Here is a 65,887-nt window from a genome sequence, read left to right on the forward strand (position 1 = left end):
GGTAATGTAGAATCAAAATAGTTACCCTGCCCAGCCTCCCTTTCCTTGAGGGTACAGACAAGTACCTTAAGTTCTGCCAAAGAGACACTCTGGGACGCAGATCCAAAATGCGGTGTGAGGAAACAGATTAAGCCCAAGGATTCCATTTTGCTAGCACGGTGAGCACAGGTGGGATAGGAGAGCTAAAGGTATGTGGTTCTTTGTGAAAGCATCAGCCCCTCAGCTCTCCTAAGGAAAAACAAGTAAAAGGGGGCTTCAGACCTGCTTGGAATCCTAAAGGAGAAGAGCAATACTTGGGCCCTGGAGGAGGCTCCCCAAAAGAAAGCATCCCAAGCATAGGGAGAGGCGGGTGCCACAGTGGATGGAGTGCCTATCCAAGTGGAAAGTTCTCCCCATTACTCTTCTCTCTCAAACCTGGGGTTTGTTTGGTGACTTTCCTGAGTCGAGTATAGCTCAGTCCCCAAAAGTGACAGTTCTTTTGCACATAGTTGCACCCTTTCCCCATGTGTGGAGGGTTTGTTTTCAGTAGCTGGGATAAGGGTTCCCCCATGAGCTGGAGCATCCCTGAGTCGGCAGGGGGTGGAAGGAAGGGGGCAGGCGAGAATCCGCACTGCCACAGTAAAAAGAGGTTTCTTATTGCCGGGCACGGTGGCTCACCCCTGTAATCCCAGCACTTTAGGAGACCGAGGTGGGCAGATCACGAGGTCAGGAGTTCAAGACCAGCCTGACCAACATGGTGAAACCCTATCTCTGCTAAAAATATAAAAATTAGCAGGGCATGGTGGTGCGCGCCTGTAATCTCAGCTACTCAGGAGTCTGAGGCAGGAGAATTGCTTGAACCCGGGAGGTGGAGGTTACAGTGAGCCGAGATCATGCCACTGCACTCCAGTCTGGATGACAGAGTGAGAATCCGTGTCAAAATAAATAAATAAATAAATAAATAAATAAATAAATAAGATTTCTTATCACTCTATGTTTACTATTCACCTCCAGACAAAAAATGAGAACTTTTTATTCTGTAAACCTCAGACAGTAAGTCCAACCTCCCTTGATTGTGAGGATTTACTGTGAAAGTGCTTTGTGAACCATCACATGTGGAAAAGACCAGTGTTTATCATTGTTGCTGGTGGGGGCGGGGAGGGAAAGGCCACTCAGCCAGTCTGGCAGTCGGACTCATGAAAGTTCACACTGTAGACTTTACCCTTGACTCAGAACATTCTCTCTGAGTGGAATCACCTCTATCATGTTATGTCTGTCAAAATCTTTCTTACCATATTGAAACTCCAAGACCTAATAACATCCATTAAATACCAAAGTGACCAGCAGGCTACTTACAAGAAATCAGGAGGGAGCAGCAAATAATAGATTGATGGGCTAGGGTAGTGGCAGGTGGGAGAGGGAAGCTGCTACATCTCTGGGCGTGTCTTGGAGACAAAGAGGAAGCTGAACTGTAGAATTACTACACTCATTTCATGAACTCATTTCAGGAAAATTAGAAAATGCAGATAAAAATAAGACTATAAGTACTCACCTCAGCAGCACACACACTAAGAAAAAGATATGAATATAAAATATAAGAAAATAAAAATCACCTATAAGCCCATCAGCCAGGAATAATTCCTTGAAACATTTTTCTATTTGTCCATTCATATATTTTTCTAAGCATATATACGTATACATACATACATTCTTTCTTCGCGGTGAAATTTGATGTTAAATCAAACAGCTAAATGTTGATTAATATAAATTTTCATATGTCCCTTTCTAATACTAGAATCACATTTTTAGCAGATCCTTTTGTGGTAAAACACACATAGCACAAAACTTATTATTTTAACCCTTTAAGTGTACAGTTTTGTGGCATCAGGTACATTGACTTCATTGTATAACCATTACTACATCTTTAGAACCTTTCATCTTCCCAAATTAAACTCTGTACCCACTAAACAGTAACTCTCCATTCTCTTCCCTCAGCCCCTACAAACCACCATTCTACTTTCATCTCTATGAATTTGACTATTCTACGTACCTCTTATAAGTGAAATCATACGATATGTGTCCTTTTGTGACTGGCTCATTTTACTTACCATAATATCTTCAAGATTCATCCACATTATAGCATGTGTCTGAATTTTATTAAGGTTAAATCATATTTTTAAGGCTGAATTATATTGTATGGTATGTATATACAACAGTTTGTATTGGACCGATCCATTCACTTATTGATGGACATTTAGGTTGTTTTCACCTTTTGGCTGTTGTGAATAATGCTGCTATGAACATTGGTGTACAGTTATCTATTTGAATCCATGTTTCCTATTCTTTATTTTTATTTTTATTTTTTGAGACAGAGTCTTGCTCTGTCCCCCAGGCTGGAGTGCAGTGGTGTGATCTTCGCTCACTGCAACCTCTGACTCCTGAGTTAAAGCGATTCTCCTGCTTCAGACTCCTGAGTAGGTGGGATTACAAGCACATGCCACCATGCCTGGCTAATTTTTGTATTTTTAGTACAGATGGGATTTCACCATGTTGGCCAGGCTGGTCTCAAACTCCTGACCTCAAGTGATCCACCAGCCTCGGCCTCCCAAAGTACTGGGATTACAGGCATGAGCCACTGTGCCCGGCCTCAATTCTTTTAGGATATACTCAGGGGTGGAATTACTGGTAGCAGATCTTTTTAAAAAATTAGTCCTGGCCGGGACTGTCACCTCAATTAATACCATTTGGTCTGTAATTAGAATCTCTTAATCAAACAACGGATAAGAATTAAGACTAGAATATGCAAGGAGAGACCACATAGATCCCCCACAACCCGCTACCCCTACAATTAGGGATAGGGAACCAGAGCTCACAAGAGAGATGAACTGAATGTAATTAGAGACAATCAGGAGCAGGGAACTGAAAGAATAAGAAATATCCAAGTAAGGCTGGACACGGTGGCTCACACCTGTAATCCCAGCACTTTGGGAGGCCAAGGCAGGTGGATCACAAGGTCAGGAGTTCGAGACTAGCCTGGCCAACATGGTGAAACCCCGTCTCTACTAAAAATACAAAAATTAGTAGCTGGGCGTGGTGGTGCATGTCTGCAATCCCAGCTACTCGGGAGGCTGAGACAGAATTGGTTGAACCCAGGAGGCAGAGGTTGTGGTGAGCTGAGATTGCGCCATTGCACTACAGCCTGGGCAGCAAATGTGAAACACCATCTCAAAAAAAAAAAAAAATTAGCCAGGCATGGTGACACACGCCTGTAATCCCAGCTACTCAGGAGGCTGAGGCAGGAGAATCGCTTGAACCCAGGGGGCGGAGGTTGCAGTGAGCCAAGACCACGCCACTGCACTCCAGCCTGGGCAACAGAGCAAGACTCCATCTCAAAAAAAATTTTAATTTAATTAAAAAAAAGAAATACCCAAGTAGGCTCCAAAAGCATGGGACATTTGTGGTCAGAGGCATCAGTCCTCAGAAAAGACCAGAGCTCAGAATTCCAAGAATCAGCCTCTGCCTAGGTCCACCCCTATACTCCCTTGCTGGAAGCTGAGGGTCCTGTTAGGCACTTAGTCTAAGGTTCTTCTCCCTGCTCTTCCTTCTTTTAAAGAGGCTGTTTATTTTGAGTCAAAAAGTAGTATAGGCCCTGATACCACACCCAACTTTGTGCTTCACAGTGGTTTATCCCTGATTCTCAGGGTCTCATCCCAATCTGAAGAAACCCAGTTATAACACCTTTCCAACTCCTTTCTGCCTGCTCCCTTCAAGTGGAGATACTGCACCTGGGTTATTCTCTCTAAAAAAAATCACAAAGGGAGTGGCTGCCCCTTTTGATGGCTCTCAGCTTCTGACTCTAGGCTTTTCTGAGGACCTGCTACACTTCTTGCCTTCTTGGATTCTGTGTGATACCACCATATCTCTATACTAAAGCCTACTTCAGATGGATTTCATGAACTGTGCAGGTGAGAGCCCTCAGTCCCTACAGGAACCCAATCACCTCTTTCCTCCTACTGAGTATGGAGCTCCATCTAGGACGATCAGTGCCTTAAGAAAGGCTCGATATTTTGGGTTGTTCATTTATTCATTCAATTCAACAAATATTTATTGGGTATCTGCCATGTATTGGCTTTTAAGGAGACTACGGTTGAACAATTCCCTAAATAGTTCCAAAATAGCATGAACTGACCCTACTAGAAGCCGTGGTGTGGCTCTCCAAGAGTTGTTCTAGAAAAAACTGCAGATCACTTCTGCCTCAACCAGCAGAGCCCGTGGACCACTGAACAAAATGGAAAGCAAGTACCAAGGTGAGCACCTTTAGTGAGAGCCAACGCACAACCCACAGGATTGAGTATCCCTGTGAAGGATTGAGTGCCTAGGGCAGGCCCTATCGGGTTCCCACAACCTCCAGTCATGGTCAGACCTCAGAAAGGTAAAATATGGACACCTTTTTTCTGCCCTAAATCTTTAAGACTCTCCATGCTTCTGGGTTATCAAAAGACTGTGTCCAGAGCATGTACTTGTCAGGAACATTAATTAGGGTATTTGCATGCAAGAGTTGTCATGCAAGGGAGAGGGCAGGAAAGCTCTGAGGTGTTTCCACTGTAGTGTACGCCACAATGTCACCAACCCTCTGGATGGGCTGATATATCTAGCCTTACCACAATGCCCTGGGAGTGGGTTTGGGGCCTGCCACCTCCAGGAGCTCCTGTTCAAAGGGCATTTAAGTCCCTATCAATGCCAAAAACTTGCCTCTCAAGAGCAGCTATAGGGACTGGGCAGGAATACAGATAGGGACCTTCACTACATCGTTGGATGCTTCACACCTTTCCCAGCCACCTGCACAACCAGCTGAGTGGTACAGCCCTGAAGCCTATGTGAAAACAGGATAACTTGATGGTTCAGAGCCATTATTTCCATATGGGCTTAGGCAAGGTACTTAAACTCTCAGTGTCTCAGTTTCCTCACCTATAGAAAGGTAATAAAAGCAGTACCTATCCCCTTAGGGTTCGTGTGAGAATTAAATAAGCTAATATATATACCTGGTGCATGATAAGTTTTATATACGTGTTGGCTATGATCTTAGGGCAGCTGTGAGAGAGCTGAGCCCTAGAACCATAAAACCCTCCTAAGCACCATCTCCACTCATGGCCTGGCAGGCGGTGGAGCAGGAAATCCTGTGGGAAAAGGGAAGGCTTTGACTGTAGGAGTGGGTTGATTGTGGGTTCCTGGAAGGTGAGGACTCCTTCCCTAACATCCTCAATGCCCAGCAGCACCTAATCTGGCTGCGGCACGCGGCAGGTGCTCAGGAAACGCTAGTCAAGGAGAAAGGCACTAGCTTTCGCTCTGCCCCCTGCCCCACCCCAGGGGCGGGACTGTAGAGGCGCCTATAAGGGAAGTTGTTCAGTCAACTCGGAAAAGGGGTAGCAACCCGGAAAGTAGACTCACCGTCTTGGTCTAGAGACTGACCCCTGCACAGACAGACCCCTTCCCCTCTCTGCGAAAGACCCAAGCCCCAGAAGTCACTCCATCTCCTACGGCTCGCAATTTCCAGAGGCCCCCTGGCACCTTCCAGCCTGATGTCGTGCGTCAAGTTATGGTGAGTAGGGAGTGGCATGTCGATCGCAGCCTCCGACATTCACACCCAGAGCGCCCCACAGACTCGCTCAGAGAACGTCTTTGAGTCCGGGGACGGTGGGGGCCGGCGAGGGAGGCTGGGGATTGCAGTGAGAGCGCCGAGTCACAGGGGCGCGGGGAGCAGCGCTGAGGTACGGCACGGCCGGCTAGTGGGCGACACCCCTCTCTCAGGCCCAGCGGTGCCCCCGCCCCCTTGGTGTCCATCGAGGAACTGGAGAACCAGGAGCTCGTCGGCAAAGGCGGGTTCGGCACAGTGTTCCGGGCGCAACATAGGAAGTGGGGCTACGATGTGGCGGTCAAGATCGTAAACTCGTGAGTGACCCCGGTTGACCCCAGCCGCAATCTGGCCAAAAAGGTGGAGCCACTGTGCTCTGGGGCCTGAATGGGGAAGGGAGGGATTTTCCCACGACCCCGGTGCGATTCCGGCTCTCTCCTGGAGTGTAGGAAGGCGATATCCAGGGAGGTCAAGGCCATGGCAAGTCTGGATAACGAATTCGTGCTGCGCCTAGAAGGGGTTATCGAGAAGGTGAACTGGGACCAAGATCCCAAGCCGGCTCTGGTGACTAAATTCATGGAGAACGGCTCCCTGTCGGGGCTGCTGCAGTCCCAGTGCCCTCGGCCCTGGCCGCTCCTTTGCCGCCTGCTGAAAGAAGTGGTGCTTGGGATGTTTTACCTGCACGACCAGAACCCGGTGCTCCTGCACCGAGACCTCAAGCCATCCAACGTCCTGCTGGACCCAGAGCTGCACGTCAAGGTCAGCTGGTCTACACCCCTCTCAGCCTCAAGACAAGGCCCCAGAGCTGCTCCAGCCAGGCCCGCCGGACACTAGACCTCCAGAGCCCTGTCTATTGAATAGGCGTAGCCTCTCCCTCTGGACACAGGGCTGCCAGGGGACAAAGCCCAGCCAGGAGTTTTAGCTCCTGCCGTACCAGGTGATAGAGGCCCTGACCCACACGAGTCATTTCCACCAGCTGCCCCACCAGCCCCTCCAAAGAGTCATGGCTGACCCAGCCCTGGAGACTCAGACCTTGACCTAGCCCTACCACAAGGCACCTAGATCTACCATCCAAGGGAACCTCTTCCCTTGACCTCCACACTCCCTTTACAAAGCTGAACCTGCACCTTCTGGGGGCAGGGGGGTTCCTGGAGGCTCTCTGGCCCCCTTGTCTTCCTTACCTCCCACTTCTTTCCTTCCTTTGCAGCTGGCAGATTTTGGCCTGTCCACATTTCAGGGAGGCTCACAGTCAGGGACAGGGTCCGGGGAGCCAGGGGGCACCCTGGGCTACTTGGCCCCAGAACTGTTTGTTAATGTAAACCGGAAGGCCTCCACAGCCAGTGATGTCTACAGGTAAGGATCCCGGCCCAAACACACAGCCAGGATTCCTACACTTCTCTGGGCCCTCCCAGGGGATGATGTATAGGAAAGGAGTCTTGCCAGTGATTGGACCGATCCTCAGCTTTGTGTCTCCTGCAGCTTCGGGATCCTAATGTGGGCAGTGCTTGCTGGAAGAGAAGTTGAGTGTAAGACTCTAGGAGGATTCTGGGATCCTTAACCCCAGGTGCCCTTCTCTTGAAAGCCCCAAGGCTTCCCCTTCCCGCTCACCTACTTAGACTGCCCTCCTCCCTCCTCGTGCCCCCACATTACACTCCCTGCCTCTTTCCATGATGAAGCAGATAATTCCCTTTTACCCTGAATGCCTTCTCTTCTCACCCTCCTCCCCTACTCCAGTGCCAACCGAACCATCACTCGTGTATGAAGCAGTGTGCAACAGGCAGAACCGGCCCTCATTGGCTGAGCTGCCCCAAGCCGGGCCTGAGACTCCCGGCTTAGAAGGACTGAAGGAGCTAATGCAGCTCTGCTGGAGCAGTGAGCCCAAGGACAGACCCTCCTTCCAGGGTGAGCTGGCCAGTTAGCTGGATCTAGGATAGGCTTGGATCTGTCCGCAGGGGGCTTTTCTCAGGAAAAGAAGATTTGCTCACCTGCACTCCACTCTGCTGTCCCTCTAGAATGCCTACCAAAAACTGATGAAGCCTTTCAGATGGTGGAGAACAATATGAATGCTGCTGTCTCCATGGTGAGTGCCAACATCACCCCTCCCCAGGAGCTGGTCAGGGATGGCACAACGTGGCTACCTGGCCATCCAATGACTCACCACTGACCACTGCTTTTTATGCCTTGACCTTTGTACCCACCCTCCCCAGCCCACCCCTGAGTTCCCAGACAACAGATTATGGACCAAGAGACTACTCTCTTGGGTTTACTCTGGCTCATCCAAGTCATACCCAGCAAACTCCTCCCATCCCTGCAGGTAAAGAATTTCCTGTCTCAGCTCAGGAGCAGCAATAGGAGATTTTCTGTCCCAGAGTCAGGCCAAGGAGGGACAGAAATGGATGGCTTTAGGAGAACCATAGAAAACCAGCACTCTCGTAATGATATCATGGTTTCTGAGTGGCTAAACAAACTGAATCTAGAGGAGCCTCCCAGCTCTGTTCCTAAAAAATGCCCGAGCCTTACCAAGAGGAGCAGGGCACAAGAGGAGCAGGTTCCACAAGCCTGGACAGCAGGCACATCTTCAGATTCAATGGCCCAACCTCCCCAGACTCCAGAGACCTCAACTTTCAGAAACCAGATGCCCAGCCCCACCTCAACTGGAACACCAAGTCCTGGACCCCGAGGGAATCAGGTGAGACATTGACAGGATTAGGGGATGCACTAAGAGTCCTATAAATGCTGTCCCCTTGCCAGGGAAAACTTGGGGCTGAGAGGAGTGCAGTGGGAGTGCCAGACTCCAGGGCAGAACTGGATGCTCTGTGCTGTTTGCAGGGGGCTGAGAGACAAGGCATGAACTGGTCCTGCAGGACCCCGGAGCCAAATCCAGTAACAGGTACCCATTCTCTACCTCTTTCTTTTCCCTGTTCAATTCTTCCACCAGACTCCTCCTCCAGACCTATATCTAGATTCAGGGTACTTTGTGGAGGGGAAGGGAGAAGATGATCTAACTCAACCTTCTCATTTCATAAATGGGAAAACCGACACCCCCTGAGAAAGGAGCCTCTGAGGTCACACAACAAAGCTTGGATTTGTCCCTGAATTTTCTAACTTTCCACAACACCAGCTCTGTGAGCCCCCTAAGTTCCATTGTTTCAGCAGTCCAGAGGACCTCCCAGCAAAAAAGATCAGGGTCTCAAATGTCAATTGCCACTCTCTAGAGCTTCTGCTAACCCAATTCTGGAGAGGAGCTCTGAGGGGAGGAGCACAGGGCACACCTTGACACAGCCACTGACAAGTAGAGACTTCATACTCCCCACCCACCCCCAACTTGGCCTTTCTGACAGCTAAACCCTCCTGCCACCATCACTATTTCTCTTAAAGGGCGACCGCTCGTTAACATATACAACTGCTCTGGGGTGCAAGTTGGAGACAACAACTACTTGACTATGCAACAGACAACTGCCTTGCCCACATGGGGCCTGGCACCTTCGGGCAAGGGGAGGGGCTTGCAGCACCCCCCACCAGTAGGTTCGCAAGAAGGCCCTAAAGATCCTGAAGCCTGGAGCAGGCCACAGGGTTGGTATAATCATAGCGGGAAATAAAGCACCTTCCAAGCTTGCCTCCAAGAGTTACGAGTTAAGGAAGAGTGCCACTCCTTGAGGCCCCTGACTTCCTTCTAGGGCAGTCTGGCCTGCCCACAAACTGACTTTGTGACCTGTCCCCCAGGAGTCAATAAACATGATGGAATGCTAGTCAGTCTGAGCTCAGCCAGGGGCAGGGAGGGACTGGGATGGGGGTGGGAGCTGCCAGTGAGGGATAGGGAGGCACCACAGCTCTGCTATGGCAGGAAGTGGGGATGCTGGGGGCTGGGAGTGGGCAATGGCCTGGCACACAAGGTCAAGGCACAGCCGGCTACAACAGGAAGGAATCCTAGAGGCCTGGTTCCCCAGACCACTCTCTAATCTCAGGGCAGTGCTTCCTCTAAAGCCTAGGATGGCGACCCCACCCTAACCCTAAACTCTGGGGATAGAGGCTGTGGTCCCTTTTCTTCTGGGCTCTCAAGACTCACTTGCAGGGCTCTGGGGAGGGATGAGTTGATGTGAAAGATTACAGACCTGGCCCCGCACGGTGCCCCCAGGCTCTTAGAGATCATAACGCCACATACCTGCCTCCACCACACACTCAGGTTGCTTCCTAGACATTGCTTCCCTTTTGATTCCCAGTTGCCGTTCGGGAGCGGAAAGCTATGGCTCCTAAAGCTATACACAGGCGCAACCCCTCCCACGGAGCATGAACAGTTCAAGCCCGGTGGTAGTGGTTGCCAGCCAAGCGGAGAGGTCAGGAGAACGAGCGCCCCCAACTCTGACCTAGATCCCCACCAGGACCCGCATTCTTCCCTACATTCTCGCCAGGCTTCAGCCCCCCGCCCTCGGTCTCCCAACTACCAAACGTTCACCTCCATTTGGACACATCCCATTCGGTCCACCCCAGCCCACCCCTTCGCATCTCTCCCAGGGTCCACATTGCCCTTCCCTGAAGGGGCTGAAGCGGGGAGGCGATGGTGTTAGGAGAGACAAAACCAAGTGCGGGAGGAGACCAGGGGAGTCCGGCTTTGGCACAGGAAGGGGCCGGGCTGTCCCGTCGGGGAAGTGGGAGGGGGCCGCGGCGCCGGGAGGGAAGCGCCTGTCGCCCGGGACTCTGAGCCAGAGCGCAGCGGCGAGCGTGACTCCGCCATCAGGTCCCCGGCTCCCTCCCCGGACCTAGCCCACTCCGCTGCGCCAGCGCCGCGGACAGTGAGTTCGGGGTCAGGGGAACCCGGGGCTCCCTCGCACCAACCCCAAATCCTGCCCTCCTGGCGATGAGGCTTTTCTAGGGCACCTCTACAATCCGGGTATGAGGGAGGAGGAGGAAAGGACTGAGGGATCCCCTCATCGCCAGCTGGGAGCGGGCTGGGAGGCCGCAGGGAGGGCCTGAAAAAGGAGACGGGATTGCCACCAGGTTGGGGGCGCGGGGTGGTAGCGGCTTGGAGCGGGTGAGAAAAGCTCAGGTGGGGCCCACCGGGCCAAACGAGGTAACCCGGCGCCCGGCCCTAGCCAGCCCCGGGGCTCGGGGCTGGGGAGATCATGGCCCGCCTCTTCAGCCCCCGGCCGCCCCCCAGCGAAGACCTCTTCTACGAGACCTACTACAGCCTGAGCCAGCAGTACCCGCTGCTGCTGCTGCTGCTGGGGATCGTGCTCTGTGCGCTCGCGGCGCTGCTCGCCGTGGCCTGGGCCAGCGGCAGGGTGAGCCGGGCCTCTGCTGCGGGAGGGTCGCTGCCTGGGGAGCATTTTCGGGGTTGGGGTTTGTGGGGTCTTCTTTTCGATGTGTTTTCGTTGCTGGGAGCAGAGAAAGAAAGGACCATTGAGCCTGGCTAGGAACTGCAGTGACCCTGGGCAAGTCACTCTACCCTTCTGGGTCTGCTCAGGGAGAAAGCTGAGTCCTGGATGCTTCTCGTTTCTGTCCGGGTTCTGACAGACTTTATGAACATCCGTGGCCTACGGTTTCTACAATAAATCCTTCACCGGATTTTCCAGTTTTCCAAAGGGGAAATTCTAGGAGGCCCCTGGGAAATTCATTTCCTGCCTTTCTCTCCCTCTTAGGGGATGTAGGGCAGTTGTACCCACAGACTCCCAGAGGGCACCCTCCACCGGGCTCTCACTGAGTCCCAAAGTAAACCCATGTCCAGTTTCTGTTTGGGGAGGAAGAAGGTCTTCAATCCAATTCTAGAAATGGCCTGCCCCGGGTTTTCTTTTCACTGCTTGGAGGCAAGGTGGGAAAATCACCGGGCGCGGCCAATCCTTGCTGGTCCACGCCTAAATCCGGGAAGAGGTGGGGACAAAATGCTGGGACGGCTGTGGAGCTTCTGCTTGGAGTTGAGGCAGGTGGCGAGATCGCAGCCCTGGTGGCCAGGGAGGTGCGGGACGCCGCGGGTCCTGGCGCCCCCTGCTGCTCGAGCGCTGCCTCGCGCCGCCCTTCAAGCTGCCGGACGCGGTCCCCGGCTCCGGGAATCTCCCGAGCAAATTGGCCAGATTTGGAGACATTCATTCCGAAGTGCCTTCTTATGAGCTTGGATCTATCTTTCACTTGCTTCATGACGCTTTGGTTCCCGTTTGACAGATAAGAAAACTGAGGCTCAGAAACAAATAGGGGATGGGAGCCAGATCTTCTGGGTAGCTGTCCCAGCAAGATAATAGGTTGGACAACAGGAGGCTGGGCGCTGTGGCTCACGCCTGTAATCCCAGCACTTTGGGAGGCCGAGGCGGGAGATGGTTTGAGCCCAGAAGCTCGAGACCAGCCTGGGCAACTTGGCGAGACCCTGTCTTCTACTAAAAATACAAAAAAAAAAAAAAAATTAGCTGGGCGTGGTGGCGGGAGCCTGTAATCCCAGCTACTCGGGAGGCTGAGGCATGAGAATCACTCGAACCCGGGAGGCAGAGGTTGCAGTAAGCCGAGATCGCGCCACTGAACTCCAGCCTGGGCGACGGAGCAAGACTCTGTCTCAAAAAGCAAACAAACCAACCGACAAAAACCGTACGAGATTGCTGAGTCTAGATAAAAGCAGTAGGACACAAGCAATTTCAAATGGTTCAACCTAAAGTGAATGGCAAGCGGAGGTGCCTTGCCTCCTTTTCGTACTTAGGCTTGAGACGCCTTTCAGAACTGGGCTGAGGGGCTGGGCTGCCGGCTTTTCCTTTATCAGGTTCGTTCCTTCTCCCTGTCACAATCTTGCCTCACACACCCCTGCCCACAGGAGCTGACCTCAGACCCGAGCTTCCTGACCACTGTGCTGTGCGCGCTGGGCGGCTTCTCGCTGCTGCTGGGCCTCGCTTCCCGGGAGCAGCGACTGCAGCGCTGGACGCGTCCCCTGTCCGGCTTGGTATGGGTCGCGCTGCTAGCGCTAGGCCACGCCTTCCTGTTCACCGGGGGCGTGGTGAGCGCCTGGGACCAGGTGAGAGGGGCGGCAGGCGGGGCAGCGGGGACGGCCCGGGCTTCGATCCCTCACCAGGCCTTGAATAGCCCCACTTGGGCCTTCGGCTTCCCGCGCCCCGCCCCCAGGTGTCCTATTTTCTCTTCGTCATCTTCACGGCGTATGCCATGCTGCCCTTGGGCATGCGGGACGCCGCCGTCGCGGGCCTCGCCTCCTCACTCTCGCATCTGCTGGTCCTCGGGCTGTATCTTGGGCCACAGCCGGACTCACGGCCTGCACTGCTGCCGCAGGTGAGCACGCAAGTAGCACAGGCTGCACTCAGGACGGCTCTGCCACTTGCTAGTAGGCTCCTTTTGGGGGAGGGGGCGGTTGTTGAGCTGTGACTCCAAGGCAAGGTGCAACGCTGGGCGCAGGATACCCAACCGTGCTTTCGCAGAGCTGGTACAACAGTGTGGTGCAATGCCTGCTGTTACCAGAAGAGGGATCCAGGCCGCACGGAAGGGAGTCGTGTCGTGGTTTGCCCCGGGGACAACAGATGTGGTTAATGAAACCTTGACAGAGAATGTTAAAAAAAAAAAAAAAGTTTTGTGCGATGGGAGTGGGTAGCGACAGTGGAGTGGTATTCCAAGCACAAGAAACGTACCTGCAAAGGTTTCCAGACCTAAGAGGTCGTGTTGGTGAAGCAGCCTAGAGTCTGGAGCAGGTAGCATCTGGGAAGGGAAACGCCCCTAGGGATGCCACAGTGTGGCACCACTTGTCCCACAATAGTTAGGTCCCTCACTGTAAAGCCCAGTCTTCCCCAGCGAGTCTTTGAGACCAACTCCAACTACACACGACAAGCACCCGGGTCCCGCGCCCTCTGAGGCTGGCCTTCACCCACAGTTGGCAGCAAACGCAGTGCTGTTCCTGTGCGGGAACGTGGCAGGAGTGTACCACAAGGCGCTGATGGAGCGCGCCCTGCGGGCCACGTTCCGGGAGGCACTCAGCTCCCTGCACTCACGCCGGCGGCTGGACACCGAGAAGAAGCACCAGGTCAGCCGGGCCTAGGAAGGTCAGACCAGAGCTCCGAGAGAGGAGTTGCTTAGATTACATAACGGGGCTCCTCCACAAGTTGAGTGACTCTGGGCAGGTTTCTTGACCTGTTTCCTCTTTTGTATAAAATGTGGGTATTGCCCATCTTAGAAAGTTGTGAGGCTCAAACAAACCAAAGCTTATAAAAAGCACTTTAGAGCATTATGATATTAAGTGAACTCCCATTCAGGTGTTGATACTGGGAGTTTAGTCACTAAAGGTGATCAGTGTAGGATGGAGTGCTGGGGCCCTGCTGTGTGCAGCGGGAGGACCTGGGGGAGCATCCTGGGGAGCACCTAGGATGGGCAGTGTGGGCTCTTGAGTGATTTGGGGGACAGGGCCTCTTGGCTTTAGGGTGCAGAAGAGTTGGTGTTCATAGTGACCTCTTCCAGGAACACCTTCTCTTGTCCATCCTTCCTGCCTACCTGGCCCGAGAGATGAAGGCAGAGATCATGGCACGGCTGCAGGCAGGACAGGGGTCACGGCCAGAGAGCACTAACAATTTCCACAGCCTCTATGTCAAGAGGCACCAGGGAGTCAGGTATGAGGAAGAATGGCTGGAGGGGAGGGGCCTGTGGGCTAAGACCCTGGCCCTGCTGACACAGTCTGCCCTATGCAGCGTGCTGTATGCTGACATCGTGGGCTTCACGCGGCTGGCCAGCGAGTGTTCCCCTAAGGAGCTGGTGCTCATGCTCAATGAGCTCTTTGGCAAGTTCGACCAGATTGCCAAGGTCAGAGAAGACTTCCCTCCCCACCCAGGGACCGTCAAACATCCCATCCTGGGTAGCCCCTTCCAAGGGAAACTCCCACCTTATAAGATCCCAGGCCCACTTCAGTGCATGCAGGCCCCCAGATATTCCAATGGAAGGAGGAAACCCCCTCAAAACATTCCCAGTCATGAAGCTGCTCACCACACACCTCAAACCTACAGAGATCCCTCAATATTGCCACAGATGTCCCAAGTACAATGCCCCAAACATGCTAAGAGCCCCAACATATGTGTCTCTGGACACTACAACCAAATCTATAGAGACGTTCTGATATTCTAACCTTAGGAGGCCCTTCCAAGAGAAATTTCTGCCCTATGCAACCTCAGCCCAGCAACCTGCTTAGACTCCAGGGATGCCTCCAAGCAACCAATTCTTGGATTCCCCCCAACCTCTCAATCCTGAGACCACTACCACGTACTCAACTCTGGGTACCCCCCTTCAACATGCCAAAAGTGGAAAGAGCCACAGCCATCCAGCCCTTGGGGAAACTCTTCTGAGAAAGAGATCTGTATGGAAGACAGTTAGCCCCATATCAAGTGAAAGGAGTCCCTAGATCTGATCTAGACACTACCCCGCCTTGGAAGTTCTTCAGGAATACCCCGCTCGCTCCCCACTTTTCCCAACTCCCTCCTACCCTTCTGACCTCTAACCAGGTTCCTCTGCACACCCACATACACACTCCCAGGAGCATGAATGCATGCGGATCAAGATCCTGGGGGACTGTTACTACTGTGTCTCTGGGCTGCCACTCTCACTGCCAGACCATGCCATCAACTGCGTGCGCATGGGCCTGGACATGTGCCGGGCCATCAGGTCAGCTCAGGCGGTGGTCAGGAGGAATAGTGAGGGTGGATGTGGGGGGCAGCAGGCAGCTGACAGAAGTCCTCTTTGTGAGAATCAGGGGTGTCTCACAGGCAGGGCTGAGGGTAGGACTCAGATTGTCCCACACACACACTGCTCAGGAAACTGCGGGCAGCCACTGGCGTGGACATCAACATGCGTGTGGGCGTGCACTCAGGCAGCGTACTGTGTGGAGTCATCGGGCTGCAGAAGTGGCAGTACGACGTTTGGTCCCATGATGTCACACTGGCTAACCACATGGAGGCAGGCGGTGTACCAGGGTGAGACCTAGGGCCCTAGGCAGCTACAGCAGAAGGCCAACCAGGCCTACCACAGGCTGCCATCCTTTCATTAGTTCCTTAAGATAAGCACAAGATGAGTACCTTAAGATGAGTCCCATATGGAGCTTGGGAGATCCTAGGGTGCAGGGAGGGGAGCTGGGAGGCACCTTCTGTAACACAGGCTCTTTCTTGAAGTCAGACATCCAGGAGCGATCTTTAAAAGACATGAGATGTTTGTCAGTTCTAGGAGCCATGGGGGTGAGGGGGCAGGAAATAGGAGATTTGAAGGCCCTCCCTGCTGACCCCTACTGCCTCCCTCCTTCCAGGCGAGTGCACATCACAGGGGCTACCCTGGCCCTGCTGGCAGGGGCTTATGCTGTGGAGGATGCAGGCATGGAGCATCGGGACCCCTACCTTCGGGAGCTAGGGGAGCCTACCTATCTGGTCATCGATCCACGGGTAAAAGCCCAGCCCAGCCCCCATGGGCTGGCCTACACAAACCACCCCACAGCCAACAGGCCTGATCTCTTCTGTGCCAGAGATTGAGTTCCTGGGTCCTAGTGGGGGGTGGAGGGAGAACGAGGAAGTGTCTGTGGTCTTTACTGTCAGCCCTTATGTGCCCCAGGCAGAGGAGGAGGATGAGAAGGGCACTGCAGGAGGCTTGCTGTCCTCGCTTGAGGGCCTCAAGATGCGTCCATCACTGCTGATGACCCGTTACCTGGAGTCCTGGGGCGCAGCCAAGCCTTTTGCCCACCTGAGCCACGGAGACAGCCCTGTGTCCACCTCCACCCCTCTCCCGGTATGTGCACCTTCATCCTGAGCCCCAGAGCTTAGTTAAATCCACCCCCAGTATCCTCAGGCCCCACTTGCAGCCTTCCCTGCCCCCACCACCAGTAAGCCACTTAATGATTTGTGACATCCCAAAGTCCCGAACTGTCTGGTCACCCCAGTCACTGGTTCAGGCCCTTCCTTGCCCCTCCTTCTAGAGAAAGAGCCCTCCAGCTCACCTCAGAGAAGATACAAGATCCCTACAGACACCATTGTAGGGACCAGCCCCACAGGGTCGGTGGGTCTCTCCCTGTGTGCGACGACGAGAGAGTGTAGAAATAAAGACACAAGACAAAGAGATAAGAGAAAAGGCAGCTGGGCCCGGGGGACCACTACCATCAATGCGCGGAGACCGGTAGTGGCCCCGAATGTCGGGCTGCGCTTTTATTTATTGGATACAAGGCAGAAGGGGCAGGGTAAAGAATGTGAGTCACCTCCAATGATAGGTAAGGTCATATGGGTCACGTGTCCACTGGACAGGGGGCCCTTCCCTGCCTGGCAGCCGAGGCAGAGAGGGAGAGGAGACAAAGAGAAAGACAGCTTACGCCATTATTTCTGCATATCAGGGACTATTAGTATTTTCACTAATTTAATACTGCTATCTGGAAGGCAGAGCCAGGTGTACAGGATGGAACATGAAGGTGGACTAGGAGCGTGACCACTGAAGCACAGCATCACAGGGAGACGGTTAGGCCTCCAGATAACTGCGGGCGAGCCTGACTGATGTCAGGGCCTCCACAAGAGGTGGAGGAGCAGAGTCTTCTCTAAACTCCCACGGGGAAAGGGAGACCCCCCCCCCACACACACACACACACACTTTCCCGGTCTGCTAAGTAGCGGGTGTTGTTTCTTGACACCTTTTGCTACCGATGGACCATGATCTGCTTGGTGACGGGCATCTTCCCAGACGCTGGCGTCACCGCTAGACCAAGGAGCCCTCTGGTGGCCCTGTCCGGGCATAACAGAAGGCTCGCACTCTTGTCTTCTGGTCGCTTCTCACTATGTCCCCTCAGCTCCTATCTCTGTATGGCCTGGTTTTTCCTAGGCTATGATTATTGAGTGAGGATTATCATAATATTGGAATAAAAAGTAATTGCTACCAACTAATGATTAATGATACTCATATATAATCATATCTAAGATCTATATCTGGTATAACAATTCTTGTTTTGTATTTTATTATACTGGAACAGCTCGTGTCCTCTGTCTCTTGCCTCGGTGCCTGGGTGGCTTGCCACCCACACACCATGTCCATAACTCCCCAGCCTCTACTCAGGAGAGTGCCTTCCCCTGACACCACAAAGGCAGTTGGACCCCCACTTCCTCCTGTCTCTGATTCTAGGGCTGTGCACCCATAGCACCAGGAAATGTCTCTGTTTAACTCAATTCCTGAAACTGCATGCTCTCTTCTTCAATCCCCCCAACACTGAGGAGTGGGGGAAGGACACTGGCAGCAGTGGTTGCAGGAAGTACTTAATTCCAAGTGTTAACATGAGGTAGGGGAGAGGTCAGAGGGTTAAGCTGGCAGGAGGAAGAGGAAGGAAGAAGCTGAGGTTCAGCTGACTGTTGCAGGATGAGACCTCCAGCGTGGGTGGAGTGGTGTGTGGGGACTGCTACAAGCCCAGGGACTGTGAGATGACGTTAGGTACAATTACATAGCAGGAATGCCTGCCAGGGCCCATGCTAGACCTCCTGCCACTTTCCACTGGCGTGCAGGCTAGGGAGTATTAGGGTGGAAGAGCAGGACCCTTTGTTCAAGGGTGTCTCCTGAGGCAGGACCTTCACTAGCACAGAAATCCACTTAGCCCCTGAAGTTCCAGGGACTCAGTCAAATATTAGAAATCTTGCCAGGCACGGTGGCTCACGCCTGTAATCCCAGTACTTTGGGAGGATGAGGCAGATGGATAGCTTGAGGTCAGTAGTTTGAGACCAGCCGGCCAGCATGGCGAAACCCCATCTCTACTAAAAATACAAAAATCAGCCAGGCATGGTGGTGCGTGACTGCAATCCCAGCTACTCAGGAGGCTGAGGAAAGAGAATTGCTTGAACCTGGAAGGCGGAGGTTGCAGTGAGCTGAGATTGCACCAATGCACTCCAGCCTGGGCAACAAGAGCGAAACTCCGTCGCAAAAAAAAAAAAAAAATCCAGCCAGGTGCGGTGGCTCATGCCTATAATCCCAGCACTTTGAGAAGCCGAAGCAGGCGGATCACCTAAGGTCAGCAGTTTGAGACCAGCCTGACCAACATGGTGAAACCCCATCTCTACTAAAAATGCAAAAATTAGCTGGGCGTGGTGGCACATGCCTGTAATCTCAGCTACCTGGAAGGCTGAGGCAGGAAAATCGGTTGAACCTGGGAGGTGGAAGTTGCGGTGAGCCGAGATCGTGCCATTGCACTCCAGCCTGGTGACAGAGCAAGATTCAGTCACACACACACACACACACACATACACACACACACACACAAAGATCCTGGGAGTCTAGAGAGTCAGGGGGAAACTTTAAGGAGATTCAAACCTCCCCTTCAAGGGCAGGTGGGATTTGGGAGACAGAGAGGTCATTAGAGGCAAAGGAAAGAGCCCAGTGAAATGCCCAAGGTCAAAGACATGTATAGAGCATGCAGTGTGGCTCATGGTCTACCTCACTGCAGGGAAAACACCCACCATGCCCACCTCCCCCTGTGCTCTCCCAACAGGAGAAGACCCTGGCTTCCTTCAGCACCCAGTGGAGCCTGGATCGGTGAGGAGGCCTCAAAGTCTTTGCCAGTGGGGCTGTCTGGATGACCCCCTCCATCCTCCCTGGGGGTCTGCTCCTGCTTTGCCCAGATGCTCTGAGGGTCTCTGTGGTGACAGACTTGGCTCTCACTGTGCAGGAGCCGTACCCCCCGGGGACTAGATGATGAACTGGACACCGGGGATGCCAAGTTCTTCCAGGTCATTGAGCAGCTCAACTCGCAGAAGTACGGAGAACAAAGAGGGCTGGGGGGGCCGCAGGCCCTGAGGTCATGTGGTGGAGAAGGGATGGTGCTCCCTGAGGGGCTGGAGGGAAGACGCGCCTGACCACCCCCTCTTGCCCTCACTCTGCCCTCTTCCTGCGCTTCTGTGCCCTCTGCTCTCTGGTGCTTTCGCCCACCCTCCCACCCCCCACCAGACAGTGGAAGCAGTCGAAGGACTTCAACCCCCTGACACTGTACTTCAGAGAGAAGGAGATGGAGAAAGAGGTGGGCTGTGGTGTGGGTGGCACCAAACAACTTCCCAACTTTAGTTCCTTGGCGCTGGGGAGGGGTCAGCCCTTGGGTCTCCTCCCCAAGTCTGCTCAGTTTGTGATCCTAGGGGTGAGGAGCTTGTGCCTCTCTCTAAAGGAAAGTCACTCTGTTGACTGAGCTACTAGATGGTAGGGGGAGGAAGGAGGGTAACTCCTTGGAGAACTGGTAGGGTCTACATGGAACTGAACTGGAGGCTGGGTGGTGAGGCTGAGGAGCCCACCCCTTGCCTGGGAGTGATGCCTTCAAGGTGATGGGTAGCACTGGACCCTGTCTCCACCTCTGGCCCCCTCACTTTCAGTACCGACTCTCTGCAATCCCCGCCTTCAAATACTATGAAGCCTGCACCTTCCTGGTTTTTCTCTCCAACTTCATCATCCAGATGCTAGTGACAAACAGGTGAGAGTGCCCCAGGTAAAGGAGGCCCTGGCTGTCATAAGCGGATCACCTTGCCCTCATGACCCCTGGCCACACTTTCTTCCTTCACCCCTTCCCCTTAGCTTCAGGCACTTACCCACAGAGGAAACATGTGTTCTGGGGAAAATGATAATCACAGCCCTTATCTTAATCTTGTAGATCCTGTGGACTTTCTACACAGCCCTAGCATTTTCCCATGAGCATCTCTTTTGATGCTAACAACATCCCCATGAAGGCCAGTTTGTTTCCATTGAGAAACCCAAATCTGGCAGCAAATGCATGAGCTTAGAAAGTAGGCCCTCATTCCTAGTCCACTGCTAGGAGGGATGAGGACTTGTTCTTAACTCAGCCAGGTGGCCGGGTGTGATGGCTCACGCCTGTAATCCCAGCACTCTGGGAGGCTGAGGCAGGTGGATCACCTGAGGTCAGGAGTTGAAGACTAGCCTGGCCAACATGGTGAAACCCCATCTCTACTAAAAATACAAAAATTTGCTGGGTGAGATGGCAGGCGCCTGTAATCCCAGCTACTTGGGAGGCTGAGGCAGGAGAATCGCTCAAACCCGGGAGGCGGAGTCTGCAGTGAGCCAAGATCACACCACTGCACTCCAGCCAGGGCAACAGAGCGAGACTCCGTCTCAAAAAAAAAGAAAAAAAAAAAAACTCAGCCAGGTTAAAGAGCTTTGGGCTAAAGGCCCAGAGATCAGTCTGCCGTAGCCTCAGCCATTCTTGTGAGCCCCTACTCCCCACCATATGGGTCCCTGTTCCACCTCAACACTGCTCTAGACCCTTAAGCCAGCCAACCCAGATCATCAGAATGCAATGTCTTCTATCAGCCGGGACCCCATCGCCAGCCAACCCAGATTCCCCAGAACCACTTCCCCTATCTCCCACCCAGCTCACACAGCACCTTCATAGCACACAGGGAGCCTGTTCTGGCACTTCAAGGCCTCGCTTTTGTCTCCCTTTAGGCCCCCAGCTCTGGTCATCACGTATAGCATCACCTTCCTCCTCTTCCTCCTCATCCTTTTTGTCTGCTTCTCAGAGGACCTGATGGTGAGGTGGGCTGAGGGGTGGAAGTGGTATGCCAGAGCCCTGGTCACAACCTGTACTGAAGAGGGTGCCCCAGCCCCATGGCTAAGATGCCCATGCTCCCTCCACAGAGGTGTGTCCTGAAAGGCCCCAAGATGCTGCACTGGCTGCCTGCACTGTCTGGCCTGGTGGCCACACGACCAGGACTGAGAATAGCCTTGGGCACCGCCACCATCCTCCTTGTCTTTGCCATGGCCATTACCAGCCTGGTGAGGACAGAGGGGGCCCTATCCACCCCCATGAGGGCATGTTGGACCTGCCAGGGACTGAAAGGGAACCCCTGGATTTGGGCAGGCAGCTGGACTAAGCCCAGGGGATGCTGGAAATGTTGTACAAACCGAAAGAAAAAAATTCCAGTCTCCAGCAATCTACCATCTGGGCATAATAGTTGTTGATAACACTTCGGTGAATGTCCTTCTTATCTTTTTTCTGTGTAGGCAGTTACTTATTACTTAGATCACTTGGCTGATTCTTCAGGATTTAGACTCATTCCTAGAATTCTATTCCTGGAGGGCACCTGGGAATCACCCACCAGCCAAGTTACAGAAGAAGAAACTAAGGCCCAGAGAGGCTAAGTGGCTGGCAAGAGCTCACACAGTGGCTCAGAGTCAGAGGAGTACTCTTGACGCCCCTCACATAACTCCTCCCCCAGTGAGGACCCCAGTGCTGAGGTTCCCTTCCCAACCAGAAATAGCAGGATCCACCCCTTTGGACGAGTCTCCCCCTGACTCATCCCTGGGTCAGCTGAAACCCAGCACAAGCCACCATTGTGCCCAAGAAGCTACCTGCCTCTTCAACTTCTCATCTCCTCTGCAGTTCTTCTTCCCAACATCATCAGACTGCCCTTTCCAAGCTCCCAATGTGTCCTCCATGATTTCCAACCTCTCCTGGGAGCTCCCTGGGTCTCTACCTCTCATCAGTGTCCCAGTGAGTGTTCCCACATGCCCTTAATCTCCTTCTGCACACCCTTCCTCAGCCCAAGCCCACAGCCCCCTGAGTGGAGGAACGCTCCATTCTGTGGATTAGAACAGACATAAGTCACACCCAGTGTGTATCAGTGTGTATGATGCCCACTGTCTCCCAGATAGGACCTGGGCCTGGGAGGGACAGGAAGGGAGCCCTCAGGTGTCCCCCCTCTGCCTATGGGACATGCCCACTCCTGACCCCTGCCTGGCCCCACAGTACTCCATGCACTGCTGCACGCTGGGCTTCCTCTCCTGCTCCCTCTTTCTGCACATGAGCTTCGAGCTGAAGCTGCTGCTGCTCCTGCTGTGGCTGGCGGCATCCTGCTCCCTCTTCCTGCACTCCCACGCCTGGCTGTCCGAATGCCTCATCGTCCGCCTCTATCTGGGCGCCTTGGACTCCAGGTGTGCACAGCTGCTGGACAGAGGTGCCGGGCCCCCTGGGATGGGGGTGAGATGGGATACAGCAGAGCTGTCCTGGCCTCACTGACCTGAATCACCCACAGGGCAAAGTGGGAGGGAAGCAGAGGCCTACATGGGGGCAGGGAGAAGGCCAGGAAGGGGGAAAGCAAGGGGTAACCCTGATCCATGGCCCCTTCAGGCCCGGAGTGCTAAAGGAGCCCAAACTGATGGGTGCTATCTCCTTCTTCATCTTCTTCTTCACCCTCCTTGTCCTGGCTCGCCAGGTAAGTCACCCAGCTCAGCCCCACCAGGGCCCACCTATGAGTGGCCCCCATATTTGTGACTTGATCTTTCTAATCTCCAGGGTTGAATGCCTATTGGAAGCTTCTAAGCGAGCCTTCCTGCTTCCTTTCTTTCTCCTTCACTCCCCGCCCCTCCTTTCTCCCACACCCCTATCTGGGAAAGCCCATGCTTTAGAAAAAGTCTGCTGCCAATTCTCTATCCCTAGTCTGAATCTAATTTCAAGGATAGTCTCTCTCCAAGGATATTTGCACCTTAAGCTCTACTTCTAAACTGGGGGTAGGGTGGGGGTGGTTTCAGGCATCATGGAGTTGGGGCTGAACACTCAGGAGCTGGGCTTCCCCTGCTCTGTGTCTCCCCATGGCCCCTGGTGACCCTCCCCAGAATGAGTACTACTGCCGCCTGGACTTCCTGTGGAAGAAGAAGCTGAGGCAGGAGCGGGAGGAGACAGAGACGATGGAGAACCTGACTCGGCTGCTCTTGGAGAACGTGCTCCCTGCACACGTGGCCCCCCAGTTCATTGGCCAGAACCGGCGCAACGAGGTGACTCCTGACCCCCTGACTCCTGAGCCACGGATGCCATAGGGCCTAATTTCAGATGAAAGCCTTGACCTATGGCCCGTTTTCTCTAGAACCCCCACAAGGGTCACCCAAGCCCTTGTGCTTGTCAAGCATCTTCATTTTCACAACATCTTAGATTCTTTCTTTGGTGAGCACAAAACTGCATTTCAAATTCTTACTTGGAAGGCATGTCTTCTCTAACTCATGACCATTCCATACATTCCAGAAGCTTAGGTGTTGATGGGAGCTGTCTGGAGCAGGGGTCCCCAGCCCCCAGGCCGCAGACTGATACTAGTCCATGACCTGTTGGGAAATGGGCTACACAGCAGGAGGTGAGCAGTGAGCCAGCGCTACCGCCTGAGCTCTGCCTCTTGTCAGATCAGTAGCAGCATCAGAGTCTCACAGGAACTTGAATGTTATTGTGAACTGCACATGCAAGGGGTCTAGGTTGTACACTCCTTATGAAAATCTATTAGGCTGGTGCAAAATTAATCGCAGTTTTTGCCATTAAAAGTAATATAATTAAAAGTAATTATCTTTTTTTTTTTTAAGACAGAGTTTCACTCTCGTCGCTCAGGCTGGAGTGCATGTAATGGCACGGTCTCAGCTCACTGAAACCTCCGCCTCCTGGGTTCAAGCAATTCTCCTGCCTCAGCCTCCCAGGTAGCTGGGATTACAGGCACCTGCCACCATGCCTGGCTAATTTTTTTTATATTTTTTTTTTGGTAGAGACAGGGTTTCACCATGTTGGCCAGGCTGATCTCGATCTCCTGATCTCAGGTGATCCACCCACCTTGGCCTCCCAAAATGCTGAGATTACAGGCGCACCGCACCCGGCCTAAAAGTAATTACTTTTAATGGCAAAAAAAAAAAAAAAAAAAAGAAATGCAATTAATTTTGCACCAACCTAATAACTAATGCCTGATGATCTGAAGTAGAACAGTTTCATCCCAAAACCATCCCCCGCCACAGCCTGGGTGCGTGGAAAACTTGTCTTCCGTGAAACCCATCCTTGGGTCCAAAAAGGTTGGGGACTGCTGGTCTAGAGGACACAGTCCACCCCTCTCTCTAGACCTGCACTATCCAATATGGTAGCCATTAGCCATATGAAATTTTAATGTTAATTAATTAAAATAAAATATTCAGTTCCTCAGTTGCACCAGCCTCATTTCCAGGGCTAAACAGCCACTTGTAGCTAGTGGCCACCCTATTGGACACTGCACATAGGGAATGTTTCCATTGCAAAAATTTCTATTGGATGCTGCTGCTCTAGATCCTCAAAAATCTTGCTAGAGCCAAACCATCAGAAAGTCACCCACATATTTGTACCATCTTATTTGTATCATCTGCTGGCCCTCTGCTGTGGAAATGCTCTTGGCTCATATTGAGGGATGTTAAAAGAAACAGCTCAGGAGTTCTTTCACAGCCTTATGCCCCCAGCGCCTGCTCCCTGCTCTCAAGATCAGGAGTAGTTCTTTTCTGGTTTCTTCTCTTATAGACACAGGGAATTTTGTAATCGATCCTTTTCTCTCTTCACTTTGGCTGCTAGAAAGCTGAGAGCCAAAATCTAAGACTAAATAGGATTTCATGGCACTCATTTTGTGAACCACCCTCAGATCTGATTCCATCTTTATTATCTTACCCTTATTTTCCCTTTGCCTCATAGTCCCTATTGTTGCTTACTTTATCTTTCATTTTGTACCTATCTTAACTGACTTAAACACTTAAACACATTTTACCCTTGGTTTTGTAGCCGGCTTAATTGACTTAAACACCTTTCAGCAATAAGATAGGACATAGAAATAATTCATATTGACAGGATCCCAGTTCTAGGAGTGACTCCCTTCGTGTTGCTGTGAGGTGATCCTAACGCCAAACCTCTGTCTCTTCTAGAAATACAATGAGATCTAAGCTTTGACTCCTAAGTCACTTCCCTGGGGTAGCCTGGCCCTACTCCTCTCCCTCCTTCCCAATTCTTCTTAAACAGGGAGACCAGGAGTGTGGACATGGGGAGGAGGGCCCCACGCAGACCTCTAGAAGGGAGAGGAACATGACACACACCCCTCACTCCAGTCTCCTGCTCCCCCAGGATCTCTACCACCAGTCCTATGAATGCGTTTGTGTCCTCTTCGCCTCAGTCCCAGACTTCAAGGAGTTCTACTCTGAATCCAACATCAATCATGAGGGCCTAGAGTGTCTGAGGCTGCTCAATGAGATAATTGCTGATTTTGATGAGGTGAAAATTCCAAGAGTCTCCCAGACCCTATGTCCTAGATTCTAGAATTTTCCACCAGTACCTCCTTCCACTTTGCTTTTCTGGCCATGAAGTCAATCCTCCCCTCCACAGTACTCCCTCGCCTCCTCTGATCCCCCAGATCTACCCACTCCAGCAACATTGCCCACCACCAACCCTCTCCTTCCTGACACCATCTCCACTACCACAGCCTGATCCTTTAACTCCAAAGGCTTGGGGCTGGGCTTCTGGGAGAGGGGATGGAGAGAGTAAGAGAGACTGGGGACAGGACTCTTCTCTATATACAGCTGCTCTCCAAGCCCAAGTTCAGTGGGGTGGAGAAGATCAAGACCATCGGCAGCACCTACATGGCAGCCACAGGCTTAAATGCCACCTCTGGACAGGATGCACAACAGGTACGGCAACCCTTCCTTACCTACCATCCTCCTCTGGGCTCTCACTGATGGGCTCATTAGTGGGACTTATTCCTGTGCCCTCACTGGCCCACCCTGGTGGGCGGGCCCATTGCCAGGATGCTGAACGGAGCTGCAGCCACCTTGGCACTATGGTGGAATTTGCCGTGGCCCTGGGGTCTAAGCTGGACGTCATCAACAAGCATTCATTCAACAACTTCCGCCTGCGTGTGGGTGAGAGACTTCCCCTGCTGCAGCAGTCTGGTACCTCCTCACCTTCCTGGGCTTGCCCCACTCCAAGGCCTTTGTTAGCTGCTCCCAGTTCATCCTGAAGCCCCTTTCCTGACTCACTCCCTGGGATGGGGTGTGAAGGTGCTGGGCCAGGAGGTACAAGGCTCTCCCACTCTTTTTCTTAAGCTACATTCCTCCAGCCTTAGAGACCCCTCCTCTCCTCTAGGGCCCCCCAGGCTTTTCTCCCTTCCTTCCAGTTCCTTGTGGCTTCCTCTTCCCCTCTTCCTTCTCCAAGTCTGCCATTACCACATCCCTCATTAGGGTTGAACCATGGACCAGTAGTAGCTGGAGTTATTGGGGCCCAGAAGCCGCAATATGACATTTGGGGCAACACAGTGAACGTGGCCAGCCGCATGGAGAGTACCGGAGTCCTTGGCAAAATCCAAGTGAGGGAACCACATTGGAGGCATAGGGGGAGGGGACTAAGAATAGGGCCACCTCCATACTCCCTCACCCCCTCCAATTGTAGGTGACTGAGGAGACAGCATGGGCCCTACAGTCCCTGGGCTACACCTGCTACAGCCGGGGTGTCATCAAGGTGAAAGGCAAAGGGCAGCTCTGCACCTACTTCCTGAACACAGACTTGACACGAACTGGACCTCCTTCAGCTACCCTAGGCTGAGATTGCACTCCCCTTCTAAGAACCTCAATAAAGAGACTCTGGGGTGTCTGGAGCCCATTGATGTCTGAAGCTGCTGATATAGCTGGGGATCACCTTCTCCTTGCCCTTCAGCGGGAAGTATTCTTCTTCCCAGGCCAATTTTAGTATGAGTGTGTGTGTGTGTGTATGTGCACATGCCTGCACACATGCATGCATGTGAGACTGAGCATGTTGAAAGGGAGTGATTTTTTTCACAAGCTCAGGAAGAGAACTCCCTCAGCCTCTCTGCCAACTTGATTATAGTATTTTGTACACCTTGGAAGCATAAAGAATTTAGCCACATGACTCAAAACAAAAATTTGCCCTTTCCTGCCCCCTACTCAAAAATACCGGAAGAATCTCCAGGGAAATGTCATTTGAACTTTATTAATTCAACAAACACTAAATAAGTACCTATGATGTGCACACCATACAGAATGGGCGAGAGGACTGGGAAATACTCCGTTAGGTCCCTCCCAGTTTCAGCTGCTGTTCTCAGATTGGTGCACCATACTTTCCAGTAAGGATCTGTAGACAGCTTGGGGATCTCCTCTTCTTAGGTCCATCCAACATCCCTTTGCTTCCTTCTGCATCCTTCTGCACAGATGCTGGTATATGGGTCTTGAGGTATTGATGACTCATTCTCACTGGCTCATACTTTGGGGTCCATGGGAGTATGTCAAACCTTGACATACTAGGTTTGTTGCAGATGTTGCATGTGGATATTTGGTTTCCCTCTCTTACTTGCTCTTTTGTTTTTTTATGAGAAAGATCCAAAAAGTACACTACTGCCACTGTTGTTGCCATCTTCCTAAAACCTTGTCAGAACAGAGTTGGACCAAGGTTCTCTAAAACAGTCATCTCTAGGAAATAATGACTCATCCCTCTCACTTTTGGGAATCTTTGTTTCCTGGGGCCCTCAGCCCCACCCTGTGCCAGGGTGTGTTGTGGAGGTTAGCAGATGCTGATATGCAGAATTCTAAGGGATAAGATCTAATGACTTAGTCCTCAAGTCTGGCCTCTTTGTGAAATGGAGGGAAGGAAGGCATCCCCTAGAACATCTCCTATGGAGAGGACAAAGATTATTGGCAGGAAATTGGAGTCATTCTAACAAGGAGACTTATCACAGGCTTCAGGGAAGATATTTCACAGCAGTGCTGTTTTCTCAGAAGGTCCCGGGTCACAGAACCTGGAGTGATAAGCCCACATGGGTGGTCTTCCTAGACAAGCTGCTTTAGGAGTCTGTAGACTGCGTTTTGCTAAGTATTATCTGCAGACTATATACTCGGAATCATCTGGGATGGGGGCAGTCTATGTTTCTTTGTGTCCCTTCCAAAATTGTAAATCATGGGGAACTAAAGGACGTGACTCTCAACTACCGAGAGGGGCCCCACCAGGGCGCCCACGAGCACCCCGATACCCACAGCACATGTACCCCACTTACAAGGTTGACCAAATTTCAGACTTCAGTTTTAATGGTTAAAGCTGCCTGTGGGAGCCAGGCAGGAGCACGCTCTCACTCGGCCCTCACTTTGCTCCACCTCTCCCTCTTCTTCCACTCCACTCCCGCCTCCCACGCTCCCACGCCCTCCACGCCCTCCACGCCCCTGCTCCTCCTCCAGGTACGAAACTGGCTCAGAGCTAGCATTCTGCCAGGAGGAAAGTGCGCCTCCTTCCACCAGGCCTAGTTCAGTTCGTTTAACTTGAGAGGGTTGGAGGCAGTGAGGCTCTCGGAAGGGCCGGGCTCCAGAGCGCCGGGGCCGCTCCTAGCGGTCTGGCCCAGGCTGCCCCCGCGGCGCGTGCTGGACGCCTCGGAGCCCGTGCCCTCCAGCAGCTTGGCGACGAAGCCCACGCCCGCCGAGCGCAGCAGGCCGCCGCCGGCGCACGCGTACAGCACGGGGTTCACGCTGCTGCTCAGGAAGGCGAGCGCGATGAGCACGTGGCGGGCCAGGCTCAGCCGCTTCCCCACAAGCCCTAACCCGGCGGCCTGGCCGGCCAGCGCGCGGCCCGCCTCAGCCAGGTTCACCACGTGGTAGGGCAGCCAGAAGGCGGCGAAGGTCAGGATGATGAGCACCACCAGGCGGCCGGTGCGGCGGCTGCGGCGGAAGCGCCGGGCCTGTAGCCGACGCCCTATGTCCGAGTAGCTGGCCACCACAGCCAGGAAGGGCAGCAGGAAGCCCGTGACAGCCTCGAAGATTAGATGGAAGGCCCGGTGCCCTTCGCTGGGGTACCGCGGGAAGCACAGGCTCGTGTTCGTTTTCCAGGGCACTACTGTGCGGTACGCGAGGACGGGTGTGGCCAGCAGAAAGGACAACACCCAGATGCCTGCCAGCACCCGCCGGGCCATCGCCTTGGTGCGTAGCTTCTGGGACACAAAGGGGCGGGCCACCGCCAGTGAGCGGTCTAGACTCATGGCCGTGATAAGCAGGACGCTGGCGTACATGCTGACTCCGCAGACATAGTGACACAGGCGGCAACCAGCCAGTCCAAAACTCCAGGTGCCTTGGGCCAGGAAGTGAAGGAAAAAGGGAGCAGTGAGCAATACGGCCAGGTCGGCCAGGGCCAGGTTCAGCACCATCAGGGCAGTGACGGAGCGCTTCTGCATCCTTTTCAGGATACTCCACACCACAAAGCTGTTGCCGGGAAGCCCCACAGCCAGCGCCACTGACAGCAGGATGATAGCCAGCAGAGAGATGAACTCTACACCTAGTGAGGGGGATGCTGCAGAAGATGTAGTGTTCATGGCCGTCGGGAGGACCTGGAGAGTGAGGGCGGACACACACATGAGAGTAGAGGACCAAGGGTTTCCTGACGCCATGGACACACCTAGGCTGAGAACTCTAGTCTGTCTCCAGGGTCAGCAGCATCAGAGGTCTCCCTGAAATATACTGCCCCCATCGCTGCAGACTGACAACTTAAAGGGATCTGGTTGAGTACAAAGACTAGTTTCCTAACTGGGTCATGGGGCCCCTTCCTGCCCACAGACCCAATTGCAAAATATACAGTGACCACAGCAGCAGCAGCATTTCCAGACCTTTTCAGTCTCCTCCCCTTAGGAGACCCTAAAGCCCAGAACCAAACAGAGTTCCTACCAATGCTGCACCCCTTGAAAGGCCAGTCTTTTTGCCCCCTGCCAGGCCCTCAGCCCCTCAATCCCATTAACTTTCCCAATCACCTGCCTACTGTCCCCAGAGATGCCCAGGGTCAACCAGGAATAACAGGGAGGGGAGGAGTTTAGTGGACAAGTGACAAGGACAAAGCCTCCCAACTTTTTACGCTGGTCAGGCTTTCTTTGGAGATTCCTTTGCACCTTCTTTCATGGCTGCACACTGTCCCACCACCACCGCAACCACGGCCGCTCCCAGGAAACTTACTTACAAGCTTTGGCAGGAACTGGTTGGAAGCTGATGCCAATCCCAGGGTCAGGGCAGGGTGGTGTAGCCTATCCCTGGATCTGTCCCACTGCCAAGGGCCTGGCCCCAGGTCTAGGTGCTGTTTGCTAAATCAGCCAGAGAGGAAGTACCACAGAGCAGAGGACAGGGAAGACGCATCTTCCTGAGGGTGGGGCTGAAACCCCTACCCACTCCCTTCACTAGGAGGGGGGATAGTCTGTTTTCCAGGGCAACCCAGAAGGCAGGAGGACTCCTTAGAGGTGGGGCCAGATGAGAATAGACCAGGAAGGCTCCTGGTTAGTGAGCTCACTGCTCAGTGAGAGAGGAAAGAGGGGTGTGGGGAGTGAGAAGGCTGGGTGTGGCCTCAAGATGCAGGTCTAGACTGGATAATTGAACAAAGTAGTAAATGGTATCATATAGGAGAAGGAGGTATGGTAGCCAGAGAAGGGAAATGGGCTCAGATTGGAGGCTACAATGCTGATATCTTTTTGTTTTGTTTTGTTTTGTTTTGTTTTGTTTTGTTTTGTTTTGTTTTAAGATTAATAGGAAGTGTAGGTTGGAGCTGTGACTAGGTCCTGGGTCTGGATTTGGGTTAGATAACACCATGATTTAAAGAGGGCACATCAGTAAATGCCGAAGGGGGGCAGCACTCTGTCCTTGGCTTCAGTTCAAGCTATGATCTAGGTGGTGGCAAGAGGGCCATCTTCCAGCACCCCCTTTCCTCCCCTTACTTAAAGGGACTGGTTCCATTTAGGTCAACCAATTCTCCATTCTCTTTGGTAGAAGCCAAAATCCAAATGGTCTCCTTGGTATCACACAGAATGCCAATTACTTCCCCTTTCCCCAAGCACCTACCTTGTGCTTGCCCATGTGGTTACCCTGCAGAGTCTGGATTTATGATCTGGGCAAGGAGATTGGCACTACCTCTTTCCTATCTTCTCACAGCCTACTATTCAGTTCCACTTTAGACACAAAAAGTTGAGGCCGAGCTGGCAGGCTGAGCATGAGGAGCAGGAGTGAGGGAGCAGGAACAGTGATGCCTCATGCCCACCCTGCCAAGAGGGGAAACCAGCAATGCAGAAATGGTCCCCTTACCCATTTCCTGGACAGAGGAATATCTCCTTTCCTTGAAGTCTCCTGCAAAAGCTAAAAACTAAAAATTCCTGGCAGGTTGTGGTGGTTCATACCGGTAATCCCAGCACTTTGGGAGGCCGAGGGGAGGAGATCACTTGATGTTAGCAGTTTGAGACCAGCCTGGCCACCATGGTGAAATCCCGTCTCTACTAAAAATACAAAAGTTAGCTGGGCGTAGTGACATGTGCCTGTAGTCTCAGCTACTTGGGAGGCTGAGGCAGGAGAATCATGTGAACCCAGGAAGTGGAGGCTGCAGTGAGCTGAGATCGCACCACTGCACTCCAGCCTGAATGACAGAGTGAGACTCCATCTCAAAAAAAAAAAGAAACTAAAAAGTCCTTCCTTCAATCTGACCATGGGCCTTCCTGCTTCCCTTTCAACTCTCACTTCTCAGGAAAGATGCAAAGTATAATGGTGGCCACTGAGGTCCCTTAACCTTTCCAGAGCCCCCACTTGTTCTGCTTGGAGAAAAGCCAGAGCAGAGTTGACCTCGCAGCTGTCAGGCAGAGGATATGAAAAAAATGGGCAGAAACCGCAGCAAGAACTGAAGTCAGAGTTCAGGAAGGGCTTCCTGACCGCACGGGATGTGAGAGAAGGGCAATGTGCAACAAAGGAAGTTAAGGAACCTCTGCCCAGTGCATGAGGACAGAAAGAATCCCGTGAGGCCTGTGTTTGGGGACAGAAGCTCCAGGGTCAACCAGAGGCCCTTTCAGACAGAAACTGCGTTGTCCTTGCCTCCTTTCTCAAGCTGTTCCCCACCCGCATCTACCTTGATGGCCTTTCCTCCCCACACCCAGGACTAGGCACTCTAAGCATACTCCCTGCTGTTCTAGTTCACAGGTGCTAGTTCATCCCAGTTTTGGTAGCCCTAGCATGACCCTGGGGACTGGGTTTCTTTTGCTGTTTTGACTTCTGTCTGGGAGGCAGGGAGGTGTGAGCAGTCGCTAAAGTAGAGCCTGGGGTGATGGTCAGGGTAGCCACTTGAGCGGCCAACCATCTCAGTTTGTTGGGAAACCGGCAGGGCTGGGACAAGGAGTTTTCAGTGCTTAAACTGGGAAAGTCCCAGGCCAACTGGGATGAGCTGGTCACCTTAGTGACCACAGATGTGTACTTGTGGAAGTCCCCTGAAAAGAATCCCATTCTACATCCCCCAATCAAAGGGGTCAGGATCTAGAACCGTTTTTAGACCTAGATAAGGATTCCAAAAGGTGGGGGCAGAGAAGTATCGGGGAACGGGCTAGGAATAGCTAGCAGCATCTTAGAAGGAGCCCAGACTTGGCAAAGAGAAAAATAATATGTGACACTTCTCTGAAAAATTATTCCTGTCCTCTTAAATATTCCTGCCATTCCTCATACCCCGATGGCCAACCTCCAAACTTCCCTGACTGAGTGCTTGCTCCTGGCTCCTTTTCACGTCAGGTGGCCTTTGCAGGGAGGATCAGATGGTCAGGGGGCAAGGTAAGTCTCAGACTCCCAGGGCCCCTACACCACTGTCCACTCCTTGTGTGCCTGTCTCACACTCACTGGACCAAACACAAGACAGGCAGGAAAACTTCCTTTTCAAACCCCACAGATTCATTTTCCCCTTCAGAGCCATTTCCTCCTCAGAGGCTTTTATAAGCCTCAGAGAATGGGTCCCATTCCTACCCCTCATCCAAGCTCCCATACCTCTCCTTCCATTTTCTCCTGTATTTCCAGACTGGTTCTATGGGTTGGCCTGTGGGACCAGGGCACCTGGGCTGAGGAGGGCAGGTCAAGATGCCACTGAAGGCTGGCACTGCCCAGCCTGGCTTGACCCAGCAGGGAACTAGGTGGCTTCAGTACAACTCAGGCATGAAGAACCACCAGGGGAAGCACACTTAAGTCATCATCTAATGGCTTCCCAGTGTATTTCACAATAACAGCTATTGGCAACAAGTAAGCAATGCTGGCACATGGTTACATGCCAACTTGCAAGCACACAATAGTCCTTAACAGGGACCATCACCACCCTCATAATCCCTCAGTTTGGAGGAGCCTGGCCTGCCCCAAGTGTATAGTAATCCTACCCAGCCAGATCCAAACTCTAGTCAAAGAAGGGTCCCCAAATGTCCCAGAACACTGACCTCTGGAGGGTGGGTGGGGGGTGGAAAGGGACAGGGAAGGGCAGCAGGTTGTAGGGTCTGGTGTCAAAGGTCCCATTCCGGACCGTCCTTCTCCATCCCACCCCCCGGGTCTCCATTGCCGCGGCCCTGCCCCACCACTTTCAGCTGAGGGGTAGTTCGGAGCTCCATGGTCCCCTCCCTAGAGCGGCCGCCCCCTCGGGCCTCCCCAGAGCCTTCGAAGAGCCGCGTGAGGAAACGGGGACCTGCCCGGGGCAGCAGATCTCCAGCGGTGAAGACGTAGAGCACCGGGTTGACGCTAGAACTGAAGAAGGCCAAGGCCGTAGTTCCCGCTCGCGCCGCCTGGCCGGCTCCGCCCAGCTTCGCCAAGGCCCCTTCCGGTGGAGCCAGCGCTGCGACCGCCTGCAGAAGGTTGACTGCGTGGTAGGGGGCCCAGAGTAAGCCGAAGGCAAGCACGATGGCGCTCACCAGCCGGCCCACCCGCGCCCCGTGCCGCCCGGAGCCCCAGCGGGCGCCCCGCAGCCGTGCCAGCGTCACGCTGTAGCAGCCGAGCATCAGCCCGAAAGGAAGCACGAAGGCGGTCAGAGTCTCCAGGCTCAAGTGGGCGGCGGCGTGGACCGGCGACGGGTGGCACAGCTGGCATACGCGGTCCCTCCACAGGTGGCGGTAGACGGCGGCCGGGACGGCGAGCAACAGGGCGGCCAGCCAGACGGCCAGCAGCAGGCGGCGGGCCAGGGCCGGGCTGCGCAGCCGAGGCGCCAGGAAGGGGCGGGTGACTGCGAGGCAGCGCTGCAGGCTGAGCAGGCCGGTGAGCAGCACGCTGGCGTACATGCTGAGCGCGCACACGTAGTACACCGCCTTGCAGCCCGCCTGGCCCAGCGGCCAGGCCTGCCCGGTCAGGAAGGCCACAAAGAGAGGCGTGAGCAGCAGCACCGCGCCGTCGGCCAGCGCCAGGTGCAGCACAAGCGTGGCCGCCAGCGGTCGCCCCCGTGCAGGCCGCCAGCCCGCCAAGCTCCACACCACGAAGCCGTTGCCGGGCAGCCCCAGCAGCGCCGCCAGCAGCAGGAAGGCTGTGCCTGTGGCCCGCGAAGTCTTCCAGCTCAGCAGTGTCTCGTTCCCTGGGGGACGGTAGCAGACCGACATCCTTCTGGGCCTACAGGTGGGTGGAAGGCGCCACAGAGGGCGTTCAGGAGTGGGGCAAAACCCCACCTGTGATGCCCGATGAGAAGGTGCCATGCCTCCTCTTTACTTCCCTGCAGCCTGCCTCTTTTCTGCCTGGGAGTCCTGACTTCCACGAGGACCCAGACCCCACCTCAAACACAACTCCTTCTTGGAACCCAGATCCCCTGCTCCCAGTCAGTTGACCTGCCCCACTCCTGGCCTCCTTCCCAGAGCTCAGTGGTAAACAGGCATAAAGTCCTCACCCCAGGCTGTCACTATCTCTACCACCACTCCTCTAGTCTGGCCCCTCCTTCTTTGTCCAGCCCCATTCTAGCACATCTGGGCAAAACTGGATGGTGGGGTGTAAAGGGACGTGCACAGATCTACTTACCAAGCTGGGAGCAAGCAGGATTGGGGGCCTGGAAAAGCTGAAAGGTTAAGCAGCAGTGGGCGAGGTGCCTACTCCTGTCCTGTGCCTATCACATTTGCAGAGGGTAAGGCAAGAATGGGGAGGGACAAGATGAGGCTCATCCTGGGCCTCTCCTGGGGCCCCTCCCTCACCCTGCTCCTTCCCATCACCAACGCACCCAGGTGTCCAGGCATGTGAGAGCCTGCCTTGCCAGGAAACAGCATAAGCTGAAGTGGGGCAGTAAGATTCCCTGGCGGTGGAAGGAAATAGGAGGACTCTGCTGAATCCTGGTCCTGCTTCTGTTCTCATCCCTCCCCCAGCTCTGGCCCCAATCCTCCCAGCCCACCTTCTGCAGTGTGTATGTTGCCTGGTCTCTCTGGCCTGCAGAGGTGACCCAAACAACTCAAGTCGTCCACCTGCCTTATCTTTGCCTGTTTCCAGTCTCCTGGTCCGGCTGAGCCCCTGGCCTCCTACCTCCTCCCACCTCTTGCCTCAGGCCCTGCCCCAGTCACTCCACCCTCAGGGCTCTCACCGGGCTGTCAATGACAGCTTTTCCATGTAAGGCATGGTGCTAGGTTCCAGGAGGAACAGGGGATGCATGGAGGCATAATGGTTAGGGAGTCATGACACACAACCATGAAGAGGCCCCATTACCAGGCTGCACCAGGATACAAGACAAGAAAGGAAAGGATGAGTAGGGACATACTAAGAAGCAGCCCTCTCTTCTTGGAAAAGTCAAGCAAAACTTGGAAATGAAGAGATTTGAGGGGGGCCTGGCAGATGGATAGAGCTGGGGGAAGGGAAAAGAAAGGCCTCTGCTCAAGTAACAGCCAGAACTTGAGGTTGCTTGGGGAGGGCACCAGGAGCACTGTCTTAGTTTGGGTTCTTCTAAAGCAGAGCTTGAGCTAAGGGCTTGGGTACAGGTGATCCTGTATTTGGGAGGTTAACTCAGGAAGTGAGGGCATAAGGTAAAACAAGAGAGAGGAAAGCCATTAAGAGTATGTTAAGTCCCTTCAGTAGGCCTTGGGAACCTCTGAGAAAAGTATAGATTGCCCAAGACAAAAGACTGGCAGGGTGATCAATCCAAAGCATTTATTAGGAGAATGTACTTAATGAGTGGGCTACAGCGTACCCTCACAACAGACAGTGAGAGAGAGTTGTTCTACCTGGGTATATCCAAAACAAGGGGGTCAGGGCATGGAGTTTACGAGGGTTCAAGGTATTTGGTTCAGGGCCAGGGCCAGTTTTTTTCAGTGTTTTGGGCAACAACCTGAATACCTTTTCAAGGCTCTGGCTTGGGCTCAAGCCTGCAGGGGAAATGCAGCTGGCCAGGTCACAGGGCAATCAAGTTACTCTGTGTTTCTTTGTCAGGACACGGAAAAAAAGTGGGGAAGCTGGGGGACCCTACAAGGATCCTTGGCAGGAAAGCAGGGATTGTGTTCATTTGAGGGTTTCACTGTCAGTGAGAGTCTCAGCTTCCATGCAACTGTCCATCACGGCTGCAACTGAAATCAGAGCTGGGACACAGCGCACCAGAAGCTAAAGTCTTGATGCCATCAAAGGACATCCCTGCCCCATTCACATCTCCGTCACGTCCACTAATCGGCAAAAGGAGAAAAGTGAGAGAAGATGACGTAAGTGTGACTGCAGCAGGCAGCTCCGGAAAATGAAGCCAGAGCAGTGAGCCAGCCCCTCCTCCGACCAAGGAGGAAGGAAGGAGCAGGTAAGCAGGAAGGCCAGTGTCCCAGACAGGACCCTAATGATCCTGAATCCATGTATCACGATCCATCCTCTCCTTACACCCTTCCTGGACACAGTCTCACCTCTCATTTTCCAAAGCCCTGCCATGCTGCCATCCCACTTCCCCACACTCTGCCCCGGGTTCCCTTTTCCTAAAGCTGCAGCTTATGGCTTCTCCAGTAGGTGGCAGCACACACAGAGCCACTCATAAACTGCAGCTTCTCAGAGCCTGAGAGCCAGAAACCGTCCCCAGAAATTCCCTCCATAGAAATAAAAAAACACCAGAAGTCACATTTCATCCTTTTACATGGTTTCCATCTACCCTCACAACACATGTCATCACCAAAGACACACATACAAGCTCCAATGGCTTTTGCCAGGCAATTCTTCCTCCAGGACCCCATCTGGCCCCTCCCTCATCCCTCCCCTTGGACTTTGCCCTTCTTACTGGCCAGGCAGGGGGGCCAGAGTCCAGGCTTGACTCATTCCCACCTTGTCCTGGGCTGAGATCCCAGGTTTGTAACAGAAAACACCACTAAAGCCCCAGCACAGGAGAGAACCACCCAGCCCAGAAGTTCCAGGGAAGGAACTCTCCCGTCCACCATGGAGTACCTCTCAGCTCTGAACCCCAGTGACTTACTCAGGTGACTGCTAACCCTCCGCTCTACCCTCCACCTTTAGGGGATATAGGCAGGGCAACAATACTCCACTCAGCCCCTAGGAGACTAACCAGTACCCCTTCCTCTCCTGCTCCCCACTCCACAGTGGGCTTGTCAAGCTCCTGAGCCACCCGCCCCCACCTGCACTCCATGGTCTCTCCCTCATCCCTAATCGATAAACCTAGATCTCTCCCTCCCTAGCCCTCTAGCCACTCTACCCTCATCATGCCCTTTACACTCACCAAGCCCCTCCTCGCCCCTTCTTGACTTTTCTTCTCAACTACCAGGTCAGTATCTAATATAAGCTCGGAGTTTGGACGGAGGGTCTGGACCTCAGCTCCACCACCCCAGCGACCTTTCCGTGTCTGTGATCACAAGCGGACCATCCGGAAAGGCCTGACAGCTGCCACCCGCCAGGAGCTGCTAGCCAAAGTAAGTAGGCCAAGTTCCTCGGTTCCTAGAGCAGGGGTAGCCAAGGGGCTCCACAACAGTGGCAACTTGTGATGATGGAGCAGAGGGCTGAAGTCACACAGCTGCCCCTCCCTCTGAGGGCTAAAAGCAGCGGGGTGGGCCTAATGAGCTCTGGTCAGTTTGTTCATTTTCCACCTAGTGAGCTTTTCTATGGGAGCAGGGGTTAGCGGGAGATAGGGAGAGTTGGAGGGACGGAATTCAGAAGCTAGTACGGAAAGGTGATTTGTGTGACAAATCAAGTTCAAATTCTGATTCTGCCACTTCCTGCCTGTCAAACCTTGGGAAGTTGTTCAACCTATCAAAACCTCAGTTTCTTCAACTATAAAAAGGCAATAATAATACATCACCTCCTAGGGTTGTTGAAAGGAGTAAGAGGATAATGTAGGTAAAGTCCTCATACCTGGCACAGAGTAAGGACTCAAAAAGGTTAAACACTATTACTGAAAACACTTCTGGAGAACTCTTGAGGGTGTGGGAAGTGAGGTGCAGCATTGTAGATAAGACAGAAGGGTGGACTTTGTGAGAACCTGGCTTGCTTTCCAATTCCAAACCAGAAGTGACTTGGAGGGGAGCAAGGGGAGATGCCAATGACATGGTAGGAGCAAAGAGGAAAAAGGTCAGCCTCTAGCTAGGATCCCCCAAAAACTGAAGAACACGGAGAGCTGCAGCCTTTAGGAGGTATCAAAGTGCCGGAAAGTCAAGGTGGGACATCGACCAATGTCTAGAGCCAACTGATAGATGTTGGGCAGCTAAAGAGGGAAGGGGCATGGGATAAGACCTGCCCTTCCTTCTTGCTTCTTGCCATTGGGCAGGCATTGGAGACCCTACTGCTGAATGGAGTGCTAACCCTGGTGCTAGAGGAGGATGGAACTGCAGTGGACAGTGAGGACTTCTTCCAGCTGCTGGAGGATGACACGTGCCTGATGGTGTTGGAGTCTGGCCAGAGCTGGAGCCCTACAAGGGTAAGAGGCCTATACTGGGGCTGCTTCCAATACCTGTCCTTCAGAGCTTTCCCGGGCTTCCTCTCTAGCTTAACCCTGATCCTGGGGACCACGTGCAGGGGGAGTTGTGGAATTGTCAAGGATGTCACACAGTGGACAGAAAGTCCAAGCGAGGGAGGGTCTGACCCAGTGCTGATGGAGATTAGTGGTCGGTGTCTGGTATGAGGATCTACTGCACTGACAAGGGTGTCCTACAGAGTGGAGTGCTGTCATATGGCCTGGGACGGGAGAGGCCCAAGCACAGCAAGGACATCGCCCGCATCACCTTTGACGTGTACAAGCAAAACCCTCGAGACCTCTTTGGCAGCCTGAATGTCAAAGCCACATTCTACGGGCTCTACTCTATGAGTTGTGACTTTCAAGGACTTGGCCCAAAGAAAGTACTCAGGTCAGAAATCAACATGTCATACTGCCCCATCCCCTACAGTTGGATAGTCCCCATAATTCCTCCTCTTGCACCCACCTATCCCTAGTTAGCTCTTGCTTGTGGAAAGTCCTCATCTCCCAGCTTGATGGCTTCCTCCCAAGTTTTCCAAATCATCTGATTTCCTCTTGTCTCTGCCATTCAGGGAGCTCCTTCGTTGGACCTCCACACTGCTGCAAGGCCTGGGCCATATGTTGCTGGGAATTTCCTCCACCCTTCGTCATGCAGTGGAGGGGGCTGAACAGTGGCAGCAGAAGGGCCGCCTCCATTCCTACTAAGGGGCTCTGAGCTTCTGCCCCCAGAATCATTCCAACCGACCCACTGCAAAGACTATGACAGCATCAAATTTCAGGGCCTGCAGACAGTACAGGCTAGATAACTCACCCAATTTCCCCACTGTCCTCTGATCCCCTCGTGACAGAACCTTTCAGCATAACGCCTCACATCCCAAGTCTATACCTTTACCTGAAGAATGCTGTTCTTTCCTAGCCACCTTTCTAGCCTCCCACTTGCCCTGAAAGGCCAAGATCAAGATGTCCCCCAGGCATCTTGATCCCAGCCTGACTGCTGCTACATCTAATCCCCTACCAATACCTCCTGTCCCTAAACTCCCCAGCATACTGATGACAGCCCTCTCTGACTTTACCTTGAGATCTGTCTTCATACCCTTCCCCTCAAACTAACAAAAACATTTCCAATAAAAATATCAAATATTTACCACTAAGACTTCTGACTCCAATTTAAACCAGGAAAGGGATGGGGTGGATACCCCATTTTGCCCTCCCCCATCAACACCCAGTCCCAGATCCAAAGCCTCAGTCTTCAAGTATGGAGTTCAATGCCCGCCTCCGCTTGGCCACCGCACCCTGCTGCTGTTCCCAAGCCTCTCGCCGCTTTAGGAAGGTAGTCAAGGCCACATTTCGAGCCACATGGTGGCCGAAAGGGTCTCTTATCAGCTCCTGGTTCTGCTCCCCTGCAAAGGGAACCACTCATGTTTAGTACTACCATGCTCAAAGACAGACTCTACCTGAGGTAAAGATCCCTCCATTTCCCCCAGACCCTGGGACTGCCACTGGGATAAAGTGAACACTTCACTTTCCAAAGAACAGAAGTCAGAGGGCAGGGTGAGGGCAGAGGACTACACAATCAGTCAGCGGGAGGGAAGGGGAAAGCAGACTGCTAAGAACCCATGAGCAAGACCACCCTTTGGAACTAAAGACTGTTGAATTTCAGTAGACTTCCCAGCTACCCAGTGATCTGGAGTAAGAGAGGGGAGAGTCTGGAAACATCAAAGAGAGGGGCTGGTACTCACCCAGCTCAGCAGCAATTTCCTTCCGGGCCCTCAAGGCTGCTCCACTCCAGATGGCATCTAGCACACGGCTGCCATGGCGACTACAGGCCAGAGCCACATATTGTCCCTGTATGGAGACAAGCAAAGTAGGTCTCCCTAGCAAAATCCACAAAAGTGTATTTTGGAGGCTTGTGGAGAGTGAATTTTCTGAAGAGTTTAAGGGCTGAATTAAAATAGTCTAGGAATTACATAGCCTTTTTGAGTCTGAAGGTACAGTCCAGGGAAAGCTCATATTCTCTAAATGGATGATGGTGGGGAATCAAGGCAAAAGCCAGAAATCTAACCTTTAGGTTCTGCAGCACACGGCGGCGCGGCTTGCGCGTCACAGAGGGGCTGGTCAGGATGGCATCGAGCACATGAGAGCCAGCGGGACTTTGGGCCAGGGACAGAAGCTGTGGTCCTGTCAAGGCACCCAGACTTCGAAGTACAAGACCAGGAGTGGAGAAGTGCAGCAGATGCTGGAGCAGTAGAGACCCAAGGACTGTCACATCCCCCAAGGCTCTGGCTGCGGCCACTGCCACCTGGCAGCACAGAGATAGGAAATTAGGAGGCACCAACAAGCCAGGTGGATGAGCCCATCCCCAGAACACTGCCACCTCCACCTGGATGAAGTCACCACTCTCACCTCAGAAGTCAGACGCTTGCTAAACCCCGGGAGGCCTGGCTCCCAATTAGTCACTGGCTTGGCCTCTCCCCTACCTCACCTGGTGCTCTGCAGGTACTGCCCCCTCCTCCTCCGTCAGTCCATAGTACACCTCATAAGCCATCAAAGTGGCAAAGAGAGGCACACAGGCCACTTGCCGGGATGAGGGCTCTGCACAGTGGAATGCCTAAAGGAGAAGACAAAATATGATGAACCTGAGAACTTCTCCGTCCCTAACCTCAACTTCAAGGGAACACCTTCAGGAAAGGAAAGAAGGCCCAACTCCACAAGAATGTGAGCTCCATGAAAGCAGATGTCATGCCCTGCTGTATCCCCAGCCTCTATCACATACAGGGGTTAATAAATGTTTATCCCTTAAATAAACTTCTCTCTTAGTTCTGGGAGACAATTTTTGTTCCAGGACTGTGAAATAACATTTGGCCTCAGCCGGGCGCGGTGAGCTGAGATTGCGCCATTGCACTCCAGCCTGAGCAACAAGAGCAAAACTCCGTCTCAAAAAAAAAAAAAAATTAGCTGGGTATGGTGGCGGGCACCTATAGGCCTCATTTCCCCCCATTCCTGTGAACTCCTTGGGCATTAGACTTCCTGAGTCCAGAGGTACAAAAACTTAAGATTAGATAAGTCCTAACAGGTAGAAGTTGAACTGAGGGCATAAACAGATTGTGGGTAATATCCACTCACCTCCAACAAGAGCTGTAGGACCTTGGCTTGGTAGGCCCCAACTCTGCGACAGGCCCCCACCAGGGCAATGACTACCCCTGGGTGGCCCTGGGCCAATACAGCTTCCAAGACAGGGCTCAGCTCCTCAAACACAGGGGACAGCTGATGGGAAACATGGAATGTAACTTTGGCATTCTGGTAATGGCGGACCACATTATTCAGAGAAATCTTCCCAACGAAAACAACTAAAAATGCTAGATAAAACATAAAAAGCATTGCCAGTATGAGGACTTTTGTTTGGCTAGATAAGGCCCAGGATAAGGGGGCAGTCTTAGAGGTGCCACCTCACAGGAAGGAACTTTAAGTGGCTCTTCCCTATGTGTAAGGGAGCACTAGGAGCAAGGGGAGACTAAAATTAAACTGCACTTCCACTCTAACACCCAATGCATGAGACCACAGGGAAGCCCACCTTAGTCCTAAGCAGCAAAGGAAAAGAGAAGCTATGGCAACAGCTCTAGCACTCATGTGGGCTTATAGCCAAGTACCAGAGTCTGGGTGGGCCATGGAACCTCAAGCTGTAAACCTGAATAAAGCCAGTCTCTTGCTGGTCCTCATACCTGAGAGAAGTCAAAACAAATCCTCACTAGAAGGTGGGCACCTTTATCCTAAGCTCTGGAAAACCTCAAAGAATAGCTTTTCAAGGGCAATGGCCAGCACAATGTCAAAGGTATATAGAGGCAGACAAACCATAAAATAAGGTCCAATGATCAAAAATTAGCAGAAACAGATCCAGCTCAGGTTTCCAACTCACCAGCTCAGGGGTAGTGACTGCATCCAGTAAGCGCTGCAAAGGGAAGTTGGCAATGGGATGTGCAGCCAGGGTCTGCAGCTGCCCCTGCAAGTGCTCCTCAAAGAGGCTCTGGAGTCTTGGGGGCTCCAACACCAGCAGGACCTGCTCCAGGAGTCTGGAACTCGTCTGATCTCGGAGAAATAGCAGTAGGGGACTAGGGACAAGAAGGGCATCAGGCAGTCTTAACTCCATTTCATGCAAAATACAGTTGCACTACATCACCTCATTCATTTCACACAGCCCCGCCAACTTGGGTCGATCCTGAGGCCCTGACCATACCTGCCATCTACTGAGGAACTGCGAGTACTCAGGTAGCCAATCACAGCATTGCAGAGATGAGCGCAAAACTGGGGAAGTTTGCGGTGTAAAACCTGTAAAGCCACTTGAAGACAGAAGCTGGAGATCTTATCAGTGATAAACACTGTGGAGAGAGGGCAGAAATAAAGCAGCTTTCTCAAAATCCAGACAACCTGCGTAACCTCAAACTTTAGGCAACAAGATACAGGGCACTATGGACACAAAGGGACTATACAAAGTGCTTTGAACATCAAACCAGACCAGGTTTGAAAAGAAAAGGAATAACCTGATGTAAGGGCCTTGCTTGGTGGTAAGATCACCTCCAGAAAAGTAGATACGAGACCCTCCTCCTACTTCCCTCCTTACCTGCAATGTCCTTCAGAAAGGAGGAGCTCAGGTCCTGAAGGCGATTCAAAAAGGTTTCAGGGACTTCAAAATCAGCTGGCTTACATTCCTGAGCTGGGGCCTTCTGTGCTTCTGAAGGAAGATTAAGAACATGTGCAGTGGGGAGATCACAAACTGCCATCCAGGAGAGGAAAATTCCATAGATGAACAAGGATTCCGCTTGGAGATGCAGAACAGATGTAGTACAACTAAATGTCTCTTCTGGATGACTGAACTGAGACTACATTTCTGTCTTAATTTTTCTAAGAAACTTCAACCAGCTTCCCCATGGTCCACAGAAGACAGTTCAACCTCCTCAGCCACGTATTCAAGGCATTCCAAAATAAAGCCTCATTTAAACTCGCTAACTTTATTTCCCAGTTTTTCAAAATGTGGATCACAGCTCAAGACTGTACCATGAAATCAAGTTAGTGGTCTCAACTAGCATTTTTTTTTAATGAAATAGAGCAGAATACAGTTTTGAAAAGGAAAAAAAAATAACAGAGTGGGCTGCATGTAGTAAGGGTATTGTTTCCTGAACTTTTGCTTGAGTCCAGTGTGTATGTTACTTTTGCTTAAGTCCATTTGTATATTAAGTCATGCTTAAAAAAAAAAAATTTCTCCTCCTGCGTCCATTCTAATAGCCTTCCCCAAACACAACTGTACATCCCTACCTCTGGGCCTCCGCACACACTAATCTTTGGCTTGCTAAGCCCTGTTCAGATTAGGATAGGTCAAGCTAATTCTTCCAGGTCAAGCTCCCCCATGAAGACCTACTCTTCTGTTTACTGTCTCATTCTGAACTTTCTAAATTCTTCCTCCCCCTAGGTCCACTTTCCTCTTGTAATACTTACCAGATGATTGGGAACCACGGGGCCTGGCTCTCTCAGACTCCAGAATAGTCCCTCCTAACACCTGAAGCAGAGTTCTGACCACGAAGCTGCCATGTGTGTCTCCACAGTAGACAAGAAAATCATCACACACCTCAGCGGCTAGTCCCAGGACCAGCTCCTCCAGGGTCTCCGTGGGACCATCCTTTCCATCCTCCTCCTCCTTCTCCTCTGCAGCACTCCCCAGCAATCGAGGGAGCTGTAGCAAAGCACTTTGTAATACATGGACCCCGCATCGGTGACAGGCCACAGTGCGCAAGTTAGAGCGCAGAGCAGCCCATACGCGACAAAGCGGTTTCGAGGGACTCAATCCCAACAGTTCCTGCAGCATCTCACTGCCAGTCCTGTTCGTGGACAAAGCTAGGGCCTGAGTCTCTACTTCCTTCATAATATTGTGCACCATCAGATCTGGAAAAGTGAAAAAAGACACACTTTCAAGAGACTTAGTAGAGAATACAGTTATGTACCCTCGCTTAACCAAGGGTCGTGGGTCGGAGGCCGAGGAAGAGGACATGGAAAATGAAACTAAGTCCCCACGCCCTGCCGACCCTAGAAAGTTTCCTTGCCTGCCCTGGATTTGATGCTTTTGGTCTAAACCCCGAAGTTGCTGCCTACCTCGTTCTTCCCCAGTCTCGGGAGCCTCTTTCAATGCTGACAGCGCCCGGCGGAAATATCCCAGAGCTTCCGGGCTCAGGTGCGGGTGCGAATCTGAAGCCGGCTCCGAGCGCCCATCCGGAGGCGGCCAGGGTTGCCGCTTACGGCCTGGTAAGGGGCGCCCCGACCCCTTGGCCCCGTGCCCCCGTTTGCCACCAGCTGGGAACCGGCGCCCCACCTTGTGTGGAGAGCGCGGACCCAGCCCCATGTGTGCTTCGCGACCTGTCCGGCTGCAAAAGCTTCCTTAACTGCGGACGGACCTTCGACGTCGCCAAGAGTGCGCCTTATCCAGATAAAGTTTAGAAACGCGGACGCGCTCCTGACGCAGCTACTACGTCATAGTTCCGCGCGGCCCCAGCCGGGCGGGGTGGGTGTGTCACCCAGATCGCTCCGCCCCCATCCGCAGGTTCTAACTTTGGCCCGGGACTCTGCCCCTCGACCCCAGCACAGAATCGCCCCGGGTCCCACTGCAGAATCAATCCTTGAACACTGCCTCCACGTCGCCGGCTCAATCTGGGCCAGAACCCAGACTTCCACCGCAGCACCGCAATCTGCAGACCTCAGCGGCAGCGCAGGTAAGCGGCACACGCTCGTCCCACTTAGGGCTTAGGATCTCCAGGCTTCGCGCTCATCCCCGGCCCGGAAGCTGCGCCTCTGGCTCAGCCGGACTGGGTCAGGCCAGGGACCGGAGCTTCAGATAGCCCAGGACTCTGCGTGGACGCGCCCCGAGGGGCTGCCGCGCCAGAATCCCCCATCCAGGCAGCCACACTCAGAGGGTTGTAGTAATTGTCCACCTCTGGACAGTCCCACTCAGCCCCTTCTTCACTCTCTGGGCCTCCCAAAAGACAGTCAGCCTTGTCCTCAGGCCCGCACCCAGTTGTCAGCCTCTGACTCCTCTCTCCTCCAAGGATTCTTACCTTGGCTCCTCCTCTTAGCCCTAGTGAGGTTCCCCCTACCCCCCAACCTCGCCCCAACACACACACAGTCTCCAGGCTTCCCTCAGAGTAAGTCTTTGCTTCCACAGACCTTCCTCCTTTGCCTGTGAGTCATGGCAGCTCCCATGAATGGCCAAGTGTGTGTGGTGACTGGTGCCTCCAGGGGTATTGGCCGTGGCATTGCCTTGCAGCTCTGCAAAGCAGGCGCCACAGTTTACATCACTGGCCGCCATCTGGACACCCTTCGCGTTGTTGCTCAGGAGGTGAGTGCTTCCTCTGGGACCACAGTTGCAGAAACCACCCGAGAGAGCCCTTCCACTTAACAGCTCCCTTTCCTAATCCCTTACCTGAAACTATAATACTACTCAACAAGATGTGAATATTTATTCAAAGTGGAAATTAAAAACCCTGTAAATAACTTCAGGTAAGGTAGAATTTTGCCGCCAAGTGAGTTTTATGAAAAAACTTTGTGTTTGAGCCAGGCATGGTGGCATGTTCCTGCAGTCCCAGCAGCTACTCCGGAGGCTGAGGCAGGAGGATCGCTTGAGCCTAGGAGTTGAGCCATGATCACACCACTGCACTCCAGTCTAGACGACACAGGGAGACACTGTATTAAAAGAAAAAAAAAGGAAAGAAAAGAAAGAAAAGTAAAAAACTTTTTGTTTGAGAGCAGAGATTTTGGAATTGCAACTAAAGGGTTGTAGACCTGTGCTTTCCTCTATTTCAGGCAAGACTTTATTGAACTGCACATTTTTTACTTATTTACTAGACTTCAGTTAAATAAATATTTGAGTATCCATGATTTGCTAGGCATTGGTAAACCACTGAAGTTACCAAGACTAACAAAATCTAATTTCTGCTCTTCAAATATTCAGTCCATGGTGGAGTACAGTGGCTCATGCCTGTAGTCCCAGCACTTTGGGTGGCCAAGGCAGCAAGATCACTTGAGGCCAGCAGTTGGAGACCAGTCTGGGCAACATAGCTAGACCCAGTCTCTACAAAAAATATTTTTTAAATAATTAGCTAGGCACGGTGGCCTGCACCTGTAGTACCATCTACTTGGGAGGCTGAGGCAGGAGGATCATTTGAGCCCAGGAGTTCGAGGTTGCAGTGAGCTATGATTGCACCACTGCACTCCAGCCTGGTGACAGTGAGACCCTGTCTCTAAAAAAAAAATTAAAATTAAAAATGAAGATAGATTCCAATAGGAAGTCAGGTACAGAAAGCAGTCACTTCAGTGTAATGTGAATATGGTAAATTATAAGAGGGAGATATGCACAAAATACTCTAGGGGTGTTGGGGAGCATCCAGATGACATAGGAGAGTGGCTAGGGAAAGTGGTTTGGGAAAGCGTCCTGGAGGAGGTAGGTGGTTCTTGAACTGAGTTTTGAAAGGTAAGAATTAGGTAAAGGAAGTTAGGAAAAGCATTCCAGCAGAGGGAGCTCCATAAGCATAGGGACGCTGTGTGAAAGAGTAGATGTGTGAGATAATGCAAGGGAAGAGTAGTGAGTGAGAGGCTGGAGAGGAAAGAGTGGGTCTTGGAAGACCCTAATAGAGAACTCAGGCTTCATTCTCTAAGAGATGGAGATCCAGTTAGGAGATTTTGAACAGGGTTTGTGTTTTAGATAGGTCGTACTGGCTGGATTATGAAGAATTAATTTAAGGCAGACAGACTGGAGGTCAGGTGAGTCGTCGGGAGGCATTGCAGTAGTTCAGGCAAGGAGGGTAATAGGCGGGGACCCAGAGCATAAATTTGGAGAATAGGAGGATTGTTCTTAGATAAGGGACTCTTCTTCCTCTGAAGTTGGAGGTTTGTGGGCATTTGTAGAGAGTGAGACAGAACAGGAAGTAGAAATCATTCATGGCTGATAGCTTTGGTTTTTTCAATTACCAAGCAGGAGCATTGGTGGAGTGAGGGTAAGACAGCTGGGACTGAGTAGAGGTTTTAGGTGAGTAGTGTAGGGTGGGAGCTAAGGGCGTGAGAGATGGAAATGACCACAACAAGGAAAAGGATGCTTACTCATTTCTCAAGAACAGACTCCATGCCTCACTTGTTCTTACCCTCTACTTGCAAAGTACAATGCTGTGCACATGGTGGGCCTCAGTAAATGTTTGTAGATTATTAAAACTTACATTGCAATTCACCTTGCTCTGTGGTGGGGAGGCCTATCATTCCTGAAACTACTCAAACAGACACCAGAGGGCAGCGTTGCCTGCCATGTTGCCTCTGCAGCAGGCTCTCCTAGGATGGATTGTCTTCTCAGTTCTCAAGCCCACTTTTGGCTGGGGAGTTTTGTCATGACTCACACCCATGTGTGAATGTGAGCTCATATCCCCTGTCCTACTCCAGGCACAATCCCTTGGGGGCCGATGTGTGCCTGTGGTGTGCGATTCAAGCCAGGAGAGTGAAGTGCGAAGCCTGTTTGAGCAAGTGGATCGGGAACAGCAAGGGCGTCTAGATGTGCTGGTCAACAACGCTTATGCAGGGGTCCAGGTACCCTTTGAACTTTGTTCCCAACTCCACATTTCTGACCTCCCCTTCAGACCCCTGCATCTTCATCCCCACTCATTGTCCCTTCCATTACCCAGCCCCTCACACCTCCCTACCTTCAGATCATTCATCACCCTCCCTGTGCCTTCCAGACGATCCTGAACACCAGGAATAAGGCATTCTGGGAAACCCCTGCCTCCATGTGGGATGATATCAACAACGTCGGACTCAGGTGGGTGCTCCACTGCCAGGACCCATGTTCCCTCACTCACTTAGCCAACTCGACGGCCAGGCCTTTCCTTACATGCCCTCTCCTTTTCCCTCTGGCCTCCCCCATCTCTTTCTTCTCCCTTCCATTCCATTTGTCCCACTTACCTCTGGAGAAGTTCCATCCAGGTGAGTCTGTACCTGAGAATGTCAACTCTGTCAGTAATTTCACTGGAACAAGCCCTTGGCCTCTCTCCTGCCTCACTCTCTGCCCATCCAAATGCAAGACCCAGAAGGGAGGAAGCCTCCTCCTCTCAGTAATGCACACAGCCTGTAGTCTATACTTTCAAAATGGTTAGAGGGAGAAATTGTTTTATTTTAGACTGGGAGAAGCTTAAGAAGAAGGAGCGAACACCAATGCTGTTTAGTCTCCACATCCTCACTCCACACCCACAGGCAAGGGCACTGCCGGGTCAGAGTTGGGAGAGCAGGTATATCACTGGGTCACACAGGGTCATTTAGCCCAGGAGTGAGATGAAACACAGCATTTAGAATTCACCTAGCATAATGCACACCAGTTATGCCTCTGTTACTGTTGGAATGATGTTACACTCTCATATAATCAAGTCATGCCTGATGGATGTGATCAGTCACCTGTGGGAGTAACCACGAGATTATCGGCAAATCTGTGACTAAAGCATGTAAGAACACCCACCGCTCCAATTTTGGTACTCTGGTAACAATCCCAAGGAAGCAGGATTAGAATGCAATTGTGATTTCCAAAGTGGAAGGAAGATCATTAGGACAGAGGAGGATAGTGAGGCCAAAGGCAAGAAAGGGACACCTTAAGAGCTGGAAATTGGCCAGTGTTCATGACCATAGCCTCCAAAGAGAGGTGCCTTCCACACCCTCATCTCTTGCTGGCCGGGGTTTTGACCCTGAAGCAGAGATTCAAGGCAGAGGCCCAGACCCTCGACCTTGGGCCCTGATGAATTATCCAAGGTAAAGGCCCCTTGATGAGCCCCTGACAGCCCCCCAGCACCTCCTGCCCACCCATTCCCCATGCGCATTTACTGCCTTTCCTCTGTATTACCTTGGGCTGCACTTTCCTTTAAAACTATAACTCTACTTGTTTTCATTTGGAAGGTCCTAATTCTTTCCCTATGCAAAAGAAATTTATTCTGGTTACCAAGTTATGTGTGTGTTACTTTTTTTAAATATGGAAAAAAATCTGAAGACCAGTATAATCTTATTCCCCTCAATGCCATCCCTTGCTCTCTTGCCTGATATATAGCTACTGTTAATAGCCTGGCATATATTCTTTCAGATTTTTCATGTAAATATCTCTCATTCTTTTTAATACTTGTACGTATTCTATTGGGAGGATGTATGATCATTTATTTCTCTAATCCCTTATTTGTTGCAGCAGTGGAATTCTTAGATCAAAGAATATGTACTTCCCTTAGGTTATAGAGACTGTGGGAAAAACAGAAAAAAAGAAAAGAAAACAAAGAATATGTACTTTTTAAAGATTTAATAAATATTATCAAGCTTTCCTACAAAAAGACCCTACCAATTTTTTATATCAAGACAATGAAGGGGAATATGTGTTTCCCCATGTCCTCTACCACACCAGGCAGCGTCAGCTCATGCACTCAGGCAAGCTTTGTTACTATAATAAGCCAAAAATATATCAAGGGGTTTTAATTCATACTTCTTCCACTATTTGTCAAGTTGAACTTTTTTTCCCCTTTGTTTATTGGCTCTTTGTTCTTTTGTAAATCATCTTTGACTTTCGCATTAATTTATAAGAGATCACTGTGAAACAAATGACTTTGGCATTTATTTTACAAATATTTTTCCCAATTTATCACTCATTTTTCACATGCATACTCCCCCCCGCTCGTCTGTTGTTGTTGTTGTTGTTGTTGTTTTGAGGTGGAATCTTGCTCTGTCACCCAGGCTAGAGTGCAGTGTGCAATCTCAGCTCACTGCAACCTCTGCCTCCTGGGTTCAAGCGATTCTCATACCTCAACCTCCCGAGTAGCTGGGATTACAGGCACCTGCCACCACGCCTGGCTAATTTTTGTATTTTTAGTAGAGAACGGGGTTTCACCATGTTGGCTGGGCTGGTCTCGAACCCCTGATCTCAAGTGATCTACCCACCTCAGCCTCCCAAAGTGTTGGGATTATAGGCATGAGCCACCATACTCAGCCTCGGCCTGCTCTTTATATACACAGAAATATACATGTATCTTTGTATTTGTGTGTGTATGTGTGTGTATCTTAATTTTAAGTCAAATCTGTCAGTCTTTTATAGTTTCTATCTTGGTGTGATGCTAAGAAAAGCCTTTCCCCCCTCAAGTTTATAAACACATTTGATCATGTTTTCTTTCAGTACTTCTGTGCTTTCATTTTTTATATTTAAATATTTGATCCTTTTAGGCTGAATTTTAAAATAATAAATGAGGCAGAGACCCAATTCCCCTAACTCAAATAACTGGTCAGTTGTCCCAAATGATCCAACTTTCCCCCATTGATTTGACAGGTTCCTTTTGTAATACATTGCATTCTCACATACACTTGTATCTAATTATTCTCTGTTTTGTTTCATTGACTTATCAGTCTACTGTTATACCTGTACTGCATTCTTTTAACTATTATGTCTCATACATTTTAATTTATTTTATTTTATTTTTTAGAGACGGGGTCTTGCTGTGTTGGCCAGGCTGGTCTCAAACTCCTGACCTCAAGCACTTCTCCCATCTCAGCCTCCAAAAATGCTGGGATTACAGGCATAAGCCACCATGCCTGGCCCCTGTGCATTTTAATATGGGTGACAGCAGGGGTAGGGAAAGCAATCCCCCTCACCCACAAGACATTAGTCTTTTTAGTCCTTTTTTCAGAATTTTCCTGGCTGTTCTCTTTCTTTTTATTTATTTATTTATTTTTGAGACAATCTCACTCTGTCAGCCAGGCTAGAGTGCAGTGGCACAATCTCAGCTTACTGCAACCTCCGCCTCCTAGGCTCAAGAGATCCTCCTGCCTCAGGCTCCCGAGTAGCTGGGACTATAGGCACGCACCACCACACCTGGCTAATTTTTGTATTTTTAGTACAGATGGGGTTTCACCATGTTGGCCAGGCTGGTGTCAAACTCCTGAGCTCAAGTGATCTGCTCCCCTCGCCTCCCAAAGTGCTGGGATTGCAGGCGTGAGCCACCGTGCCCAGCTTTTCTGGCTGTTCTCATGTTTATTCTTCTCATTGAGCTTTAGATTATTTTATCAATTCCTCCAAAAGGTCTTATTGAGATATAATCCAATTTGACTGAATCTATGGATTGATTTACATAGAAATGATGATTTACATGTCAGTTCTTAGCTTTGAAAGATTTTGTCTGTACTTATTGTCATGGCTTTATAGTTTTTCTATGTAGACACTATACATTTCTTAAGTTTTCTCCCCCTGAACAATTTTGTTTGTAATTGTTATTGTGACAGGGCTCTTGCCTTCCATTTCTTCTTCCAAAGATTGCTGTTTCTCATCTGTCAGTGGTTATTTTGACCAGTTTTCCTCTCAGAATATGGCCTCAAGCCCCTAATTCCTCAGGTCGCTAACCCACCCTATGTAGCCTTCCTAGTGGACAACAACCACCAGAAGGCAGGGGAAGCTGCCAGAGGCTGTGGCACCCAGGCCAGCACTAACACGGTTCATTCCTTCTTCCCTTGCCCCACCTTCTAGAGGCCACTACTTTTGCTCAGTGTATGGGGCACGGCTGATGGTACCAGCTGGCCGGGGGCTCATCGTGGTCATCTCCTCCCCAGGAAGCCTGCAGTATATGTTCAATGTCCCCTATGGTGTGGGCAAAGCTGCGGTGAGGACCCAGTGGCATAGGAGCTGAGGAGGTAAAAGACAGTGATGGTACCTATAGCTCAGGAGGTACAATCCCCAGTGGTCAGAATGGTAAGGCTGGCTCCTCTCAGCTCCTCCTCTGCCTCATCCATGGACAGTTCCTTTGCTTGTGCTCCTCTCGGTTGGCTAGAGTAGGCATCACACTGGGGAGCGTGGGCAGCTGAGACCTTGGGGCTCCTGGGAAGGACAAGGTGGGTGGAGCATTCACAGTAGAAGCAGAGAGGGCAGGGCAGGAAAGTGACATGGCTAGGTGGCTCTTACCCTGCCTTCCGCCTCTCCACAGTGTGACAAGCTGGCTGCTGACTGTGCCCACGAGCTGCGGCGCCATGGGGTCAGCTGTGTGTCTCTGTGGCCGGGGATTGTGCAGACAGAACTGCTGAAGGAGCATATGGCAAAGGAGGAGGTCCTGCAGGATCCTGTGTTGAAGCAGGTTGGCAAGGGGAGGGCGAAGGAAGCAGAGAACAGGGGAGTCGGCCTCTGCATCCTCAATAACAAGACAATAACAAGATCAGATACTCCCACTCACCAGGTGCTTACTGTGGCAGGTGCAGGGCTGAGCATGGGACACACATTATTTCCTTTAATCCTGTAAGGGAGATACCAGCTCCATTCTACAGATGGCAAAACTGAAACCCAGAGAGGTTTAGAAACTTGTTGAAGGTCACATATGTCCTAAGTGGAAAGGCTGTCTAGCTCCAAAGACCATGCACTTGACCCCCACACCAGCTAGCTTAGAAGGTCCAAACACTATTTGGCACTACCAGATCCTTCCACTTAGCAAAGACAGCAGATCCTGGTGCCAGGGCACAGGGCTCACCTGGATGTGGGGAGGAGTGGCTCTGGCACCTGCCAATACTTTGGGTCCTACAGGCCCTGCTTGAGGTCTTTGGCCTCTTTGGTCTTTGGTCGTTTTCTCCTGGAACAGAAGTTGAAACGGGGAGGAGACTTGGGCAGTGCTCTTGGAAATTAACCTTTCACTTCTCTGCCCCTGTGTTTCAGTTCAAATCAGCCTTCTCATCTGCGGAAACCACAGAATTGAGTGGCAAATGTGTGGTGGCTTTGGCAACAGGTGAAGTTTGGGGGCAGCTGGTAATAAGAAAGGGCATGGAGGATGTGTAGTGCGGTAGCATCCAGTGCCCAGATCTGGCTTGGGAGTTGGTTGAGGAACATGTCATTCTTTTCTCTGCTTTTTGAGGCCCAAGGGGTCAGCATTCCCAGTTTGAGGTCTGAGAGCCTTAGGAGCAGGCTCCTGGGAAGTGTGGAAAAAGTCCAAGGCCCAAGAGCCTTCCTAGGAACAGAAAGAAAGAGTTCTCCAGGGCTTCTGAGCTCCAGGGCTCTCAGCAGTGCCCTGTCCAAATGGGCCCAAACCTTGTCACTCTGCATACTCCCCTGCCTGCCATCTCCACCTGTCTGTGTGCCCGCAGATCCCAATATCCTGAGCCTGAGTGGTAAGGTGCTGCCATCCTGTGACCTTGCTCGACGCTATGGCCTTCGGGATGTGGACGGTGAGGACCCTGGCGCAGCAGCCAGCCTTGACTGCTGTTCCCTCTGTTGCCTGCCCACTCCTCCCTCGGTCTCTCCAGCCAAGGTGAGGGTATCTGAGGAGTGGGAAATGAGAATCTAATCCTCCTCCTCCTGTTGTTCCCAGGCCGCCCCGTCCAAGACTATTTGTCTTTGAGCTCTGTTCTCTCACACGTGTCCGGCCTGGGCTGGCTGGCCTCCTACTTGCCCTCCTTCCTCCGTGTGCCCAAGTGGATTATTGCCCTCTACACTAGCAAGTTCTAACCCTCCTGGTCTGACACCATGTCTCTGCTTGTCTTCTCATTTGGGCTTGGTGGTTCGTCCTATCTCAATGAAACAGCAGCCTTTCTTGCTTACCCATACCCTTGATATGAAGAGAAGCCCCTCTGCTGTGTGTCCGTAGTGAGTTCTGGGGTGCGCCTAGGTCCTTTCTTTGTGCCTTGGTTTTCCTTGTCCTTCTTTTTACTTTTTGCCTTAATATTGAAAAATGCTCTTGGAGCTAATAAAAGTCTCATTTCTCTTTCAATGTGTTTTTGACTGCTGATTCTGTGCTCAGCAACATGTTAACTATTTGGGAGAAAGACTCAAAGATGTGTAAATGTGAAGCTTCTCAAGGGGTTCTGCCCCAGGACAAGACCCCTTTCCTCCAGACCTGTTCCTGCTCTGCCCTGCAAGACCTGTTTCCCATGCCCCAGCTGAGGAGCAGAGTCGCTCCACAGCTAGAAGTGGGCACATCCAGTCTCACACTGGTTTTCCACCCCCACTCCACCATCTCTTCAGGGATGCCTGCTACCTTCTAGCTGGGCCTGATCTCTGGCTGAGGCCCAGTCCAGCAAAGGCAGATTCCTTGGTGTTCATGATTTCCTGGAACTTGGGGAGAAGGTACTGCCTGAATCCAAGTGAGGGACAGAGGAATAGCTGTGACACCGACAACTACTCTCATCCTTCCTCTCGGGATGGTTCTACCTGAATTGCTTTCTGCAGAACTAATTGCATGAGCCCTATAGAGCTGCCTTGCCTATGCAAGAGGCTGTCCTAGCCTGAGGCAACGCAATGGGGTATGTTCCTAAGAGGAGCCAAGGGCTATTCTGAGGGAACCTTCCACCTGACAGCCTAGATAACCATCCAAAGTGATGGGATGGCTGCCATAAATCAGAGAAACATAAATCATTTTACTTATTCAAAATCTTCAGAGTGAGAGCTGAGGCTTCCCCAGGCTGCCCACAAGATCGGCAGAAGTCTTCCTGTGGCTTTCTGGGGACCGTCCCCAGTTACTGTTCCAGTGGTAAGTGGAGTGGCTCACCATCTTCTGAGAGCTTCTGATGCACATCTCTTCTAAGTCCTCATTCAGTGATTTCATGTGGTGTCTTGAATCAGCCATGGCGACAGTACACGTCCCATGGAAGTCCACAAATGCTACCAATCAAGGCTTTCTTTTAGAGAGAGGGCTGGCTTATCAGTACGTGACTGGTATAGAACCTTTGGAACTGTGTGCCTAAATGCCACCATTTGCTGTGGCAGCAGATCACAGTGATCAGATTTCCTCAGCACCTGCTCACCCTCTTCCACTTACCAGCCTAAATTCCTGTTATCTCCTGAGGTGGATGAGGAGCACAGGCAGTTGCCTATGTGGTACAAAAAGAAGATGGGCCTCAGGACCACCTCCAGCCTTCCACAGCCATCATTAAAATCCACCAATGGGGCTGGGTGTAGTAGTTTACACCTGTAATCTCAGTCCTTGGGAGGTTGAGGAAGGTGGATCGCTTGAGCCCAGAAGTTTGAGACCAACCTGGGCAACATAGGGAGACCCCATCTCTACAAAACAATTTTTCAAAGATTAGCTGGGGCCAGGTGCAGTGGCTCACGCCTGTAATCCCAGCACTTTGGGAGGCCGAGGCGGGTGGATCACGAGGTCAGGAGATCGAGACCATCCTGGCTAACATGATGAAACCTCGTCTCTACTAAAAATACAAAGAAAAAAAATTAGCTGGGCATGGTGGCGGGCGTCTGTAGTCCTAGCTACTCGGGAGGCTGAGGCAGGAGAATGGCATGAACCCACCTCCCGGGAGGTTGCAGTGAGCCGAGATCGTGCCACTGCACTCCAGCCTGGGTGACTGAGCAAGACTCCATCTAAAAAAAAAAAAAAAAATTGGCTGGGCGTGGTGGAATGCACCTGTGGTCCCAGCTACTCAGGAGGCTAAGGTGGGAGGATTTGGTGAGCATGATCACGCCACTACACTCCAGCCTGAGCAACAGAGTGAGACCCAGTCTCAAAAAAACAAAAAAACAAACAAACAAAAACCACCATTGGAACAAAACTTTCCATGATGGCATTGTCTCCTAAAGTCTCAAGATATTATGAGGGAAGCATGGACTTCAAACTCATATAAACTGTCATGCAAATCCTGACTCCACCACTTTGAGAATTAAATGAAATAATGTATATAAAGCACCAAGCAATACATAACCATCGAAATTGTCAATTCCTGGTCGGGCGCAGTGGCTCACGCCTATAATCCCAGCACTTTGGGAGGCTGACGCAGGCAGATCACGAGGCCAGGAATTCGAGACCAGCCTGGCCAACATGGTGAAACCCCATCTCTAATAAAAATACAAAAACTAGCCAGGCATGGTGGAGCATGCCTCTAATCCCAGCTACTCGGGAGGCTGAGGCAGGAGAATCGCTTGAACCCGGGAGGCAGAGGTTGCAGTGAGCAGAGATTGCGCCACTGCACTCCAGCCTGGGCGACAGTGTGAGACTCCATCTCAAAAAAAAAAAATTGTCAATTCCTTCTCTCAAAAAATAAATCTAACAGCCTGCTCTGCACCAGGCACCATTCTTGGCTTCAGGATAGAACAGAGAGCAAGACAGACCAGGCCCCCGCCCACAAAAGACTTTCATTTCAGCCATGGGAGATTTTAGAAGTCATCTAGACCTTCCATTTATTGAAGGCAGTGAGTGAACTGGGACCCCAAGAGTCCATAAGATGTGGAGTAAGACCTCGGTCCTGGTATCCCAAGAAACCAGAAGGAATAGTGCTATTCACAGCAGACCACTGTGCTTCTCTCTGACGAGTTTCAGTCATCTTAGAAACATAAGCCACAGAGTACACCACCCAAGGGAACGGCACATGAACAGTCACTTTTGATTGAAGATAGAAGAGATTCAGGATGTGAGAAGCCCGACACTAGAGAGCACTAGGACATTTTGGGGAATCAATACTCATTCAAAGACATTTGTTTTTTTGAAACTCTCTGCCCAGCCCCATGCAAGACACCAGGGAAGACTAGTTGAATTTGGCTAGATGAGTGCTGCGGTAAACTACCCAGAGTGCCCTGAGGACACAGGAGGAAAGAAGCAGCATGCCTGGAGAACTGAGGAAGGGGGCGAGACTAACCAGACACAAAAACGATGGGCGAGGGGTGGAGGTGGGTTTTTTGTTTGTTTGTTTGTTTTTAAAGGCAGGTACTGAGACACAAAAGTAGCAGAACAGCTAGAAGTTTGATGTGGCTTAAATTTAGATTCAGTATGGAATACATTTCCAGAGAGAGAGTGGAGTAAAGATATATGACTGAGACTTAAATTCTGCGTGATAGGTTTCCACTGAGGATCCACATTAGACCCTGAGTGATTTATGAAGTACTCCCGGGGAGACAAGTAAGCAGGGTTGGTGAAGCCAAGCACGAGCACCCTCTCAGCTGCAGAAAGCAGCTCTGGCATGATGCGAGGGAACAGCTTTGGTGTGTAAGGCCTCAGAATAGTTCCAGCCTGGGACAAGGTTTTTCTGGGCTTTTATTCCCACCAACACTACCACCAGCACATGGTGCTCAGTGACCACAGAGCAGTCACTGGCTACACTGCCACCTAGGGCAAAGCAGTCCAGGAGGCCAAAGGCAGTCCTCCAAGAAGGGCTGCAGGTGCCAGCCTTGAAAGCACAGAGTGGGGACCGGGCACGGTGACTCACACCTGTAATCCCAGCACTTTTGGGAGGCAGAGGCAGGTGGGTCACTTGAGGTCAGGCATTCAAGACCAGCTTGGCCAACATGGTGAAACCCTGTCTGCACTAAAAATACAAAAATTAGCCTGGTGTGGTGGCGTGCACCTGTAATCCCAGCTTCTCGGGAAGCTGAGGCAGGAGGATCGCTTGAACCCGGGAGGCAGAGGTTGCAGTGAGCCGAGATTGCGCCACTACACTCCAGCCTGGGCAACAGAGAGAGACTCTGTCTAAAAATAAAAATAGGCCGGGCGGGGTGGCTCACGCACACCTGTAATCCCAGCACTTTGGGAGGCCGAGACGGGTGGATCACGAGGTCAGGAGATCGAGACCATCCTGGCTAACATGGTGAAACCCTGACTCTACTAAAAATACAAAAAAATAGCTGGGCGTGGTGGCGGGCACCTGTAGTCCCAGCTACTCGGGAGGCTGAGGCAGGAGAATGGCATGAACCTGGGAGGCAGAACTTGCAGTGAGTTGAGATCATGCCACTGCACTCCAGCCTGGGCAACAGAGCGAGACTCCGTCTCGAAAATAAATAAATAAATAAATAAAATAAAAATAAAAAATAATAAAAGAAAGGACAGAGTGGGGTGTCATGCACAAAAATGGAAAAGAAAATTCAAGGGGGATCTGGGCCGAGCATTAACACTGTCAGCTGCAGGAGGATTTAAGCAGAAACGTAAAATCATCAGATTTGAATTTTGGAAGTTCACTGGGGCTGAGGTATGGGGAGGATGGACTAGAGGGAGGAGACAGGCAGACACCAGAGGAGTAGCCGGAAGGCTGGCCCGCTATTAGTATCCCTGGGATGTGATGCAGTGAAGGTGTGAGCAGACGAGACATTGAAGGAGGCAGAGTCAACAGGGACCTGGGACTATTGTGGGACTGTGGTGGTGGTATCCCTGGCTTGAAGGATGCCATGAAACCAGCAACAGGCACAGAGAAAGAATGTGCCTGAGCAGTGAAGGAGAAGCCAGTGTGCCAGACGTAGCACTGATGGGGCACTGAGGGCCTGACCGAGATGCAGCCCGCCCCAACTGAGGCAAGTCAAGGTTCTTGGCTGGTCCCTGAAGACACTTAATTCCTCAAAGGAGCCCAGGGAAAGAAGAAGAGATTTTTGTTTTGCATTGTTAATTTTTTTTTTTTTTTGACAGTTTATCTTTGTTGCCCAGGCTGCATGCAGTGGCATGATCTTGGCTCACAGCCACCTCCACCTCCCGGGTTCAAGCAATTCTCATGCCTCAGCCTCCTGAGTAGCTGGGATTACAGGCTCCTGCCACCACGCCCAGCTAATTTTTTGTATTTTAGTAGAGACCGGGTTTCACCATCTTGCCCAGGCTGGTCTTGAACTTCTGAGCTCAGGCAATCTGCCTATCTCGGCCTCCCAAAGTACTAGGATTACAGGCACGTAATAAATCACCGTGCCCAGCCTGTTAATTTATATTTTTCAGAGGTAACACATTCACATGGCTCAGAATCCATAAAGGTATTGAAGGATGCACAGTGAAAAGTCTCCTTCTCATCCCTGCCCTCAGCCCGGAGGCAGCCAGTGCTACTGCATTCTTGGGTGGCCACAGAGACAGCCCATGCCTTACAAGCAAACATCTAAGATATTCAGAGAAGAGATTTGCTGCGTGCAAATCTGGGCCTCTCTCTCCAGCAGAGGGGTCATAATTTCCAGTCTCAGGCCCACTCTGGCCCTTGTGTCTAACACTTCTAAGTGCGCCCAGAGCCCCCACCCCTTCACAGGTCCTAATGCATCTGCTCCCACCACCAGAAACTTCCCTACCCCACCAACAGAGAGGGTAAGAGGAAAGTGTGACAGCTTAAATAGAGACTAATGACAGCAGAGAAGCAGTGTGAATGCCTAGAAGAGACCAGCCTGAGCGGCCTGGCCCAGCCCTGGTCTCCTCCAAGGATATGGACCCAAACATGGCTGTGAGATGCATGTCACACGGAGATGCCTCTTTCTAGAACAACTGCCCAAGGGTTGTGAGGTATCAAAATGAGGCTTTGGAGCCTCTATCCCCAGGTGTCCCCACTAATGTGAGCTTTGACTAACTGGCCTACATTAAACAGGTAGAGGATGGGTGCAGGGCTGGACCGAGGGATCAGTGACTCCAGGTTTACGGACAAGTCACTGAGGAGAAGTTTCCATCAGCTCCTGAAGTCCCCTTTGGGCCCACGAGTAGAAGGGGAGGTCTCTGGCAGGCCAGGGAAGTGAGGAGACGATGTGAGTGACAGTGGGGTGCGATCCAGGCACGGAGAGTGAGGAGCACGCACGAGGGCCCAGTGGACAAACCCAGGCAGGCGGCTGGTCCCAGGGCTGCCCTTTCCCTTTGTCACCCTGGCTCCTACCCATCCACGACCGCCAAAGGCCTTGGCCCTGTCTCTGAGGCATCTGTCTCCTACTACCCATGCCAAAGGCTTTGGCACTGTCGCTGAGGCATCTGGTCCCTTACGCTTTTGGCATCCCCATCCCTGGGGAGAGCCCCACCCATGACCTCAGAAGTCCTTTGCCGCAGCCCCTCCCCATCACCTCCAGTCCCTGGTCTTCCCCTCCTAGTTTGGCCCACCCTCTCCACCAAGCGCACTCCCCTGGGCCCTACTGCCCCCACCTTCTCAGGCTTCCCCTCCTTGCACTGCTCCTCCCGACCCCTCGGCCCTATCACCTGCCTGTGCTCACTGGCCCCTGTGCTCTAATCCCCTCTTTAACCCTCCATCTCCTGGTCAGCTGGTGTTTGTGCAGCCTCCTGTGTGCTCAGCACTGGGCAGGGCAGGGTGGACGGGTACAGGCAAGCCTTATGAGACAAAGGTCCAGCTCTCAAAGTGCTTCCAGTTGGCATCATGAAAACATTAGGCAACAATGGCAAGACCCAAGGTGGGGACTCAAAGGAGTGGGAGGGGTCGCCACAGCCAGGCACCTCCCTAGGCTGGACACAACTCTCGTTTCATCCAGGTTTCACCTTCCTGGGGGGTGATAGAACATTCTTATCCCTGCCTTTCTCTGTCAAGCCTCACCTCTGTCTCAGGTCCTGCCTGCAGGCAACCAAGAGCATCCTTGCCCCCTCAGTGTGTCCTGACTCCCTGCCTGACACTCCACTCAGTTCCCCCCAACACACATGCCCATGGGTGCCCTGGCCTAGGGGTCCTCCTCAGAGCCCCATGGCTGCTAGTTTAACTAGGCTGATGGGCCCCATGTTGAGCAGCAGAAGAGGCAGAAGTCACCTCAGGACTGAGCAGGGGCTAAGAAGGAGCACGGGCTGGGTCTTCTGCAGGTGGTATCGAAGAGAAATAGCAGATGTTAGTTAAAGCAGTGAAAGCAGGCTTTATTCAGTAACTACTGACAGTAGGGGAAAGAGCTGAGCTCCATTCTGATTTCTGCACAGGTGATCTGGGAGCTGTAAAGGGAGGAGGCAGGGGGTTAGCAAAGCCTCAGAGTGAATGGAATGAGGCCAGCTGTCTCTCTGTCTCTGGCTGGCATGTACCTAAGTTAGGGCTCTGTCCTTTATTTATTTATTTATTGAGGCAGGGTCTCACTCTGTAGCGTGAGCTGGAGTTCAGTGGGTGGTGCGATCTCAGCTCACTGCAACCTGTACCTCCCCAGCTCAAGGGATCCTCCCACCTCAGCCCCCTGAGTAGCTGGGACTATAGGAATGTACAACCATGCCTGTTTAAGTTTTTTGTTTTTGTTTTTTTTATATATTTTTAGTAGAGACAGAGTTTTGGCATGTTGCCCAAGCTGGTCTTGAACTCCTGGCCTCAAGTGATCCGCCCGCCTCAGCCTCCCAAAGTGCTGGGATTACAGCGTGAGCCACCATGCCTGGCCTTGATGACTGTATTTTAAAGGAAGACCTGATGCTTTTGAGTTGCAAAAGATAAATATGTACAATGGAAAGCCATTTTGAGCCAAATGTTCTAAGAAAGTGAGGTCAGGGGCCTATCATCAGGTGTTGGCTAGAACAAATAATAAATTTTTCTGGCAGCACTGAGCTTTCTCAAGACAGCACTTTAAGAGGGGCTGGGGCCATCCTAGGGATACAGCCTTGTGCTGCTAAAAGCCAATCTAGAGTCTGGTCAAGTCTCTTAGTTCAGAGGTTTGGACAGAGTTGTCATGTGCTGAGAGTTCTGCAGTTCTCAGTGGGATGCTGCTGCCCACTGCCCTCTGCTCCAAGCCTCCCGGGGAACTCAGCAGTGGGCCAGCTGTAGGGGCGAATAGTTTCCTCAGCCAGAGTCCAGGTGCAGGCTCAGGCTCTGCTTGAAGCAAGGCCAAGGAATCACCAGCCACCTGGACTTAAATGCCAGCAGTGGAGAGGAACTGGAAGCTGCTTGTGCTTGACAGTGGTGAATCTGGAGGACATAAGGACCCTTCCGTAGACCCTTGAGAATGGAGGAGCCCATGAGGAATGCTGGGAAGTAGGCAAAGGGAGGAAGTGGGCCCGGTTTTGTGCAATTTCTATTAGCAAGTACCAACACATATGCCCCATATTGGTAAGTAAGGAGGTCTTGGCTACCTCCTCATTAGAGAGGCAGTTCCAGAAGAAACGTGCAAAGCCAGAACAGACACAGCCTGAGCATCCCTAGAGGGCCTCATGCAAGAGGGAGCAAAGGTGCCTTGGCTTTGGCCCTTCACTGTCAATTAACACCCTATCATCAGAGACCTGTGTTATTGTAGGGGCTGAGACAATTCAGGTTTATTGGGCACCTGCAATGCCCAAACACTCTACCTAGGCCCTACTCTTTTCATCTGCCACATGAGGTAAGTACTCTTTTACAGCTGAGGAAACTGAGGCTCAGAAATTCTAAGTAACTTATCCAGGATTGCAAGGCTTTACAGCGAGAGTCTGGATTCGACCAAATCTGTATAACTCTGTATAAAAGTGTGAGCTCTTTCCCCTGCATCATGCTGCTTCTGCTTTCTTGTGTCTGGTTTTGTTTTGTTTGGTTTGGTTTTTGAGACAGAGTCTCACTCTGTTGCCCAGGCTGGAGTGCAGTGGCGCTATCTCAGCTCACTACAACCTCCACCTCCTGGGTTCAGCAATTCTCCTGTCTCAGCCTCCCCAGTAGCATGGAATTATACCATGCCTGGCTAATTTTTGTATTTTTAGTAGAGACGGGGTTTCCCAGGCTGGTCTCAAGCTCCTGGCCTCCCAAAGTGCTGGGATTACAGGCGTGAGCCACTGTGCCGGCCTCTGGTTTGGTTTTGACTTTGGAGGCCTTCTACTTTGGGTAGAGGAAGGGTTGGGGACTGGGCAGAATGGTGAAAGCTTTCCCAAGCTCACCCAGCCTAAGTTCATCTTGGCCACATTGAGCCTTACTCTTCCCTAAACTTGTCCACACTCCCTTTCCTCTGCGCCTTTGCTCCAGCTGTTCTGATCTCTGGATTACCGCTCATTCTTTCACCCAGCCCCCAACCCCATTTTGCCTGCCAGAATTCATCCAGCCAGGCCCATCTCAACCTCCTAGAAGTTTCTCCTGGCGTCTTCTACCCTTGCTTTGCCCGCTTCCAGGGAACCTCTTACTGTGAAATTCACTTGGCTCTTGACTAGTGTTAGAGCCATAGATGTCTTCATCCATTTCCTGGATAAGGATGACTCCTTCCCAAAGTTAGGGATTAGGTCTTGGACCCTTCATCCCCCATTCTCCTGCTGTCTCCTTCCTCATGCACAGAAACTTTGAAACCTTCAGCACAGTACCTGGGGCGAACCCAGAGTGTGGCTGAACTCACGGGCCCAGTGAGACCCACTGGTGAGGGCTCCACCCTTCCTCCCTGAGGGGAGGTATGCTGGGCCAGCCATGGCAGTGTCTGTATCCCAGGACTGACCCTCTAAGGACTCATTGATCCCTGCTATCCATCGGTCCTTGGCCTCGGCCCCACACACCACACCTCAGCCTCAAAACCCCCGCTCAGGGGCCTAAGAGAGAATTTCCCAACAGGGCTGCCAGCAGTGGGAGCCTTGGATGCCTCTGTAGGGCTACTCCAGGTCCTCCCTGCCCCTCTTCCCCTCAGTGTTCTTTGCCAGGCACAGAGCTCAAGCCTGAGTCATGATTGGGCCCACAGGGGACTCAGGAACACAGCACTGCTCCTGTCAGCAGTTCCAGGCATTCTCCTTTACAGTGAATTCTGAGCTTCGGAACCACTCCCTGTCCACTCCCTCCCGGTGCTGCGAGGCCTGGCCCTACAGCCTGGAGTGCAGCCACCCCTGACCAAGTTCCCTGCCCTGGGCTCTAAGATCCCCAACTCCTCCTCCTCATCTCCCACCCCAGCCCAGTGGGTGGGTGCCTCCATGGCTCACCATTTATTCATTCATTCATTCTTTCCCAACTAGTCTCAATACCCGGTTTCATTTCCCTCAGGGGCACTTAGATTCCCTGAAATTGTCTTTGGTGTGTATTTGCTCCTACAGGGACTGTCTCCCCAACTATAATGTAAGTCCTATGACAGCAGGGACCTTGTCTGTCTTAGTCACCGCTGTATATTGAGCTGTACTGGTGCTCAATAATTGTTGGTTGATAATTGACTGGCTAAATTATGTTAATGTTAGTTGAGCAACCACCATGGTGCAGGCACCTTGCTAGGTGAGAGGAAATGCAGTCAAATGAGTCCCCTTGGGTAGGTAGTTCACAGCACGAGCAGAAGTGGGGCGCTGCACCCACAGGATGAGCTATAATGCAGGCACCACAGGACCTGGTGCTGAGAGGAACAGAAAAGGCACTTGACCGAGCCCCAAGCCAGGGCTTCTGCTCACCTACAGCCCCCGCTCCCACTCACTTCCTCTAGGAAGCCCACCCCCATTCTCAGACAGGGCAGCTCCCCATCAGGTGCTCACCCAGCACCATATGCCTCTCCATAAAGGCAGAGCAGTTGACAGAGTTGTCCTTCTACATTTGCTTATGTGATTATTTCCATCATCCAGAAAGTTCGATTAAACAGCCCAGGGCTAGCCTGTATGCTCCGTGAGGCAGGGACTGTGTCTGTGCTCTGCTCACTGTCGTAGCCCCCACCCTAGCGTGGATCAGGCACAGAGGGCCCTCAGTCAGTATTTGTTGGATGGATGAATGGGACAGGGAAAGGGTGAGGCCTGAGTGCTCCCCCAAAAGGAGCAGTTCCTCTTTCCTCCCCTAGAGGAGTATGTCCTTAGCCCCCTGTGTTCATCTACCAGCGACAGCATCCCATCCTTCCCCAGGACCCACAGTCTCACTTTGTTCCACAGCTTCTGCTTCTCACTTGACATAGAACGTCAGGGCTTCTGCCTCCTGGTACCACTCACATCATATATGCCCAAAACCAAATATGATGGTGCCCCCTGTAGTTGGGCAACAGCCTTGCCAGGCAGTGAGCTTCTTGGCTACATTCCCACCTCCACCAGGGCTCTGGGCAATTTTTAGCCAACATGTCATTATCATCACCAGTCACCATGCAGTGCCTGGCTCCTGTCACAGAGGCTTCAGTTCTGGCTGGCTCAAGAAGTTTTTCCAGCTTTTCAGCACCATTTCTTGGTTTGCTTTTCCCTCAACTCTTCCCCAAGAGACGCCAACCTGAGTCAGTACCCACCACACCCTGGGAGAGTTAGAATGCTCTTGTGGGGACTTTCCCTCTGGGGCCCTTCTGTCTTTTAGGGCAACCTTGGGGACCTGCCCTCCCTTCT

General features: G+C 52.0%; 7 protein-coding genes across 27 annotated transcripts; 4 read left to right on the forward strand and 3 right to left on the reverse strand.

The window, feature by feature from the left end:
- The first annotated feature begins 5,346 nt into the window (after positions 1 to 5,346).
- On the forward strand, positions 5,347 to 10,119 carry RIPK3 (receptor interacting serine/threonine kinase 3). 4 transcript variants are annotated; one of them, XM_063697741.1, is made up of 11 exons: positions 5,449 to 5,578; positions 5,788 to 5,928; positions 6,061 to 6,370; positions 6,819 to 6,964; positions 7,091 to 7,137; positions 7,346 to 7,513; positions 7,624 to 7,691; positions 7,926 to 8,300; positions 8,441 to 8,501; positions 8,990 to 9,184; positions 9,832 to 10,119. In XM_063697741.1, exons 1-11 carry the CDS (start codon positions 5,559 to 5,561, stop codon positions 9,900 to 9,902), a joined length of 1,602 nt encoding a protein of 533 aa, XP_063553811.1. In that variant the 5' UTR covers positions 5,449 to 5,558; the 3' UTR covers positions 9,903 to 10,119. The 4 variants fall into 4 exon arrangements, with proteins under 4 accessions (XP_004055062.1, XP_063553810.1, XP_063553811.1 ...); XM_004055014.5 differs by lacking the exon at positions 9,832 to 10,119 and having other exon boundaries at positions 5,347 to 5,578; positions 8,990 to 9,360; XM_063697740.1 differs by lacking the exon at positions 7,926 to 8,300 and having other exon boundaries at positions 5,356 to 5,578; positions 8,363 to 8,501.
- A 134-nt stretch (positions 10,120 to 10,253) lies between these two features.
- ADCY4 (adenylate cyclase 4) lies at positions 10,254 to 26,972 on the forward strand. Of its 14 annotated transcripts, none has more exons than XM_055362288.2 (26): positions 10,284 to 10,401; positions 10,702 to 10,890; positions 12,399 to 12,596; positions 12,704 to 12,865; positions 13,458 to 13,607; positions 14,039 to 14,187; positions 14,266 to 14,377; positions 15,102 to 15,229; positions 15,379 to 15,537; positions 15,864 to 15,996; positions 16,163 to 16,336; positions 19,059 to 19,102; positions 19,236 to 19,322; positions 19,514 to 19,583; positions 19,927 to 20,024; positions 21,011 to 21,095; positions 21,203 to 21,340; positions 21,948 to 22,058; positions 22,314 to 22,498; positions 22,695 to 22,779; positions 23,180 to 23,338; positions 25,446 to 25,592; positions 25,898 to 26,005; positions 26,122 to 26,236; positions 26,555 to 26,679; positions 26,763 to 26,972. In XM_055362288.2, the coding sequence occupies exons 2-26, from the start codon at positions 10,732 to 10,734 to the stop codon at positions 26,913 to 26,915; spliced, it is 3,234 nt and encodes a 1,077-aa protein (XP_055218263.1). In that variant the 5' UTR covers positions 10,284 to 10,401; positions 10,702 to 10,731; the 3' UTR covers positions 26,916 to 26,972. The 14 variants fall into 14 exon arrangements, with proteins under 14 accessions (XP_055218265.1, XP_055218268.1, XP_055218263.1 ...); XM_055362289.2 differs by having other exon boundaries at positions 10,295 to 10,401; positions 10,706 to 10,890; XM_063697731.1 differs by having other exon boundaries at positions 10,300 to 10,401; positions 12,665 to 12,865.
- Positions 26,973 to 27,304: 332 nt separating this feature from the next.
- LTB4R (leukotriene B4 receptor) lies at positions 27,305 to 29,751 on the reverse strand. The gene has a single exon (XM_055362299.2). It carries the CDS (start codon positions 29,749 to 29,751, stop codon positions 28,618 to 28,620), a length of 1,134 nt encoding a protein of 377 aa, XP_055218274.2. The 3' UTR covers positions 27,305 to 28,617.
- A 3,581-nt stretch (positions 29,752 to 33,332) lies between these two features.
- Positions 33,333 to 39,547, reverse strand: LTB4R2 (leukotriene B4 receptor 2). Of its 2 annotated transcripts, XM_004055002.4 has the most exons (3): positions 39,466 to 39,547; positions 35,114 to 35,198; positions 33,333 to 34,714 (listed from the first exon to the last, which is right to left on the reverse strand). In XM_004055002.4, exon 3 carries the CDS (start codon positions 34,702 to 34,704, stop codon positions 33,628 to 33,630), a length of 1,077 nt encoding a protein of 358 aa, XP_004055050.1. In that variant the 5' UTR covers positions 34,705 to 34,714; positions 35,114 to 35,198; positions 39,466 to 39,547; the 3' UTR covers positions 33,333 to 33,627. The 2 variants fall into 2 exon arrangements, with proteins under 2 accessions (XP_004055050.1, XP_018864835.1); XM_019009290.3 differs by having other exon boundaries at positions 33,628 to 35,198.
- On the reverse strand, positions 36,204 to 45,489 carry NOP9 (NOP9 nucleolar protein). 4 transcript variants are annotated; one of them, XM_004055012.5, is made up of 10 exons: positions 45,138 to 45,489; positions 44,487 to 44,930; positions 43,615 to 43,725; positions 43,231 to 43,372; positions 42,913 to 43,105; positions 42,123 to 42,263; positions 41,482 to 41,607; positions 41,062 to 41,298; positions 40,739 to 40,844; positions 36,204 to 40,399 (listed from the first exon to the last, which is right to left on the reverse strand). In XM_004055012.5, exons 1-10 carry the CDS (start codon positions 45,382 to 45,384, stop codon positions 40,242 to 40,244), a joined length of 1,905 nt encoding a protein of 634 aa, XP_004055060.1. In that variant the 5' UTR covers positions 45,385 to 45,489; the 3' UTR covers positions 36,204 to 40,241. The 4 variants fall into 4 exon arrangements, with proteins under 4 accessions (XP_004055060.1, XP_018864834.1, XP_055218270.1 ...); XM_019009289.4 differs by having other exon boundaries at positions 36,204 to 36,729; positions 45,138 to 45,384; XM_055362295.2 differs by having other exon boundaries at positions 36,204 to 36,729; positions 43,615 to 43,812; positions 45,138 to 45,384.
- On the forward strand, positions 37,425 to 40,152 carry CIDEB (cell death inducing DFFA like effector b). The gene is made up of 5 exons (XM_019009292.4): positions 37,425 to 37,515; positions 37,818 to 37,962; positions 38,814 to 38,963; positions 39,200 to 39,390; positions 39,572 to 40,152. Exons 1-5 carry the CDS (start codon positions 37,475 to 37,477, stop codon positions 39,702 to 39,704), a joined length of 660 nt encoding a protein of 219 aa, XP_018864837.3. The 5' UTR covers positions 37,425 to 37,474; the 3' UTR covers positions 39,705 to 40,152.
- Positions 45,215 to 54,766, forward strand: DHRS1 (dehydrogenase/reductase 1). Its single transcript, XM_019009291.4, has 9 exons — positions 45,215 to 45,751; positions 46,201 to 46,374; positions 48,462 to 48,605; positions 48,755 to 48,834; positions 52,549 to 52,681; positions 53,003 to 53,149; positions 53,719 to 53,788; positions 54,144 to 54,224; positions 54,368 to 54,766. Exons 2-9 carry the CDS (start codon positions 46,225 to 46,227, stop codon positions 54,502 to 54,504), a joined length of 942 nt encoding a protein of 313 aa, XP_018864836.1. The 5' UTR covers positions 45,215 to 45,751; positions 46,201 to 46,224; the 3' UTR covers positions 54,505 to 54,766.
- The last annotated feature ends 11,121 nt before the right edge of the window (positions 54,767 to 65,887 follow it).

The sequence above is a fragment of the Gorilla gorilla genome, chromosome 15 (assembly GCF_029281585.2).
Source record: "Gorilla gorilla gorilla isolate KB3781 chromosome 15, NHGRI_mGorGor1-v2.1_pri, whole genome shotgun sequence".
Classification (NCBI taxonomy): Eukaryota; Metazoa; Chordata; class Mammalia; order Primates; family Hominidae; genus Gorilla; species Gorilla gorilla.

Excerpts from the sequence above, each read along its gene's own strand:
- RIPK3 (XM_063697741.1), top strand. The coding sequence starts at position 5,559 with ATGTCGTGCGTCAAGTTATG. Across the intron at positions 6,371-6,818 it reads ACCCAGAGCTGCACGTCAAG|CTGGCAGATTTTGGCCTGTC; the intron begins GTCAGCTGGTCT and ends CTTCCTTTGCAG. Across the intron at positions 8,301-8,440 it reads CTGGACCCCGAGGGAATCAG|GGGGCTGAGAGACAAGGCAT; the intron begins GTGAGACATTGA and ends TGCTGTTTGCAG.
- ADCY4 (XM_063697731.1), top strand. The coding sequence starts at position 10,732 with ATGGCCCGCCTCTTCAGCCCCCGGCCGCCCCCCAGCGAAGACCTCTTC. Across the intron at positions 15,230-15,378 it reads GACATGTGCCGGGCCATCAG|GAAACTGCGGGCAGCCACTG; the intron begins GTCAGCTCAGGC and ends CACACTGCTCAG. Across the intron at positions 20,025-21,010 it reads CAGATGCTAGTGACAAACAG|GCCCCCAGCTCTGGTCATCA; the intron begins GTGAGAGTGCCC and ends GTCTCCCTTTAG.
- LTB4R (XM_055362299.2), bottom strand. The coding sequence starts at position 29,751 with ATGGCGTCAGGAAACCCTTGGTCCTCTACTCTCATGTGTGTGTCCGCC.
- LTB4R2 (XM_019009290.3), bottom strand. The coding sequence starts at position 34,797 with ATGGCACCTTCTCATCGGGCATCACAGGTGGGGTTTTGCCCCACTCCT.
- CIDEB (XM_019009292.4), top strand. The coding sequence starts at position 37,475 with ATGGAGTACCTCTCAGCTCTGAACCCCAGTGACTTACTCAG. Across the intron at positions 37,963-38,813 it reads GCCAGGAGCTGCTAGCCAAA|GCATTGGAGACCCTACTGCT; the intron begins GTAAGTAGGCCA and ends GCCATTGGGCAG. Across the intron at positions 39,391-39,571 it reads GGCCCAAAGAAAGTACTCAG|GGAGCTCCTTCGTTGGACCT; the intron begins GTCAGAAATCAA and ends TCTGCCATTCAG.
- NOP9 (XM_055362294.2), bottom strand. The coding sequence starts at position 45,384 with ATGGGGCTGGGTCCGCGCTCTCCACACAAGGTGGGGCGCCGGTTCCCA. Across the intron at positions 43,106-43,230 it reads AGTTCCTCAGTAGATGGCAG|TCCCCTACTGCTATTTCTCC; the intron begins GTATGGTCAGGG and ends TCTTGTCCCTAG. Across the intron at positions 42,264-42,912 it reads CAGTCACTACCCCTGAGCTG|CTGTCCCCTGTGTTTGAGGA; the intron begins GTGAGTTGGAAA and ends GTTTCCCATCAG.
- DHRS1 (XM_019009291.4), top strand. The coding sequence starts at position 46,225 with ATGGCAGCTCCCATGAATGGCCAAGTGTGTGTGGTGACTGGTGCCTCC. Across the intron at positions 53,150-53,718 it reads AGGATCCTGTGTTGAAGCAG|TTCAAATCAGCCTTCTCATC; the intron begins GTTGGCAAGGGG and ends CCTGTGTTTCAG. Across the intron at positions 53,789-54,143 it reads TGTGGTGGCTTTGGCAACAG|ATCCCAATATCCTGAGCCTG; the intron begins GTGAAGTTTGGG and ends GTGTGCCCGCAG.